The 72089-nt window shown below is 41.9% G+C and overlaps 1 protein-coding gene across 2 annotated transcripts; it reads right to left on the bottom strand.

Annotated features, from left to right (window-relative positions):
* Positions 1-18555: 18555 nt before the first annotated feature.
* On the bottom strand, positions 18556-44004 carry LOC147903740 (binding protein). 2 transcript variants are annotated; one of them, XM_087372576.1, is made up of 10 exons: positions 41949-44004; positions 41003-41758; positions 23827-24363; positions 21419-21510; positions 21217-21304; positions 20985-21099; positions 20776-20905; positions 20436-20610; positions 20139-20329; positions 18556-20043 (listed from the first exon to the last, which is right to left on the bottom strand). In XM_087372576.1, the coding sequence occupies exons 1-10, from the start codon at positions 43944-43946 to the stop codon at positions 19140-19142; spliced, it is 4986 nt and encodes a 1661-aa protein (XP_087228702.1). In that variant the 5' UTR covers positions 43947-44004; the 3' UTR covers positions 18556-19139. The 2 variants fall into 2 exon arrangements, with proteins under 2 accessions (XP_087228702.1, XP_087228701.1); XM_087372575.1 differs by lacking the exon at positions 23827-24363.
* Positions 44005-72089: the final 28085 nt, after the last annotated feature.

Below are 72089 nucleotides of genomic sequence, written 5' to 3' on the forward strand. Positions count from 1 at the left end.
CACCTATGGTACGGGCACTTCCTTGGCTAGTCATTGTGACTCAAATTGGGTTGGAGATGTTGATTCTAGGAAATCAGTTTCTGGATATTGTTTTTCTTTAGGTTCAGGTATCTTCTCTTGGATCAGTAAGAAACAACCAACAGTGGCATTGTCTTCTACCGAGGCTGAGTACAAGCAGCATGTTTTGCTACATGTGAAGCAGTGTGGCTGAGGAGGATCTTATGGCACATGGGAGTGCAAGAGGATGAGGCAACTGTGCTGAGGTGCGACAATCAAAGTTGCATGGCCATTGCTAAAAATCTAGTGTTTCATGCGCGCACAAAACATATAGAGATTTAATGTCACTATGTGCGTGATTTGATCGAGGATGGGATAGTGGAATTGGTCTACTGTCCAACAGAGCAAAATGGAGCAAATATCTTCACCAAGGCACTCGGGAAGGATCAACTTCAAGGTCACCTTCAAAGACTCGGCATTGGGCCGAGAAGGTAGTTCGCCTACGGGTGGACAATGAGGGGGGGTGTTAGATATGCTGAATGACCCACCCTCCTAGTAACCACCAGTGATCCAAGGTGCTCAAGTTGTAAGGCCCCCATATGAGGAGAAGCCATGTGTGAGCTCGGGACACTGGATGGATCTTGACTTGCATGTCAGATGAGGCCTATCAATGAGACCGTTAATGGGGCCTGGGGGGTCCCAGGGGGGCCAGCGGCCCCTCGATGGGGGTTTGGTGGTGAGAGCCCCCGAGGCGATGGTATAGGGAATATTCCTTGAATATTCCATGGACGACTAGTCGGTCCCACCGACTAGGTTGACTAGTTGGCTCCACTAACTAGGTTGACTAGTTGGTTCCATCGACTACGTTGATCTGACTACCGCCCTCATAGCTATAAAGAGGCGACCTCCCCAGTCCATTGTATCAGATCAATTCAGATCAGATCAGATCTTCCAACTAGTAGCTCTTCACCTAGTATCTATCTAGATCGCCATCTAAGCTCCACTGTGGGAGCGCGCAGGTGGATGGAGCCATTATCTATACTATATCAATATTGTGGGAAAATTTTGTTCCTCTCCAGTTTGTTGTGTACTCTCTATTCTTTGTTCAGTTTCTATTCCACTGCGCCATGTAATTTAACATGATGTTGTCTGTTTACATATGTTAATTTACTGAGAATTTATAGATTATATAGGATTCTGACGTAAGTTGAATTTGAAGGGGAATTGAGGCAAGCTCTTTTACAATGGTGCAGCATATGACAATATGGATATCGCATTTCCTATGCAAAGGAGGGAAGGTTCAGTCCCTTGGTACTATGTCATAATAGCAAGCATAGTTTACAATTAAAATATGTCTTAACGACACTGTCCTGATCGACGTCGAGTTACAATTACAAGTTGCAGGAAAAAACATGCTTGTCTAGGGCGAAAGGAATGACAAGTTGCATCTAGCTGAAAATGTTCGAAATGCATGGTGTTACTAAACAAAATTGAGCTCTTTGATTTTTCTTAGATCTAGATTCTGAGGTTTGATTGTCTAGATCTTGTGAGAAATTGAGTGGGGGAACAGGGAGAGGAGGGTACCTAAAACTCCAAATATGAATTGAAGGGAGCTACTGTGGCTAAACCTTGAACTGATCATGCAATCGACAAGCAACTATCATGAAAACCTTAAGCTCCTTAAGTCATAAGAAAGAAAATTCTTGAAGCCTAGCTAAAAAATTTGTTGAAACCAACCAAGTTACAAGGCCAACCTTTATGCTCAATCAAAGCAATAGAGCAGCTCCATAGGATCAAATTCCAACATCTTGTGCAAACTTATTCTCTTTCTTGCCTCTATCTCTATATAGGGTCTCTCCTCCATAGAATCACACTTTACGTTTATGCTTAATTACAGTTTCCATTTAGCAACAATTGAGATGTCAAATCACAGTTTCCATCACCCATAAAAAGACTCATCAATCAAAGTTTCCATCACTTGCAACCGAGATGGCGCTCATACACTCTCCCCATCACCACCTTTGGCCATTCTTAGCCTTCTCAGCTCGCAAAGGTGCTTTCTTTGCATTTCATAACTAGTCCCAGCCTGCTCATATATACTCAAACACCACCTTGTTTCCTTTAGCCCTCAAATGGTTAAATCCAAATTGCATTGCCTAGCAACCGGTTAACTAAGAAGCACAGCATTTCCTTGTTAGCATTAGGCCAGAAGGAGGCTCAGCAAGCCATGGACGTTGACAAGTGAAACGTTCCAATATCACCATTGAAAACTTTGCCATTCTATTGCCACATAAGCCATAATATGACAATTGTTTCAAGTTTGTAGATGCTAAATTTTGTAGCAATATCATCCTGTGAGCCTTGATACGATAGTTTTCCTCGATTTAAATCTCGGCCATAACATGACAATCCTAACAATGGAATACTCATAGACCAAGATATATGTATCATACTCCAATAATGATGGCCTACTAACAAGTATACTTCCATCCTAACTGCTGTTGTTTTTTACAGATCATATTGCCGTATGAGCCATAATTGTTTTGCAAATCAATAACAAAATGTACAATTGAAGTTGACTAATTATGGAATACATTGTCACACCTGTTTATATGTTATAATAGTGCAATAACTATGATGGGCTAGTGACAATATACTTCCATCCTAGCGATAGCTGTTTCTAGATTATAGCCACATAGGCCACTATAATGGCACATGTTCTTCTAGGTTGGTACTTGGTGTTGAATGCTCGGGAAGAACAAAAGTATCACTTTCATCGGTCCAAAATTTGGTTGAGTCTATTGCAAAGAAACTGCTACTGTCCTTTCTCACTATCGCATGGGGACCATTGTAAATAGTTCTAAACCATTTTACATCAAGAATGAAAATACTAAATCGTCTGAAATCAATTTCATAGATTTCACGTATGGTTCCATAATAATCTAATTGTGAGGAGAGAAGATTGGTATCCTAAGCACTTGCTCGGCTATCTTGTGTGAAGTTAGCCATGACTCCACAATCATACATGACTCTCTTTGAATCGATGCATTCCACGCAAAAATGTCGTCCATATAACCATAATGCACTGTACTTTTTGTACTGCAAAAGAGCATCATTAAAAAAATGAAGATGCATCTATTTTATAGCGTATATTGCCACAAATAATTACTTAATTATGTCAAGAGGTAAGAAACTTACATGCATCATACATCCAGATGATAACTCTCACTCGCGCTTGTCTATTGTCTATCCATCGTGTTCGGCTTTATGTAGAGCCAGTTGTAGCCAATCAAGTGACATGTGAGTGGGGAGAAGGGCGCGATCCCGTGGATATGGTTGCGATCGCCTATAAATTACTATGAATATCTTCCTTGCAACTATTCTTTCTGCTTTAGCCGCTTCATATCTCTCAATCCACTTCTGCATCTCCTTGCTATTGAGGATACAAAACTTATTGAATTTCTCCATTTGCTCTTCACTCATCTTTCTTTCAATCCCTTTTCCTTGGGGAACCTCGCCAACGATGCGATCATCATCCTTGTTATGCCAAGCTTGCGGCATGTGGGATCCATGGATGCAAGAAACTCTGTGATATATACTAATGACTCTTGCACAAGCCATCCCCCTGCCATGCTTGCTTCTGGTCTTGCTCTTTGTCTTACAAATCCCTTCAAAGTTTTCATAAACCGCTCGAGAAAAAACATCCACCGACTATGAATGGTACCTACAATGGCCACCTCATCAACTATGTGCACAAGCAAGTGCACTTAAGTTGTGATAATGCTTGAGGGAAAGTGCTTCTCAAGCAAACATACAGCTTCGATGGAATCCACCCTAGCCTTCTCGATGCTTGATATAAAGATCTCTTTTTAAGATATCCACCTATTTCACATGCCCATGTAAGATATATTCATAATCAGTCTACAGATTATTTAGCTTAAATTGAAGAAAATGCAAAAAATGCGATTTAATAGTAAGCATGCCTCACAATACCACTGATCTTGAATATAGCATTTCTAACATCTTCTTGTAAGCACCCTTTGACTGTAATTGGGAGTATGAACTATCAAAGCAACAAAGAAGTCATGTCAATAATATAACATAATCATAATTACATTAACGCATCACGATTATCGGTACACTAATCCTACAGCTTATAATAGCTGTAAGACCTTGTGCCAATCATGGGACTTGAGCCCACTAAGCTTATTGTCCTTTGAAAATGCTCCTTTCAAGCAACGCATGTACCTTGTGGGTGTTTGAAAAGAGGCAATGTTTGCCTTGATTGCCGCTGCCTCCTTTCTCGTGGAGAGGATCCATGTTGCTTTCGGGAGGACAACTTTTCCCGAAGCACGCACTTGGGGCCACAAACGAGACATGCTATTCATAGCACGCAAGTCTTCTTGCACTCTTGTCGAGTCTTTGGAATCAACCAAGTGTGCCCAAATAGTAGCCCCCACATTCTTGAAGATATGCATGGGATCCAAGAGATGATTGATTTGTAACTTACCCCAATAAGGAAGCTCATGAAAGATCGATGGCCTCTTCATACCACGAGGAGGTTCCTCTCCATTCACCCTCCAAGCTTGAATCCAGTCACTTGTCTTCAAATATGGTGGTGGTGGATCAAGCTAACCTCCACACACGAGATGGTCCAGCGGAAGGTATCGAGCATGACCTTCATAAACATTTTTCCTCATATGTTTAGAGTATCGTGCAAGCGATTACAAACCCGGTCCACAAATAGGACTAGCATGGTACCCACTAGTAACAAGTCCTACATGCGTGCATGAATGTGTTAGTATAAGACATGCATGTGAAAGAGAGTCATAAAAGCATAATCCTATATTATACATGTAAAAACACAACCACGTACCTGCGCACTCTCCATATCCTAGGTAGTCATGCATGGTCCACATCAAGATACCCCTGACCAAAATATCATTGGTATGTCTAGGAGCTATGGAAATATCAAAGACCCGCACTCCTCTCCATAAGATGTGTAACTCCTCTATCAAAGGTGCCATGTACACTTCCATATTTTTGGCCTTGTACTTCCCTGGCACAAGTAGTGCAAGCATGAGGTGTCCCTTCTTTATTGTTAGCCATGGTGGGATATTGTAATTCACCAAGACTATGGGCCATGTCGACCAAGATGTTAAGCGTAACCTGAAAGGATTCACGTCGTCCATGGCGAGCCCAAGATGTAAGTTGCGTGGCTCCCTCACAAAGTCTGGCCACTGATTGTCTATGTGCTTCCAAGCTACACAATCTGCGGGAATCCTCAATGTGTCATCAGTGGACTGATGAGATGCATGCCAAGTCATCAACTCTGCTATGGATTTGCATCAAAACATGTGTTGTATTCTTGCAATGATGGGAAAGTGTCTCAAGACCTATACCGGTATCTGCTCACCCTGCAAGTCATCTCTATATCATTGTTCCCCACACTTCGAACAACTAGCCAAATCTCCATGCTCATGACGAAAGAGAATACAGTCATTACGACAAGCATGGATGGTATCATAATCCATACCCACCATTGTTAGCATCTTCTTTGCTTCATCTCTTGATGCGGGCATGGTATTTGGTGCAAGCAACATCTTCTGGAGCAAGCTATCACAATTCAAACATACATAGGCTTCGAATAATGATGATTCTCAAACATACATGATGATTCTCAAAACAAACAATATCCAAATAATGAGTCAAATTAATGCGGGAGCTAACCTCATTAAGGCTGAGACACTTGTATCTGACCACCCATACTTTGCTTGCAGTTTCAAGATTGAGAGACAAGCCCATAGTTTAGACATCCTAGCACCCTCGTAAAACTGTGTTGATTGCAACTCTCGCATATTGACCTCAAACTCTAACATCATGTGTACATGTGATGTAGTGCCCCTAAAAATAGAATCCATCATGTCCACCATACCCTCGTCATCATCTAGCACATCCTGGAGACTATAGTCTTGCTCAAAGTGTAAAGGTATATGTGTACCCTTGCCAACCTCCTCATCCTGTCTCAAGATTTCGTGTAAATATAAGATCTTGTCTCAAGGTTTCATGTCATAATGGTATCCAATATTAATCATGACCTCAAATAGCATTAACTTACCGATGATCCATCACCACGTGCAACACCAACGGTGGGTACTGGTTCAGGCTCCTCCCCATACATCCGCAAGTGGCGCATGACAATACGATGTTGATGTGGTACTTCTCGCTTGCAATGCAATGATAATACAACCTCTTCGTAAGACACTTTGCACTCCTGGGCGTTGGTGCATCATCTGATGAGCTTTCACTCATCCCTTCCATCTGCACACTTCCAAAATCACAACATGAGCTACAAGGAAATCTATTAAGATTCAAAAAATAGCCACCCATGAGCTCCTTTCCTCTCTTCTAACAGAAAGTGCCCTAAACCATCGCTATATAGCAACGCTTTGCTCTGTTCTGTCGCTATATAGCGACACTTTTAGGATACAAACATCGCCATATAGTGATGCTAGGGGCTAAAACCCGAAACCTCGTGCGACGCCATCTTTCACATCTCTATTGTTAGAAAAGCAAAAATCTCTCCTCCTACCTTATATTCGACGACCTTGCTTTCCTCCTCTCTATTCCCCACTCCTCACCCCTACCCAACCCCTCTCCCAACACTTGTGCTCCCTCTCCACCCTTCTCCCTCTCTGCTTGTTTGAAAGGAAGTTTTTCAAGAAGGTGTGTCTCTTTAAGCAAGTCTACGTTTGTCCAATTCCCCCAAATTAGACGTGGGATCGCGTCGCACGTTCGACGAGTACAGAGACCCTTGTAGGAGGAGACATCATGATCTCTACTCTCCAGCGGACTTTGATTCCACTTAGGAGACACCTCAGGGGCCTACCCCTGCGACTACCGACTCCTCTCAGATGTAGCACTGTGACTACCCCTCGGGAAACTCCTTTGCTAGCAACCCATGGCTTTATCGAGAGTCCCGACGAGTTTGTCGCACAGATGACCGATGCGGATGTAGCGAGATTCTTCTCTCGCTATCCCAGAGGACCTCAGCAAATCTCTCTCCTACATTGATGGGTGGACCTACTGTCCAGCCGTCCCCTCTAGCCCCTTCGACTGAGGGGTCATCACCTGGGCATGCCCATCATAAGGAAAGGAAGAGTAGGAAGGGTCGCTTATGTTGTGCTAACTCGGGGGATGTAGACGAGTCAGCACACTCACATCCCTAGAAGTCTCCATTTGGTCCCGAGACCCGGTACCAGTCAGGTCCCTTGCCCTCTCCTACTCCCACTGCTACTCCTCGCTCCATAAGCGCTCGCAGTAACACCACTGGCTCTGACTCTGCCACTACCATGAGTCCTTACCCCAGTTACTGTCCTATGAAATCACGGTTGCTAGAGAGATAATATAAAATAAAAAGGGCTCAACAGTGATGGCCACCATGAGGCGGTTGATGAGCCACCACTTCAGGAGCGGCATAGCTACTGACTGGTGGTACCAAGATGAGGGAAAGAAGCAAGCAGTCATCGATGAATTGAAAAGACAATATCCTAACCCTCCAAATTGGGAGTTCAATTCAAATTACATGAAAGAGTGCATGGGGGTCCTCTTGAAGCATCGTAGGTCAACCTTGCATACTTCCATCGCAAAGGGAAAGGCTAAACCCAACTGGGCAGACAAAGCTGACTGGAAGTTTTTAAAGAAGTAGTACAAGGACCATCTCGAACTGTTTGAGGGTCAGAGGAGAGCTGCAAGGAGACGGCTAGACTCCATAGGTACTTTGCACTTTGGTGCAGGCAGACGGTTGGCATTCGAGGCAACCGTGGTAAGTCTACTTCTTTTCATTTAATGTATTGTTCTATTTGTTTTACTACATATTGCATGCACTTTATCTAACTCTCATAAATTGGGCCCATAGCAAGCTGCAATGGGTCGCCTTCCTACAGACACAGAGACACCATGGTTTATTGAGTAGGAGGTGCTAGGAGCGATGGTCAATTGGGCTGAGGTGGCTACTCACACCGTATAAGTCTACTCCTACTTGTAATCTCACTTTTTAAACTATTTTATTCTTTAAGTTCCAATATAATTTCCAATTAATATGGTTTCACTCTTAGAATCAAAGCTCAAACGTCCCATTAGTGGAGGTGAGCAGTGACAATGAGGGATTAGGCTTACACGGCTTCGACGAGGGCCAGGGATCAAGTGCAGCTCACGAGGGCTAGGGATTAGACCAGTGCACGACGAGGATGAGGATGAGAACGACGATTCAGATGAGCAGTAGTAGTAGTTTGAGCGATTTTGTATCACCCTTTTCAAAAGGGTAATTTTGTAACAAACAATGTTGTATATCTTTGACATGTATATGCTTCTATCGCTCGGCTCGTTTGAGCAATTTTGTATCACCCTTTTCACAAGGAAAATTTTGTAACAAAAAACATTCTTTTGTAATTACTATAAAAGAAACATTAGTAGGGCAAAACAAGGCTTGATGTGGCCCTATTTAGCCCCACTAATGCTTTTTTTTAGCTTCTGTTAATCGTCGCTATGTAGCAATGTTTATCAGTGTCACTAGATAGTGACGTTTACCAGTCGCTATAGTAGTGACACTAATATAGCGACCGTTCTTTTTTTATGCTAATAGTGACATAAATACCGACCTTTGCGCCCGTCAAAAAAAAACTTTTTAGTGTAAAAAAGGTCGGTATTTCCATCGAAAAAGGGCTTGTGCCTTGTAGTGAGTTCTCCACTTGCCATCGGTTGATCGATGGGAGGAATGCCATGACATGAGCTCTGCAATGGATTTGCACTTGAACATATGTTGGATGTGAGGGATTATGGGAAAATGTCACAGAACCTTATGAGGCACATGCAAAGTTTTGAGATCTGCTCTATATCTTGCCTCTCCACAAGTAGGACACTCTCTTGCGTCCTTATGTGGTCCACGAAACAAAACGCAATCGTTGATGCATGCATGGATGCGCTTGTAATATAATCCTCCAAGAGAGGTTACATGTTGCCTTGCCATATCTCTTGAGGTCGGTAATTTATTCTCCCTTGGAAGCATTTTACACAATAGCCTGCACGTGAAGACCATAAATGAGAAAAGCATTCGAGTAATTGACCCACTAGCATAATTCACCATGTTTGCAAAATAGACTTTAAAGCTTACTTGAGTAATGCATTCAAACTTGCATTGCTCCATCCATAGATGGTCTCCAAGTTTAGTAACTCAAGGGAGGCACGTAGAATAGAGAATGTGCACCCCTCAAACAGTGGAGTCGATGCTATGGTAAAAAGATCATCCTGCTCCATGCTATCATCCCTACCTGAGAATCCTGCACCATATCATCAAACACCTCCTCCTCCATGGCCTCATGAGGTAATGGTGGAGGGCTACTATCACCATCACTCCATGCATCCGTAACGATCCCTCCTGAAGATCCCACATATCGTCGATGCTTCGCCTCCTTACGACGAGCATAGAGCAACATATGTGGGTGTGGCACTGCTTCCTGTATCAAATTAAAACGGGATCATAATTCAAACACATGAACACCCATAGGTATCTCAATCAACCTTAACTCTTTAACACTTACCATGTTTACGATCGCATCCCATTCTCCATACTTTGAGACGTGATTGAGTGTAATTCTGCATGCACGATACATGTTTCCTCGACATCGATCACATGTACATTTGATTTTTTACTCCAACCACATTTCGTGATGGTGGTTGGTACGGAGGGATTCATCCTCAATGGAGCTACTTGTTGAAGATGAAGACATCCTACAGATAAACAACCCAAAAAATGTGTTCTTGCATGAGTTGTAAATGTCAAAACTCTGTGGCGCGTCTAAAAGCGCATCTAACACCGCATCTGTACTATGGAACGCATCTATAGGTGCGTCTAAAACATAATGTAGACACGCGTTTAGATGCGCTTTTAGACGTGCAGACTACGAGCTGATTGTTGAACCTACTTTTAGCACGCTTGTTCTTCTTTACATACTTTTAGAATCACTCGGCTTGCTTTCCTATTAACAGACACCGTCTATGGTTGCCAAGACATTCCATCAAATTTTGGTATACCTCGAGCTCTGACAATGGAGCATACCAGTGCTCATCCCAGTCCTCACCTTTATCTTTTTATTGCATGCTTGGAAAACATTCATGGGGGTGGTTCTTTGAGTTGTATCTGACTCAGTCGTCGCAAATAGATTTTCGGTCATCGGCAATGCCTTCCAACTCTATAGGTCGACCCTCACAATTTGCTCTCCTTGCGTAGATAAATTTTATTTGAGGCCCCAGTCATGTAATAGGCCTGTGGTGCACATGAAAGGTCTACCTAGGATAACATCATAGCCATCCGATTCCTTGTGGAAATCCATCACCACAAACCAAACTTGGTAGGTCAGACCCAAGTTTTTTATCTTCCCTTAGGACCCCCACTGGCTGGGCTGTTGCACCATCAGTTAATTTCACAAATAGATTGATGCTTTCCATCTCTGGTTTTCCCCATTTTTCCTAGCGCTACTTCGTGATGATATTGACACCTGCTCCACCATCCAAGATAGCCATGGCCTTCTTGTTTTGGCAGAACATTAGAATTACAGCGTTTGTGGCATCGCTCTCAAAGTACTGGCCCATCTTATTGACCAGTATCTTTAAGCACATCGGCTCTTCATGTGAGGCTTTGACAGCATCAGTGTCGACTTCTTATGGGTTGACCATCTTCCCATTCATCCAATTGGAGAGATCTCTGCAGAGGATAGGATTTCCTTTCAGTAGGCTACTATGGGCATCTTTATCTCTGTGGACAAGAACGCGATGAGCCCAGTGTTGTGGTTTACCAATTGGTTATCTGCCCTTGGATTGGGGTCCTTTAAACCCATAAAAAGATGTTGGGTCCTCTTCCTGTCCTCCTCCACAGCTTGAGGCCAAGTTGGGTCCTCAAACATCTTGTGTCGTAGTAGAGATTTCCCCATCGGAGTGCTATATGCAATGATCTCATCCACCTTATCCAAGGTGGGAAGGGGCCTTGCAGCTCCCTTTGGCACTTGATGATTGGGGTGAACGGTGTCCATATTCTTAATATTCTTAAGCCATTGCTCAAATATCTCCTAGAAATCCTGCAGGGACTAACCACTCTGCCTCAACTAGGCATTGCTTCTCAATGGTGGCTGGGTGAGGGTATTCATTTTGGCCCACTAGGCTTGAATACCGTCTTCATGATTGTGTCTCTCTGGCCTTGCCTCTAACCTCATACCACGGTACGGTGGGTTCCATGTTTGATCGGCCCACCAGTCTTGATGATGTTGAGATGGAGACCGTTGCAGTCTCTTCGTCCAAGCCACTTTGGATTATAACTCAATCTAAACCTTCCCCACTTTAACTGCATTTTCTAGACCCTTGCCCTTAGACGAGGATGCAGCCATGCTTTCCCTATTGGTCTTCTTATGGATCTCGTTACTCATGGCCTTGGCCTAGGCCCTCATGATCACATTCAGTGATACTGAGGATACTTGGCCTTAGCAAGTTAATACTGTCTTTTCGCCGGTAGGGGTCCTTCTCATAGGGCAATCTTTATAGAGATGATCCAACCCACAATCAAAACATAATGGGGTATCTGAATTGGTTGCGGTTTGCCCAGGTATGGGTTGATCATCCTTGTATTAGTAGTCCCCAAGCAAGTGAGGCCCTTTGCATTTATAATAGGCTATGGCCTAGTCAGCAGTAGTTTTTTACAGACACTTGCTAGCGCGGTGTGGATCTTGGCAAGAATAACACTAGATTGCCAGCTTGCGATTCACGGCATTCATGTCTCGGGCTTGCTGCATTGCAAGAACCGTTTGATACACCTTAATGTATTGTTCATCCCGCATCACATAATGACTCATCTGACTAGTTTGATACACAGGACTCTCATAGGGAGACAAGTTTGGTGGTAGTAAGACGTAGTAAGGGGCCTCCCACTGTCTTGGTGGCTCCTTGATGATCACCTGGTTTATGGGAGTGATTCGAGGCTTTGGGGGTTATGGACCTAGAACTAGTGGGGGCAATGCAAAATTTTGAGCCCAAATTGGTCCTTGGTTGTCCTGGGGGGTTCTTGTAAGGCTAACTGGACCTAATTATTTGGATTAGGTGGCACCGATAGGGATAGCGGTTGTCGTTGGTGGTGCAGGGGTGGGGGCATTGGGTTAGGGTGACAGGCTTGTGAAGTTTTGTGATTTCCCCACCTGGCACAATGAGTGCAGTCCACCAGGCTTGAGATGTTGGGCTACTTGATTCAAAAGGTCTGTGGCTACCTCGTCGATGTTTGTGCCTTTAGTCACTTGGGCGACATACTTGCCCTCGATAGAGCTAATGGTCTTACCAGAATGAGACACTACTAAACCATCAATCGATGACTTCTTGAGCTGGGCCTTATCCCTCATGTTATCATCTAGGAGCACGGCAATCTTGCTACTACACAACTTGAAAGATGTGGGATTTAGGGTGAATAGATGGTCGTGTAACTTTGCATCCCTTAATCCGAAAAGGAATCGAGGCAACAAACGCTCATCACTCATCCTCTCATGTGATTCACAATGGGAATTGAGATGCTTGATCCTTGCAATATATCCCCGAAGCGTTCCTTTGCTTAACTTCATACAACTGGTTGTTCGGGCTCCACTTTGGGCATGTGGGATCGAATCCACAATGAAGGCCTTCCTTAGGGTCTCGCAGTTAATCTTTTCTTTAGAACCTATGGCTCTATACCCCTGGCCTTCCTTACCATCAAGGCTAAGTCCGAACGTGTTCACTCTATCCAAGTCACCAATATCTCCAAAGGTCTTACTAATCTACTCGAGCCTTTCTACATGGGAGATCGAATCTCCTTCACCTAAGAACTTAGTGATAAGCTTGGAGATTGTGATCGAGCAACTCCATGAGGCATTAGTATCCCTCCCCATGATTACTAGCAGTGGCTCCCCCCTTCCTAGTGCGTGTACTAGGATCCTCATCACCTCATCAATGAGTACCATCTGTGGCACGGGCAGAGGTGCTTGAGGGACTGGTGTAGTGCCAAAGTTGATTGGTCCTTGGGGTCGATTAAAAAGGTTTGTCGGCATGATAGGATTCAAAATAGATTGTCTTAGTCTCGTGGGACCTAGAGCGAGAATACATAGTGGGCTCGGGTCCATTGGTCTTACCGATTGGTACAAGTATATTCAATTGTAGAACTGGCCTATAGGATGAAGCCGTGGGGAAGGAAGTGCTCTCTAGATATTTCCCCCAAGTTGCAAATAGATTGGGATGAGGGGCCATTGATATTGGGAAGGTATTATTGCCAAAGTCCATCTGATTGGTCCACCGTCCTTTTGGACTAGGAGGCCAATACCTGGGTACCCAAGGCTTGGAAGTCCATGTGAAGGAGGATTCCCCCTCGTAGAACTGTATGTGCGTCCCTGAGGGTCGCTCGGCTGATACGGGTACGGGGTTGCTTAGTGCATTACCAGATACTATAGTTGGTGGGGGGTCTTACTGCTCCTTAGCCACCCTATTTTTCCTCGTGAATGGATTGATTTGGCTAGGGTCAGCCAAGGCGAAACATCCCATGAGATTGGAGAATGACTCCCTTAATCGCAAGGCTATGATGGAAGGGGTGGGGGATTGGGGCATTACACAGCTAGAGTTGGGAGCTATAGAGGCCCTAGGATTTAGGTTCATGTTTTCCCCCACGTCAGCCTTGAATCTCATAGCGTCCTCTGAACTTGAGGATTTAGTGTGCATGGGACATTGCACCGACTATGAGCTTAAGGTTGAGATCCCGGACATTACTGATAGTGCCACGCTCCCAGATCTCAAGTGCATGTGTCGCCTACTCCGCCTGACCGCCCAGTCAAAATCAACTCATGTGTCTTCTTGTCCCTTAAAGCATCAATCATTGCATTAACCTTAAAGCAATGACTCAAGAAGCTGTTGCATTGTCAATCACTGCATTAATCAATAAGGCAGTAGTTGCTGCATTAGCAATATAGCAACGGGTGATATAGCAGTGACTCAATAAAGCAATGATTGAATAAAGCACCGGGTGACATAGCAGTGGCTCAATAATGCAGCGAGTGATATAGCAATGACTATTTATATAGCAGCAGCGGGTTACAAGTCACTGTGCTACCAATACAGCAACGAGTCCTCAATCACTCCGTTAGCCTTAAAGCGGGGGTCGACCTCTAAAGTGATAGCTGTCAGTTTATTAATTGCTACGTGGAGCTAGGTGAGGTGGGTGGAGGTGGGTGGCCAACTATCTGTCCATGTGTTAGTTGTTGCTTTATATAGCAGCAATTGCTTGATTCGCTACTTTAAATCTATAACAGTGGCTCCCAGTCTGGCACAGTCGTTGACTAGTTTTCTATGCTCTCTAGAGATTTTGAAGTTTTTGTTCAAGGTCTAAGAGCAAAAATGGAAGATACACTACCTGTTCTACCTATTCCAAACAAAAAAGCACAAAAAACAACCACTTGAAAGCTTCAAAATGAGGATTTTTGAAGGTGGTGGATGGAACACACTCCTGTGCCAACTTCTGATTCAAACTCATTTTTTGGTGTTCAGAAGTGAAATGTGACTCCATATACCATAAATCTGACCTTGGGAGAGAACCATAGAGGCTCAGCAGAACCCACAAAGGTTGGGTGAAGCTTTAGAAAGCCAAAAATGTTAGACAATACAGCTTTCAAAAGTGCAACTAAGGAGAGAAGCAGTCACGATTTCAGTCATTTGCTTCACCTTGACTTCACTCGATGTTGTCACAAAATCAGTTGGCTTGGAAGATTGTGTCACTGAAGCAATGATTTGTTATCATTTCTCTTTCTTCAACAATGATTTGTGATCTCAACTTGTAATAGTGAACACTGAAAAGTAGATCAAATACATAGGTGCCACATCATCAAAGGTTATAGTACTTTGGAAGAAGCCACCTCATCACTCCTTTATACCCCCTCTTTCTAAAGATCCTAAGATCCTTTTCACGTCCTCTAGCTCACCAAGGCCCATTATCCATATCGTTTTCAATTCTTAGACTCTCCAAACTTAAAGAAAAGGATTGGAAATTTGGAAGTCGATATCGAAGGAAGTGAAAGAGCAAGATCAAAAGGCGAGATCGAGAATTAGAGAGAAAGTGAGATAACTTTGAAGACATATCCAAGGCCTCGAACAAATACTAAGAGAGTGGGAATCACATTTTCTCTCTTTGATAAAGTTTTTTGCTTTATAATTTCTAGAAAAACTCGCATGTTAAATGACAAGTCCAAAAAGAGATGAGATGATTAGGGAAGAGAGGAAAGAGCTAGAAAAGGAAGAGCTATTATTGAAGAGGAAACACGTGAAGAAGTGCACAACAAAATTCAATAGGATAGTATGGAAACGGAGGATGTTGATTATGGTCATTATGGAATTCCGTATTTGGAATTCATCAAACAAGAAACTCGAATGCAAAACATAGAAACACAGTTAGGGACTATTAATGATACATTAAAAGCTCTGACTGAAACCAAATCTTGTTATCTAATTCTCAATCGGTACCTCCCATAGCGCAATCACCGACTTCTCCTAGTCAACTTGAGAGGTCCACCTCTTGACTTAAAGAACCTCTAACATTCTCACGGACTTGAAACCACCAATTTTCAATAAGGAAGACAAAGAACACAAGAAGGATGTGATAAATACGTTCTTGCAAAAATGGCAAGACTTCCATTGACTTGAGAACACCCCTCCCAAAAATCAAGCCGTGGAAGCGAGTCTTTCCCTTGGAAATAAGGCTTATAAATGGTGGATGAACCTCAGGGAAAATGATAGGATCCCTAGGCATTGGGCTGAACTTGAACAAGCTTAAAAGAGTTTTTACCTATAAATGAGCTAGAAAGAGCTTGGGAGGCTTGGGACAGAGTTGTAGCATGGGTAAGAACACTTTAGTCCAGTACATAGCGAACTATAGGGAGGCAGTCTTTAAGTTGAAGAGAATCGATGAATTCCAAAAGATAAGGGGTTTTGTGAGAGGCCTTAAAGACACCTACAAGGTTGAGGTGAGAAGAAATTCTCTCAAGACATTTGAAGAAGCAATTGAATATGCCCAAATATATGACGACACTACGGGGAAATCCAAAGTTGGAACTTTGGAATAAATTGATTTTGTTCCTAAGTTCAACAAACTTCAGAATATGAAAAGGAAGACGCACTTCTTGTCTCGGATAATAATGACATTAGGAGTCAAATTCTTTTTGAGTGTCATGATAGTCAATGCTAGACACCCAATAATTCAGAAGACCTATGTGCTTCTAAAGAGGAAATTCTTTTGGCCTGGAAAAGATAAGGACGTCCAAGATTATGTATTGAAATGCCAAAAATGCCAAGTCATTAAGGTTGAATGCCTTAAGGTAGGAGGTCTCATACAGCCCTTGGAGATCCCAATGATAAGTATCTCCATGGATTTTATTATTGGATTACCTAGGATACAAAGGGGGCACTACTCTATGTGGGTAATTGTGGATCGGTTGACCAAGGTGGCTCACTTTATTCCAACCAATGAAGAGGTAAAAACTTCAGAATTAGCCAGGCTATTTGTGGATCATATTTATAAGTAATATGGGCTACCAGCTGGTATTGTTAGTGAAGTATCGCAAATTTAACAGCCATTTTTGGAGGGTTGTGTTTATGAGTTTGGAACCTTCTTTGAATATCAACATCGCGGATCATCCACAAAGTGATGGTCAAATTGAAAGGGTCAATCATGCCATTGAGGATATATCTTAGTAAACCTAGGAACAGTATTGGCCCACATTAGAATTCGCATATAACAATGCCAAGCATTCAGAGACAAGTTTTAGTCCATTCATGACGATGTATGGATTTCAACCTAGAGCCCCAATTGTAGTGGGACTCGCAAAAGACAAGGTTTAAGGATATGAATCAAATGCTTAGGTTAGCTAAAGATAGCATCAAAAGAGCTCAAGATAGAGCAAGAAGTTATGCAAACCACCATCGTAGAAGATTTGAATTTAGAGAAAATGAGAAAGTCTATCTCTGAGTACCTAAATCTTCAGAATCCCTAAAGATAGGACCAGAGGGATGTAGAGTACATCCAAGTTTTCATGTTAGTAGGCTAAAAAGCAAGCTACGAGAGATGTTGATAATCTCATTGGAAATGAAGTCCTAGTTCAACTCATTGAACCTGCTACCACATGAAGCAAAAAAATAAAAGATTGACAAGAAAAGAGAACATGACTTACAATATGATAAGAATGTATGGTAAAATGGAAAGATAGATCTAAAGAGATTCAACATGGAAAAGGGTAAGCAATCTTCGGAGGAGGTTTCCCAATTTTATTTTAAAGGATGTAAACCATTCTTAAGGGAAAGGAAATGTTACGTCAACCATAATCGCAAAATGCCCATGGTTTGGTTATGGCAAGGCAGGAAACCAAAGGACTCGACAGCACTTGCATTAGCGAGGCCTAGAGGGCTTGAGTTTAGGGTCACACTTAGGCCTAGGCAATATTGAGAAGGTGCAAAAGGAGCCCAAGTGAGGGCTCTTGTGGTAAGGTCTCCTGTGTGACACATGGCACTAAAGGAGATAGGTCCATCTGAGAGGAAGATAGTGAAAGGAACTTGAGGATACTAGAGTTCATGCAACTCTCTAACATGTGACTCTCTAGTAGTCTTGTGGTTGGGTCCCTTTGCAAGAGCTCTCTTATATGGTGGAGGCGAGCTAAGAGGGCACACACAGACAGAGAGAGAGAGAGAGAGAGAGAGAGAGAGAGAGAGAGAGAGAGAGGATGATATATTACCATCCTCAAAGGTGAGTACATTTTCGAATGTCTTGTGCCCAATTGGAGAGGGAGGGAGAGAGAGAGAGAGAGAGAGAGAGAAGCATGCACATTATATTTAATGCATACAATTGTACTAAATGCATTCATATTTCTATATAAATGTCATGTTCTCATTGTACATGACTAGTCAACACAACCTAAATGTGATTCTTTGTTTATTAACATACAATTAAAGATGGCAATTGTGGAGTGTGGGAAATGTGACAATGCTCTTAAATAGGATAGTCTAATGAAGGAAAACTTTATATTGAGAAGACAAAGTGCATATGCTTGGAAACAAAAAGAATGTCATCGAGTCAATTCATCAAGAAGCAATCGAACATGATGTGCTTGAGATCAATTATTTCTTGGAATACATTTGTTCTTAATTCTTATGTATGATTATCAATGTGAAGTCTTTAAATGGTTACCAATAGACTTCTACCTTTGATATGATGAATTCCATGAACTTCGTCCACTACTTCAAGCATTCTCATTCCCTTATCGTAAACACTTACAATTCTATTACACAAAAGTCCTCTTTTACATAACTAATTAGTCCTTATTTTTATGAGCTTGATTACCTTAGTCGTTAGATAAGTAATCATGGTGAGGAAAACCGCTTATAAGTAATTACCTTAGTCAAAATGCGAGATTTCAGTTTGGCATTTATATAATTGGATACCCCAATATTTACAAGGCCGGACCTTAAGGCTAAAATCGACCATCATTGGATAACCCGAATATTTGCAAGGCCTGGACCTTAAGGCTGAAACCAACCATCTCATAGCGTACCGTGCAATGTGGAAGTTTGAACATCTCTCACAATCGTATTTTGCAATATGACAAAGAGCGCCTTAGCATTACAGAGTTCGATGAGCTCGCAAAAAGATCAGCCTTGCTGCTTCTGCTGCTAGCTTGTCTTCTAATTTCTGCTAACACATTGCAAGTACCTCTGTAATAGCTACGTGAAGTAGTGACTTACGTGTTGGAAACTTTAGCACAACTTTTGGGGGTTAGAGACTTAGTCTTCAAGAGGAAGGCCACGTGGTAACAATGAACCAGTCTAGCCAGCCACCTTCAACATTGGCTGCATACACACCCCACTTGGTTGTGAAGGCAGTTTTATGTTGATCCTACAGGGCGATGGATACCTGATTGTATCCCTAGAATCCATCTAGGAAGCTATAAGCTTCCTATCCTGCTACTCTTTCTAGAACATGTTCCGTGAAAGGCAAGGGATAGTGGTCATGTATGGTGGACTTCAAGTCATCACCCAAAGATCCTTAAAGACTATGATACACTCTGGCCACCAGCAGGCACATCGATTGAGCTGAAAGACTGCCGCCTTCTCACTGATTCTAAATTGGCCATTGCTTCTGCTTCAGACAAACCAACATTTCTGTCTTCCAACTGGAAGCTGGCTTTCCTCGCTGTATTGGGCACAGTGGCCTGCAACTTGGGCAGAGACATCGCCTGGAGAGGAGTGGAGGTTCCTCTTGCAACCTCGTCCAGCACAGCTGCAGCAGTAGCTGCAGCCACAACATCTGCCAGGGCAGATGCCACATTCTGCTCTTGTGAAGAGACCACAAGTCTTCCCTCAGCAACTCTAACAGCAGAGTCATCAGACGTGCCCGGTTGTTGGTTCCGACCATAAACCTGAGGCGTTGCAACAAATGGACCTGGTGTTCGGGAGGTGCTTGCAGCTTTGCCTTGAAGCCGCCTTGTCTGATCCAGCCACCTCACACGAGGAGACTCGACCATACCTGGAGATAAGATAGCTTTCCCCTTGCTAGGTGCTAGCGAAGATTTATTTGGAACATCAACACCCGATCCATTAGTGGGATCTCTCCCTTGCATGGCTATATTCTCTTTGCCATCAGCATACCTTCTTCTCCTTTCCTTCCCTTTCTCTGTAACAGGCGTCTTCTTTGGTGGCTCAGCTGAATTGGACGTTTCAACTTGGTTAGTTCTTTGCCGCAAGCCAGATCCCGGTGACACCACCACTGCTGCTGCAGCCACCACCTTTGCTTTAGCTTTGGCAGCTTCATGCTTCTGCATGTCGTACATAATCTCCTTCTGCAGCTGCTTATCGGCTACTAGTAATTCTTCGATCTCGTTTTTGTACTCCTTCAGCATCATCCGCATGCACTCCATGAACATGCCTGTCAATGGGCTATTCCTGCTTTCTAGCAACCTGCATAAGCCACATTACAGCAACAGTATTGTTCATCGTGCTCTTTATCTAGGCCCTGAAATATTCTTAAAGATTTTGGAAACTGCTAGACTTACCTTTTTAACTCTATAAATATAGGTATGGCGTTTTGAACAAGATTCCTTTTGGCCAATTGAGTAACCACTCGTCCTCTGACCGCAGCAAAAGTAGCAGCCCCTTCCTCCTCCATATCAAGATTATCAGCAACCGCACCCCCTCGATTTCCTCCCAGGCGCATTTCCTTGGACGCTAAAATTTTCAGAGTATCCTGTATCAAAGGCAGAGTTTAGACCTTAGCCAATTAAACATATGTAGCAACGTGTGGATGAACATGAGACATAAGCATACCTGTAAAACATGGAAAATTCACACACCTCTAAAACACATTGTGCAGTTGGATCCTTGAGATCAAGCAACCCATCAGCTGCTGCAGCCAGGATGTCAGCACAAAGCTTTGCTGAAGTGGCTAAAATATGTTCAGGAGCCATTTGCTTAAGTAGACATCCATAGATGCGCATTCGCTTCCCAGCAACCGTCTCAGCATTCCCTCTGCAGCATTAAATACATACATAATAGGATGCCTTCAAGACATCACTTAGGTGCATAAATAATACGGCAGGGAAGTGCATTAGATACAGTGTTTAGATGCTGCAGTGTTTCTATATGAAATCTGCTTCCCATATCTACGGGCATGTCTAGCAAAGTGTTACTTACCTCAAAGCAAAAAGATCACGTTCACTTTCAGGCGTCTGAAGCATCTCACTATGACCAGCATGTGCATGGCAATCATTGAGCACAAAAATGGCCTCAACAAAGCTGTTATAGGCCAGCAATGGTGCTTTGGCTGCAGAGGAGTAGGTAGTTAAGAAAAGAAAAAGATTCATGAGTCATAATTCAAAATCAAGGTGATAGATGATGATTACTCTTTAGTATGGTTCCGAACAAAAATTCTGCCATGTGGCATATCTTATCTGACTCATCTACCAATGCCAGCAGGAAGCGATGGAAAAGAGTGCCCCGCCATTTCAAATAGTCTCGCTGCAATTTTTTAATCCACCATTAGACCCCATTGAGAGCAGGCCAACCGGTCCGCACATCTTCCAAATACATGAGTAACAACACTTATGGAATGAAAGCCTAGGTTTAAGCTCTCACCTGCAGCAATTGTGCTAAAAGCACAAAGCCCTGCCTTCTTACAAGTTCACAGGGATCACGTAAGGACTTGGTCAGCTTGTGAATGTACCTGCACAGGACTGAAGCCTTAGTTATTGGCTAGTTGACTATTCTACACCTGGCCTGATGAATATAGAATGAGGATAAGGACAGCAGTGAAAAGTCATAAAATCTTGAAGCTTACCCATCAACGAGCGATGTGTATCGAACACAGAAATCGGTCATAGCAACCATAATATTATTTCGGACTGGTGCAGAATCAGTTCTCTCAAGCTCCTGGACCCATTACTCAAAACCATCACCAAATGCAGGCAATTCTTATCTCAAATCAAAAGAAGTTCCTTCATAAATGCAACCAATACAACTGTAACCAAGAGAATCCCCACCCACCACCTTAGAGCCTTGGAATATTAGTACTAGAAATTGAACCTGAATAACTCTGAGGTTTTCCGCTTGTGTGAAGGATTTGAACACATATGCATGATACATTTTTTTGTGAATAGTTAAATTAGAGAGGGAGAGACGATCTAAATAACGGCTGGCTAGCGGTACTTTGTCATGCAAAAAACAAACCATGTCTACACACACAAAAATATTCACAAGCAGCAGCAACTTGGATGCATAAACAATTTTTTATCAGCCTTCTCAAGGATTAGCCTTCATCAAGATTTATGTAGGATAAATATTCCTTTCACCTTGTATTGTCAAAGCGTTAGTATGAAGACTATTGTATCTATAAATACTTGTTTGTGGTGTGGATATTTGTGCATGTGTGAGTATATGTTCATGCGTTGGTCTGCACGCACAATTGGTGAAGGCATAGGGATGTCATAGTAGTACTTTTGTGCAATGGAATTGAAGGAAGCACACTCACAATGTCTATAAGGACCATACATATGTATGTATGTATGTATGTAAAGGAAGAGAGGGAGAGAAGAGTGAAGACGTCATATTCTATACGTAGTTCATCGTACTTATGAGTGACGGTTAAGATCAAATGATAAAGGACAATCCATTTTCTTGTATTCAGTTGTTAAAAGACAGGTTGATTTGGATATACGACTCCCATATTGATAATGTAGGCTTGCAAGAATTGCCCTTACAAAGTTTATATGCCATAGGGTACATAAACTCCATGATCAATTTGGTATGTTTGAGAACTTCAAGTGCACAAAATTCAAATTTGAAGATACTAAAAATGCTACACTGAGAAATGTGATTTTTGTTCATTTCCAGTCCAGGTGATGATGTAGAGAGCATACCCACCCATTCAATCATTTGGTAAACTTCGGGAACTATTACAAGGGCAATCTGAATCATCTTTTTCTACTCCTAGGATACATAAATACGCCTCACGAGTACACATTGTATCGACACACAATCCCACAGAAGAGTGCGTAAATGTAAATTTACTCTAGAGGGAAGTAAAATATCTCACTGCTTGTGAGTCAGCCTACTGTAAATTCTTGTTCTAATGCGAAAGACACACACACACACAGAAGCATGCACACAAGCATGCACGTGAAGACAAAGAGTAAAAAGTTTATATATGCTAGTACAGTTACTGCTTCAACGTGAATGGAATTCATGATGGTTATCTTTTTCTTCTCTTGTTTTGCACAATCAAGCCTTAACACTTGCAGTCTAGAGAAGGATAAAGTTTGTGCATAGATGGAGATAAACCTCCTCACACTTGAACATGTATAACTTTATACTGCAAGAAAAGCAGATGGAAAACCTGCCTTTTTCTCAAACATATTTAGTGCCTTTTTCCCAAATATATTCACCTTTGAGAAGCAGGTTGACAAACCTGCTTTGTGCTAAGAACTGCCTTCTTCAGACCTGCTCATTTAGATATAACTGATCATTTTTTAGATCAGGACAAGCATGCCTAGGTGAATCAGTTGATCACTTACTTTTTTTCCTGGTAAAGGAGTGATCTATGCACAGTTTTAACTATGACTGTTGAAAAGTGCAATAAATCTGCCTGGGTTCAATGTGGTTTGTCACTCATAATTAGAAGAACAATGCAATCAGGACGTTTGGTGTATATCAGTGTGTAAAGTGTACATACACACACACGCATTTGCATTGATGATGCAAGCAAGCTTTGTGTGTGTGTTTTGTGTGGTGGGTTTTTCCCTCTTCTTGAGGTTTCCCACGCAGTAATATAAGTATTACCAAAAAATGTGTGTGTGTGTGTGTGTGTGTGTGTGTGTGTGTGTGTGTGTGTGTGTGTCCCCTACATGGACATTTTCGCTTGATGTAATATTTCAGCTTGCCAGTTTTTTTCTGGATAGCTATCTTGTAATATAAAGCATTCAGAGTTTTCACTATTTAAAAAAAAAAAAATTTGTGTGTGTGTGTGTGTGTGTGTGTGTGTGTGTGTGTGTGTGTGTGTGTGTGTGTGTCTCTCTCTCTCTCTCTCTCTCGCTCTCTCTCTTTCACACACACACACAGAGAACTAGTAGTATTAACACAGGCAAAGGTTAAAGAGCATAGGATGTCTTTAAATGAAGTATAAATTAACTTTGCTTTCCATTTATTTACTTTATTGCCTGTTGATGATGGGGAAAGGAGCAAGTAGATTACCTGAAGGAAAAGAGGGATGCAACTCTTGGCAAGCTCATGATTCGCCAAGCACATCTTGCCTAAGGTGACCCATGCCTGTGCATGAACCCCACGTGCAATGTCTTCTTTTATTACAGAATCGGTCCCTTCGTCCTTTGGTTTGCTGTTAGCCGAATTGAGCAAAGCTTGCAACAATGTCACCAGTCTACCAACTTTTGCCACAGGGCAAATCAGCACAAGAGCACCAGCTGTAAAAACAGCAGTAATAATCTGGCACGATGGGTCAGTAACTCTTGACGTTGATGCAAAAGTTTTTTCTTTTTGCTGAGAACTCCCTACAGTCCCTTTCCTTCGACTTCTGCCAGGCTTAGGAGTCTCAAAAGAGTTTTCAGCTTGGGGTTGATCAGATCCACTGCACATGGAGACATAGCTGTCCAAAATCCTACCAACATGCTCAAGGAGCTCTTCAACCCAAGTTCTGACAAGGTTATCCCCTTCTTCTGCAGAGGCTGCTTTTCGAATGCAGAGAGTATGCAGAGCCCTTACATGAGCTCCAACCTACGAGAAACATTTCAACCATCGACAGAAAACAAATCATACAAAGCATCAACCTAAGGTAAGAAAGAAGCTAGAAAGAACACAGCAACTAACCAGTACACGGTTACACACAACATGATCAGGAGGGGTCAGAGAAACCTTTGGAAACAGCAGATCATTTTTTCGAATCCACTAGTTTGGGCAAGGCTTTAGGCCTGTCTATGTTCTGAGATAGTGTACAGTGCATGCAGAATGCCAATGGATGCAATGCATGCAAGATTTCGGCGATGGTTAGGCCATCCAATGGGAGGGTGTGCTTGTTTGTGTTTCACCTATATGCAAGGTGAAAGAAGGTGAGAGAGAACTGTGAATGCATGGGAGGTGGTAGAGAGAATGAAACGTGAGATTACAATGAATGGGGACAACCCTTTATTAATGTGCCTTGAGATCACTCAAGATCCATCTTCCCATTTAGACCTACGCTTAGCTTATGACCCCTGCACCTACCATTTAATGTAATCTAATGGACCCTTCCCTTTCCTATTATCCCTAGGACCTAGACACATGGGTGTGCATACCCACCACCATAACAATATCGGCCAATGTCCATCATCAATACAACGTGTTGCACCATCGGATTGGTGCGTAACGTAATAATGTTAATGTCAATTAATTACAAAATAGTCATTTATCATGTCATGGCACTCCCTCCTACTTGGATGAGCAAAGGTCCTCTTTAGAAATGTCACATCTAATCGGAAATATCTCTTGCCTCTTGTTAAATATCTCTTGCCTCTTTCTCTTGCGTACACTTTCTCTTAGTACGTTTGCATTTGCATCGTCTCTTTATGATCTGCAAGTATCTGTGGAAAATCTATAAAGAACTCTTCTAGCATCCATTGTGCATGTATCGCTTTTTTTTTCCACGAGTACTCTTCTCTTGATGGTACACAATCTCATCTTCGAATCGCGGTTCCTCTTGATGCTAAATATCCAAAAAAGCTAAGTATCATCATGAGATCTCTTTAATATCTCTTCATAAGTGGTCAATATCTCTACGTGCTCACACGGAAGGCATTGTTCATGTGCTACTTAATTGGTAATCTAAATACAATGCAATTAAAATCTCTTCTTAATAACCTGCTCAAAAACATGTAACATATTCTCAACAAACTGGTCAGTAACAAAACGATCTTCTCGTCTGAATGTGTTATTTTGAAGTGGGTAAGATTGGCCATGGATGATGTTCAAACGGAGAAGTTCTTAGACGAGTTAGTCTTTTCTTCTATAGATCACGAATCTATAATTCTAACTCTACCATTTCTTTCCTATTCATCCTATAAGCAATATACCTATTCTCTATACATTCGCAAACCCATACACCTTGAAAAGGTCATGAGGTCCAAAAGGGGTTGGCTGAATGGACAGCATTAACTATTGGTTTGATAGTCATAGTAGACTTCCGGGATGAGGGGGTAGATGCCTCACCCTCTTGCTTAGATGCCTTAGCTTTTCTTTTGACTGAATTTATTTTGGCAATTGTAGCCAAAAGAATAGAACATTTATGTCATACATACCATGGCTTACGTTCCTTACATCAAAAACATTTGCCTTCCTTAATCAACCTCTTTCTTTCTTCATCTGTCATGGAAGGAAATGGTGCCCATCCAAGGCATGATTCGCTATTTTACGTTTTTATAGACGAACATCCCCTTTTCCTTATTGAAGGATTTGTGAGGATTCAACTTTCTTTCAACTATTTTAGCTAGTTTAGTGATGTCTCTAAGACTAGTTGGGTTCAACATTTCAACCTCATATCTTACTTTCGGGTTTCAAGCTGCTAAATATTTCTTTCTTCTATCTTGCTCACTCTTTCCAAGTAACTCTAAAGAGAGTTCAAAAACCTAGCTGCAAATTCAGCATTGCTCCTCTCATTGTCAAATTTCCAAAAACTTTCGCACAACGGAATGTTAAGTTCCCTTCATGCCTTGGTGGCATGGAAGTGGCTTTCGGTTGCTCCATAAACTTAGCCCATTCAAGGATAGTCTCTCTTCTCGGTTGTAGTTAAGGCCACCATATTAAAGCATCCTTTTGTAGATGCAATGTATCAAGAGCAAGCTTCTCTTGATCAGTCATGTCTTGATATGCAAAATACAACTCAAAATGTCGAATCCAATCAAGGATTTTATTATTTAGGAAAATCAATTTGAAACTTGACTCTTTTCGAAGGAATACTCAAGTCTTCATCGCCAAAATTAAAACTCTCTTAGTCCATAGTTTTGTCATTATGCATTTCTCAATCATATTGCTCAGCTAAGAAACATGCTTATCAATGGAAGACTCTGCCTCTCTTCTCTCGCATTTGGTTAATCATCCATGTGTGCAAAATTTCGAGCGAGGTGCAAATGCTTACCTTGCTCTTGGGTGGATTCATTTTTCTCTCATTTTCAAAGGAGAACTCTCTATCAAGAGAATCTTGTAAGAAAGACACAAGTAAGTTTATTCATGGGTTATCATTATCAAGATTTATATAAGTCTCACCAAATGGATCCTCTTCAAGGACACGATGGTGTTCTTTCTCTCTCTGCTTCCGACAATGGATGAAATGGAGCAAATTCATTATTATATCGTTCTTCCCCTTCCCTTCTTTCCTTTTACTACTAATAAAAGAGAGAAAATGACTTATTGTAGTTCACAACAAAAGTCAAATGTTATAGAGTTGATGATACTTATCCGAGTCCCGCTTGGTTTGTATCAATGGAATGGGCCATTCTTCCTTGTTGTTTGCTGTAAACCCGTACACTCACTTTAGGCTGCTTAACTTAAGGAAATCGAACATCTCAACATCGTAATTGGGAACACCAAATGGGTATATCACCCCCTTAAAATCTTATTCCGATCCAACTTCCATTAGGGAGGATAGGGGTTCTTCTCTTTATGAGTTAAGGGATTTAAGGGTACATTCACACATAGGAGGGGTGGGGGTTGTAGTGGGTTCACACTGTTAGGACACATTTTCTCTATCAAAAAGGTCCCCCAAACACACACTTTTTTTTTTGTGAGAAGAAATGTTTTATTGCTGTGAAATAATTACATTCATAATTACTCCAAAAGCGGAGTAACTACTACTCAACCGAAAATCTCAATATAAGCCATATATACATCATGATCAATCAAATGAGTCTGAAAGCAATCACAAAACCATTCCCGCAGAGATCGTTTGAAAAAAACTAAAGATGAAAAAGTAGGATCACCAAAGACTCTATGATTTCTGTCCATCCATAGAGTCCAAAGTGCCCAATAGCGTACTCAAACAAAAAATAAATCAAAACCCTGTCTAGCGGGATGAAAACCAAATAACCAAAAGAACTACCAAAAGTAACAGTAGGAAATCTCACTCGAAACCCCTAACGAATGAGAGCAAGGAAATCACAAGTATGTGGACAGTGCCAGAAAATATGAGGCACAGATTCAACAGGATGTAGACATCTGTGGCAAACAGCTTGGGCAATGTATCTATGCACAAGTAATTGCCCAGATGGAAAAATGCCAAGTAGTACTCGCCAGAGAAAAAGTTGTTGCCGAAGAGGGACTTTATAATGCCAAAGGAGACGTAGTCGCTTTCGATGGACAATCCATATGCCAAACAGAATTGGCTCTGTCAAAAACCCAAGACGGAGGTAACAACACTTTATACAAAGAAGACATTGTGATATGTGACAGCTTTAAAGGACAGGTTGAAGAAGAGGAAGAATGAAGAGTCAAATCCTCAAGCCTATCCTGAGGTTCCAAACGAGGTACTGGTAAGAAAGGTTGAAGCATTTTTGAAATTTTGTGCCATAAAGGACGATAATGAGCTCCCAAATCATACTTGCTAACAATCGCAGAAAAAGATAAAAGAGTACTATCATCCTGAAGTACATCCACCACAGAAGCAATACCTTTGAAAGATGAAGTTGTAGACTTCCCGCAATGCATGGCTTCACTCTTGCCTAAAATTGCAGCGACTTTAGGCAAAGTGATTTACCCACTGCGCCCTAATGGCAACTCTAATTGATTTTGCATTCTCTGGGATACTGATAATCCCACACCAGAGTCTTATTCAGTCACGGTGAACAATGTTGACATGGGAAGTGCATTTTATAAATTGAAATGGGAACTATTTGCAGGGGCTTGCTTTGAATGTACAAAATTTGAGCACATGGCTTCGCAGTGTCTAATGAGTCAGCATAAAACGCCTCCCGCTACTTTGCCTGCTCAGATGCCAAATAAGGATGCTCTTGCCTCTATTGGGAATAAAAATAAAGATAATAGACAGTTTTCGGTGAATCATGATAAAGGCAAAGCCCCAGCGGTTTCAAATGGGACTGCTTTTTCCTGCTATTCAACCCTCAACAAAAGGACCAAAAACTCCAATTGATGGATGTCAAAGTCCAAGAAAAGTTATTTCTGTCCGACGACCTCCATCCCCTCGCACTTGGAATGGTGCATCTTCTAGTGGAAACTCTGCACAGATCAACTCAGGAATTGGAATCACATGGGTTGCAGTGACAGCTAGCAGAATTCTCTTTTCTGAAGAGGTTGCTGCATTGCTATCCACTCCTCAGGCGGATGTTTCTTCCCAGAGAAGAGGCCTTGACCCTGAGGTAGAAATGCAAGATTGATATCCTGAAGGTTGCTGCTGTACAAAATTGTTTTTTTCTTATAAATATCTGTAAATATGCTTGCTCATATCAAATGCCTTACCTTAAATGTTCAGGGGATGTGTGACAGTAGGAAATGAAAATCTGTGTGGTTGTATATCAATCAATTTCAGCCTGATATAGTGGCATTACAAGAACACAATCAACATGTCTATGCAGGAAAGGCAGTTTATTACTACGGCTATGATATCTTTTATGCTGAGGAGCACTCTTTCTCAAGTGTAGTCATTCTGATTAAGCATGGGCTTCAACCAGTTATTGCTTTAAATGACAATCAAGGCAAATGGATTATTCTTTAATGCATCATTCAAGGCGAGGTGTTTGAATTTGCTTCTGTATATGCACCTCAATCTTCTCGGGATAGAAGTACAATCTGAGATGCCATGCAACGATATCCATGGAGATATCATGCCTTTATATGTAGGGATTTCAATAATGCTCCACAACAGGGTGACAATACATCAAGAAATACTCATATGTTAACCTCTGAAAGGCATGCATGGTCTCAATTACTGATTCATCTTGATTTGGTGGATCTCTGGAAGGAATTGCAGCCTTTGTCACTTGGATACACTTTTCAACATAATGCTCTTTCTTCTTATCAGGCACGTCTGGATCGCTGGTATAGTGTAGCTCCGCAATAAAATGATGATTTTACGTGCAAAATGTGGATTGACTATGCCTTTGCGCATTCAGATTATGCACCGTTATGGTTGAGGCTATCTTTTCATGATATACCAGATGATAGACTGCCTCAAATGCGACATCTGATTGTGAACAATAGCTATTTGCAGCATCTTGCTTTCAAGGCAATGGTCATTGAAGCCTATCAATCTCTGTCTTCTCAAAGTCACTTTGATATTAATAATGCATGGGATTCTTTTGTTTCCAAAATGCAAGTTATAATTAGAGATTATGGCAAGTCTTACATAAAGACTCTGAGGGAAACTGTTGCTTAGGCTAAATTGACTTGCCAAGACGTCACTGAACTCAGTCACTTTCGTCCTTTGTCCTTGTATGAGCAAACAATACTATGCCAGGCTAAATATTGTCTCCAAATCAATGATCACAAGAAACTTGCTAAATGGGAGACCAGAGCAAGACAAAGAGCTTTCACAGATAAAGGCTGTTCTTCCAAACAATTTTTTAAAAGCTTGCATGAGAAGAGATTAAAAATAAACATTTGCAAGTTGCTTATGCCTGACGGTTCATGGACATCACGGTCACAGCTTGCTTCTGTCTGTGTACATCATTTCTCTCAGCAGTTTGGTTATGCAGATTCTCCCTCGCAGCAAGTTTTGTCTGCAAGAAATTTACTTTTACAGCATGTTTCTCTCATTATCTCCACTACTCAAGCTTTGGAATTGAAGGAACCTTTTACTAAAAGGGAATTATCAGATGTAATCAAATCCTGTGGTAGATGGAAATCTCCAGGATGGGATGATCTTACAGTTAAATTTTTTTTAGAATATTGGCCTCTTTTGAAGCATGCTTTGTTGCATATGGTGAATTCTGCTTATCAAAATCAGAGAATGCCAGACACATGGAAGAGAGGTCTTGTTAAACTCCTTCCAAAAAAGCAAATCTGTGAATCTTTGATTGATTGGAGACCTATCATGCTTATGCCAGTCATTTACAAATTTACTACCAAAATGATTGTTGATCGAATAAAAGGCTATTTGCATGATGGGTTGCATCTTGCGCAATATGGTTTTGTTTCTCGTAGGCATATCACAGATAACATTGCTAATAGCTATGTTGGAATAGAATATGCCAAATATATACAGTAAGATGTTTTGCTATTGCAAGTTGATATTTGATGCTGTTCAGTGGGACTTTATTTCATAAACGATGCAAGCCTTGGGATTTGGCACAAAAATGCAACAAGTTATCAATTGGCTATATCAAGATAGAAAAGCTCCTTGCATACTTTCAGAACGTGCACCATTTGCTACCAAAAAAAAAGTGACGAATGTTCCAAAAGCATTTGCTTGTGAATCTCATCTACCATAATGACCTCAAAAAAGCCTCTAGCTGCATAATGTACCTTACGAACAAATGAGCCAACCAGTGTGCGGGTCAACCAGTTGCCTACCTCTGCAATAGGTGGCATCCAACCTAGGAAAAATAAAATAACTGCATTTTTGGCATATTCTCTAATTGGATTCACAATTTCATCCACTTCAACCATGAGACCAAGCGATGGAACAGAGTCTTTCCACTCTTTCCTTGTGTCTATAAATCCTTCATGCATGACATCATAAACCAGTTGTGCTTCAACAAAATCATGCACGGGGTCATGCTGACCCTCAACCTGCTTTTGCTTTTTGCATTGAACCGATCGATCCTTTTGAAAAGTTTTTTCATAAGAATATTCAGCCATGTCTTTTGAAGAAGATGGAACCCAAAAAGGGGGTACCTGTAAAGTGATAAAGAGAAAAAACTGTCCCTAAAAACAGCCCACAAAGGAGAAGGAAATAGTGTATTTGCAAGGAGAAGAAGGAAGAGATATTTAGGGATTTAGAGAGAAGAAAATACAAGTTGTGGAGAAAGAAAAGATAAAAAACCAGGAAAAGTTCCAAGATGCACTATAAATCAGAGAAAAAAGAGAGGTTCTGGCGATGGAAAGAGTGCACAAGACCCAAGAAACAAAAAGGAGAGAAAGGGGGAAGAGATAGCTCTCAGAACCAGCATCTAAAAGCAGCCCGTGAGCTAAACCCGGTACAACAGCGACCCAGGAGCAGGGAATCAGCAACAGCAGCAGCCTGAACAGGGCGGGAAAGGCCGTACAAGTCCGTACACCTATACGGAATTGTACGGACTTATGGCGGGACTGTACGGCAGGGATTTACGACTCCAGAGAGCTGAATTTTGGACGCTGATTATGAGCAGCAGGTAGCTGAAGCAGATTTGGCATGATATTATTTACACCTTACGGACCATCTAGGTCCAACGAGGTGTGGATTCCAAGAAGAAAGCTGAAAGGCGTAAGTGGTTCTATAAGGCTTGGCTTGCAAGCACCTTATACACTTTCAGAGCAATGGCATTGTGCAAGATCTAAAGCCCGTGGATCAAGGTATCCATTGGTTGAATAGCCTCCCTTGACTCAACGTATCTCCTACTGTCTCCTCATCTTGCTCACTTAACTTTACTCTTGCCCTTCCTCTCTCATCCTGCAACTCTCACTTCTTTAAAAGTGAATGCTAAGAGAACAATTCCAATGTTAATAGAATAATTCCGAGACCAATTAAAGGAAAACAGAAAACTGTGACATAACTAGGATAAGTAGCTTGCTGGCCAAATTATCTAGGATAGTTTTGAAGCAATATTAAATAAAAGGTGCCAACCACATTACAAGTAGGTACCTTGCCTAAGCAATGACCATCGACCATTTAGTTACCATGATTCTTGTAATGGGGGTGCTCAAGGATAGGCAACCTCTTTCTTGTTGGTACGTAGATTTAGACACAAGCATTTGACATAGTGCTTGTATAGATCATGTTGGGCAGAATGACAGATTAGGGGTATGGTCACAAGGGGCCATCTTGAACGATTGGGACACATTCCTCGCGTTCCAATCATGAGGGAATGAAGGAAAGCAGGAAGTATTTCCCCAAGCAATCAACACCGTGGACAAGTGTGTTTGGTTTGTTGGGGAGTCGGAGCTTTCATGTGTGCTTGTTTGTGTGGCTATATGTGTTTGTGTGCGACCACCAAGTGTGTGAGCGATTGGAGTCATCTAAGCCGTGATGTCAAATGGACAGCCACGTGCAACTTCATTTCATTTAGCATGGCATCAGAGCCATCTTATCACGTTTTCCTGATCTACAGCTTCTTATAGTCGCCTAGCACCCTCGGCCCGTAGGCAGCACATATTCTCGCCTAGCTCCCTCAACCTGTAGTCGCCTTTCTGCTGCTGCATTCTCCTTTGCTGAAAATGAAGTCGTCTACATCCTGCTGCTCTTCCCTTTGCTGTCCTGAACTCATATCTGCTGTAAATCTTGTCACCCACCTTCCACAAGCTGGCATTTGCTGTTTGGAAGACTTTTCTGCACCAAACGTTGAGTCTACAAGCTGCACTTTACTTCAGTTTTACATCTATAAGCCAAATCAGCTCCTACTTGAAGTACTTTCGTCTTGTTTTTACTATGTGAGCTGTGAATGCCACAGTGTACTCATGCTATAAACTGAGTAGAAGCTTATACAAGCTCACAAGGTTCATATTTTGGCCTGTCTTTTCTCCCTATGAGCTGTATCTATCCCTGTTTTCAGTTTTAGAGCAATGCCAAGCTCTTGTGAGTCAAATAGGCCAAAGCCCTCTCTTCAAATTTAAAAAAAAGTACAAGAAAACCAAGCCAAGGCCCTTCTATTATGATAATGCATGGGTAGTCCAAGTTCTTAAGCTCCAACATGCATCTTTATGGTGACGGAAATTTGGATTCTCTCACTGACTAGTAAGTGCTTGTAAGGGGCTAGACACTGCCACTGGATTTCAGTTGGTAAGACCTTCTCCTATATAGGTACTTATGGAGGCTTACAAACTCTGCCCTTTTTCAATGGGAAAATTTTTCCTTCATGGGAAACCAAGCTTTGTCTTCTCTTGATGCGAGCGAGAAGGAATCTGGAATGTTGTCAACAGGAAAGAAGAAAAGCCAAAAGCTGATGCCCAAAACATACTTTTTTAGGAGAATCAAAATGACAAAGCCATGGCAATCATTGGCCTCAGATTTAGTGATAATCTAATCCATCATGTGGATGTTGATAAGATAGCAAATGTGTTAGAATCTCACTGTGCCCACCTGACAGCCCCCGATTTGAGGGGACAAGGGGCAGTGAGATGTAGGAGGGCTGGGGAGAGACCCAAGCCGGCATCAGAGGGAGGAGCGCATGCAAAGATAGGGATCCAGCACACGGGCTGGTCACAGCCTGCAACAGCAGGTATGAGGGGGCTCTAGGCCTCACATGGAGGCGCCTGCAGCAGCACAGACTGGCCGCCCAGGGCACCCTTATATAGGGGCCTGTGGCTGGCCAAGTCGGCCCAACCAGGGCCACCGACCAAGGCCAACCCTGGTCGGTTTATGGGGCCCTATGGTCGGCCACCAGACATGGTAACCGACCCTGCTGGTCGGTCATTTGAAGGGGCCTGGGCAAAGCCTATAAAAGGCCCACTTCTGCATTCAGCCCAGCATCCAGTGCATTACAGAAAGCCCTTCTCCAAGGCAGTGTTCAGCACTCAGATCTGGGACAGTTTTGTGAGAGAGAGTTCATCAGTTTTCTCCAGCACCCTGCTGTGATTTGTATTGCTCCCTTGGAGCCATTTTCTGCCCACCATCCGGTGGATGAATATACTCTCTCTATCCGTCTATACTTGCTGTTATTTCTGAGTGTGTTTGTTGCATCTGTGATCATCTATCTGAGTTGAGTGTGTAAGAGTTGGAGAGATCTTGGGTGGAGGATTGAGTCATTCATTTCCTCCTCATTTCTAACATGGTATCAGAGCACTAGGCTCTCAACTCTTCTTCATCAAAGCACTCTTTCAAGGAAGGAGTCCCTTGGCAGAAAGGCGATTCCGTTTTCAGCTCAAGCTAGCACGGGAAGTCAGTACATCTTTTTGCTTCAGTTTTTTTTTTTCAGTTTGCTATTCACCGAGATGGATCAGCATTCAGAAGCCTCTACACCCACTGCTCGTCCTTCCTCCTCCTCCAGTCATCTTCCTTCTTCATTCATTCCCAACTTTGGTGAAGCTGGAAAGCTCGATGGGACGAACTATCCAATCTGGAAAGTCAAGATCTGAAGCCATCTGGTGGCACGAAAGCTGTGGAAGATAGTGATTGGGACCGAGGTGAAGCCGGAGGACATTGTGGACAAAAGAGGTGATGTTCTATTTGAAGCAGATGCGGATGAACTCAGTGAATGGGAGGAGAGGGATGCTCAAGCCTTAGCAATGCTAATCGGCACGACAACAGATGGTGTGATCCCTCATATCCAGTTGGCAGAGACATCTCTAGAGGCGTGGGCCATACTGAAGGAGCTGTATGAAACCGACAATATAGCCCGTATCATTACTCTTTAGCATCAACTTTATAATCTTGATATGAACGAGGGTGATACTATGCATGACCATCTAACAAAGGTGAAAGTCATGCGGGACCAGCTCGCAGCGGTTGGTCAGAAGGTGGACTCGAGTCAATTGGCGATGCTCACACTCCACAAATTGCCACGGAGTTTCAAAAGTTTTGTGACTACAGTCACTACGGGTCAACGAACTAAGCCACTCACCTTTGAGGAGCTTGGCCCACTACTGCTTCAAGAAGAGGCTCGAGAGAAACTCTTTACGCAAACCGATGAAAAGGCATTAGTGGCCAAAGACAAGCTTGGAAAAGGCAAGTCAAAGGAATTCAAGAAAAAGAGGACACAGAACGAAAGAAGAAAATGAAGTGCTTTTACTGTGAAAAGCTTGGCCACTCCGCCAAAGAATGCCAAAAGAAGAAGGCGGATTAGAAGCGGAAGAGAGAAGCCAAGATCAAAGAAGAACCTAAGAATGATTCTGCCAATGTGACAACAGGACAGTTGTTTTTAATTAGTGAACATTGTTCAACGTATGCAATCAGTGAAGGCAAAGAGGGTTGGTATGTTGACAACGGAGCCTCAAAGCACATGTTCAACAGAAAGACTGGGTTCAAAACCATGGAAAGTACACACCCGGATTCCAAAGATCTCTGGAGTACTTTATGTACCTAACCTTCACAAGAACTTACTGTCTGTAAGTCAGATGGACAAGAACAACATGTCAGTTCTCTTTGAGGACGGCAAGGTCACCGTGACATCCAAAGCAAATAGACAAGAACAACATGTCAGTTCTCTTTGAGGACGGCAAGGTCATCGTGACATCCAAAGCAAATGGACAGATGGTGGCCCAAGGAGTCAAAGAAAACGGACTATACCGCCTCAGTGCAATGTTGGTTCATGGAGACAACGTAAAGTCCAAACTTTGGCATGAGCGCTTCGGTCACATCAGCTATGGAACCTTGGCTGAAATGTCAAAGTCGAAGATGGTGGATGGACTTCCACCCATTAGAGGCAATGATGGTGTCTGTAGGGCTTGTCTAGAAGGCAAGCAACACAAGGACAAGTTCCCACAAGAGGCCTCGTTTCGGGCCAGCAAACCACTTGAGTTGGTTCATGCCGACATTTGTGGCCCAATGTCTACAACATCGCAGCAGCAACGTGCTCCAAGGGCTTCTGCAAAACTGAGGATGCTCTAGGAGAGAGGCAGAGAGATGGTAGGTTGCCAAGTACTCACTTCTCTTTGTGGATGATTTCAGTAGAATGACCTAGGTGTATTGCTTGTTAAAAAGTCACAGGCTTTCGAGAAATTCAAGGACTGGAAGGCCAAAGTTAAAAAGGAGACAGACAGGGGGGGAGAATTCACCTCCAATGAGTTCAACACATTTTGTCGCAAGCATGGGATCAAGCGACAACTCACCACTGCACGTACATCTCAACAGAACAGGGTAGCCGAGAGGAAGCACAGAACCACTACGGAGACAGGGCTTGCTATGTTACGAGTAAGAAACCTTTCTAAAGCCTATTGGAGTGAAGCTATCAATACAACAGTACACATCCTCAACCGGACCAAGACGAAGGCCGTCAAGGACAAGACTCCATATGAGGCATTTTATGGTAAGAAGCCCTCTATCACTCATCTTCGCATTTTTGGTTCTAACGCATGGGTGCATGTGCACAAGGAAGAGAGGACCAAGCTTGATTCCCGCGCATGGGTGCATGTGCACAAGGAAGAGAGGACCAAGCTTGATTCCCGGAGCAAAAAATGTATCTTTGTTGGGTATAGCGAAGAATCCAAGGCCTATCGACTCTTCGACCTAGTAAAGAAGCAGATCCTTATCAATCGGGATGTCATCTTCAAGGAAAAGGAATCTGAACCCCAAGAGGAGCCTCAAGTTGAGGAGGAGGAGATTGTTCAATCCCCGAATCCACCCTGTCCGAGGTTGACCATCCAAGAGGTGGAGAAATCGGAAGCTGATGTTTCACAAGGTACTGAGGAAGAGCACGATGCTCGAGAAGCAGTTCTAGTTCCTCCTCCCATTGCGAAGCAGAAGAAGTTGCCCCAATGGTACCTAAAAACATTGGAAGACTCTCGGGTCACCGATATACCTGAGAGTAGCAGTTTCGGATTGCGTCGGTCCCAACGTCTTAAGCAGACCCCATCCGTGAATTTTGCGTTGGTGGCTCATCTTGAAGAGCCAAGGTCCTTCGAGGAGGCGAAGGACAATCCAGAATGGCAGGCTGCCATGCAGGCAGAGATGGATGCTATCCTGAAGAACAATACCTGGGACTTAGTAGCCAAGCCCCTGTGACAAAAAGTCATCGGCACTAAGTGGGTATACAAACTTAAATTCAAATCGGACGGCAACTTGGATAAGTACAAAGCAAGATTAGTGGTCAAAGGTTTTGCTCAGACTGAAGGCATGGATTTTGATGAAACTTTTGCTCCCACAGCTCGCATGGTTACTATCCAGACAGTGATTGCCCTTGCTGCCCAATTCCATTGGCCTATTTTTCAAATGGATGTGAAGTCTGCATTTCTTAATGGAACCCTGGAGGAGGAGGTGTACGTGGAGCAGCCACAAGGCTTTCAAGATCGAGGGTCCCCATTAAAAGTCTGCAGGTTGAAGAAGGCCTTATACGGGCTAAAACAGGCTCCCATAGCTTGGTACCAAAGGATAGATGTATTCTTTCAGAAGATAGGGCTAAGTCGGAGCCCTTCTGAGGCAAAACTCTACTTGTTCATTGAGAAGGGGTTGATATTGGTACTCATCCTCTATGTTGATGATCTTATCTTGACAGGTGACCATGTCAAGAAGATTTCCCAAGTCAAGGAGCTACTCATGACTGAGTTTGAGATGATTGACCTTAGGTTATTACACTACTTCCTTGGGATAGAAGTAAAGCAAGCCAAAGACAGGATCTTCATTTCATAGGAGAAATACTACAAAGAACTTCTGAAGAGATTCCAGATGGAGGATTGCTTAACAGCAATAACTCCCATGGAGGTCAGGGACTCAAGCTAAGTGTTCACGACACATCTCAGCCGGTCGATGCTCCTTTGTACCGACGATTGGTAGAAAGCTTGCATTACCTTACCAATACTCGACCTGATATTTGTTATGCAGTTGGGCTATTCTGCCAGTTCTCTGCTTCTCCCATGAAGAGTCATTGGGATGCAGGTTTACGGGTTCTGAGGTATCTAAAGGGTACTTGCACCTACGGGATCACCTACACCAAAGGCATCGAACTAGGTAGGTTCTGTGACAGTGATTGGGCGGGTGATGTTGACACCAAAAGATCAACAACAGGGTATGGCTGAGTAAGAAGCAACCCACAAAGTGGCCCTTTCATCTATCGAGGCAGAGTACAGAGCCGCATGTATAGCAGCTTGTGAGACACTATGGTTGAGGTGGATTCTAGAGGACATGGACGTAAGTCAGGAAGACACAACAGTGCTGATGTGCGACAATCAGAGTTGCATAGCCATTGCCAAGAATCCAGTGTTCCATGCTCGGACCAAGCACATCGAAGTTCACTACCACTTTGTTCGAGAGCTGATCATCGACGACGTGATCGAGCTCATGTACTGCCTGACCGCCGACAACTTGTTCGACCTCTTCACGAAGGCACTCCCTCGAGAACAAATGGAGCACCTCATCAGATGTATGGGGATTGGCCCACAGTTGTGACATTGAGGGGGAGTGTTAGAATCTCACTGTGCCCACCTGTGAGCCCCCGATTTGAGAGGACAAGGGGCACTGAGAGGTAGGAGGGCTGGGGAGAGACCCAGGCCGGCATCAGAGGGAGGAGCGCATGGCAAAGATAGGCGACCAGCACACGGGCTGGTCGCAGCCTGCAACAGCAGGTATGAGGGGGCTCTAGGCCTCACATGGAGGCGCCTGCAGCAGCACAGACTGGCCGCCCAAGGCACCCTCATATAGGGGCCTGTGGCTGGCCAAGTCGGCCCAACCAGGGCCACCAACCAAGGCCAACCCGGGTCGGTTTATGGGGCCCTATGGTCGGCCACCAGACATGGTAACCGACCCTGCTGGTCAGTCATTTGAAGGGGCCTGGGCAGAGCCTATAAAAGGCCCACTTCTGCATCCAGTGCATTACAGAAAGCCCTTCTCCAAGGCAGTGTTCAGCACTCAGATCTGGGACAGTTTTGTGAGACAGAGTTCATCAGTTTTCTCCAGCACCCTGCTGTGATTTGTATTGCTCCCTTGGAGCCATTTTCTGCCCACCATCCGGTGGATGAATATACTCTCTCTCTCCGTCCATACTTGCTGTTATTTCTGAGTGTGTGTTTGTTGCATCTGTGATCATCTATCTGAGTTGAGTGTGTAAGAGTTGGAGAGATCTTGGGTGGAGGATTGAGTGATTCATTTCCTCCTCATTTCTAACAAAATGAAGTTTGGGCGAAGCTTGAGAATCTGTTTGGTGATAAAATCAATAACTCAAAAGTTTTTCTCAAGCAAAAGTCTTTTAAATGAAGGAGATTGATACTCTCAGTGAACACTTAAGCACATTCCTCATCAATGAGAATTGCTACCATGTCATGGTTAGCCCATTTCTCATAACTGCAATTTGATCATCTGATCATCCTCATCAATCTTAGCCTTGAGAGCAACCTAAAGGTATACTTGAGACTAAGAAGATATTCTTCTCCAAAAATAAACAAAAAAAAGTGGGAAATCGTTCAAATGTGACTTCTGCAACAAACTTGGTTATGTTCAAAATAGATGTTTTAAAAAGATGGCCAAAGAACAAGCAAAGGAGCACGTGAATCTTGTGGTAGAAGAAGATGAAGATGAGCCTTAGACCACCAATAAAGAAAATTCTTGGTCTGCCATCCACTGTCCAGCAAGGTGCTGGGAACTACTTCAGCCAAGAGAGGCTGATAAACTGAGAGAGAACCGAATGCCTAGTGGCTGGACAACTCTTCTTCTGCATGCATTTGGATGAGGCTTGAGGGAAATGGCCACAAGACCCCATGTATAGGCCTTGGTGGCAAGGGACCTCACCCAATCCAGCTGGCACTGAAGGGCTAGTGGCTGGACAACTCTTCCCATGCATGACTTTGTATGAGGCTTTAGTGGGATGAGAGAAATGGCCACAAGACCCCCATATATGGGCCTGGGGTGACAAGTGACCTTCCCAAACCATCCAGCCGGAAGCAGTAGGGCTGACCAAATAAGGCCGCCGACCTCGGGTCTGCTTACACTGAGTGACTAGATCTGCCTAGATCCAAGCTCAGCCGAACCAAGATCTAGCCCTCATCAGCCTTCACACTTGCCTATAAATAGGCTTCCTGCAGGCCTCAAATGCAACAGTCAAATGGCAACCAAAGTTGCCTTATAGTAGCCCACGTCCATGGCATGAGTAACTAGTATATGACAAGAATCAGGAAATTGTTTCTGCCAAGGGAGTGTCCCTAACTTCATACATTTTAATGAGGGTTCGAGTTCTGTATAGCCTACACCTGTACACTGGAGTTAAGAAGTTTGAACCATTGATCTCTTGTTCTCAATGTCATAGGGATTCTATTTGATGGCAACCTTGACTAGCAATCATCCAAGAGGAACATTTGTATAAATCATTCATGTCAGCATAGCTGGTTGTCCGTTTATGAAACTCACAAAATGTAATTAATCTCAGAACTAGGATGCATGTAATAAGGTTTGAATACATGACTGTTTTTTCTAAAACTTGTCACGGTTAAATATTTCCTTAAGATGTTTAGAAACACTTTAGAGGCTTCTTGCAGTTTCCTTTTGATTCATATTTTCTTCATGTCTCCTACCATCAAGGCAAACAACAGTGGCCACTCTCAAAGATCATATAGCAGTTGCGGTCATAATACATACTTAAGCCTAACATGGTTCTACCTCAATGGGATCCATATCAAAGCCCTCCAAGCGTTCCAGCAGCTCGGCTGCAAGGTTGGCAGCTGCATCTGCAGGTAACTCAACAGCGACGTTCGAAATGGTTTGCAGAAGGTGGACTCTATCTGAAGCCCATGCAGCAGATCGTGCGATCTTAATGTTATCTGTCCTTGGTGGACTACCTCTGGGAGGAACATTTTCTTGCTTTTCAAGGAGCTGCCAATGATTCCGTAAGAATTCCCAGCCTACAGCCTTGGGTACAAATGCTGAAACTTCTGCAAGAAGCAACCAAGAACCCAAGGGTGCCGTCCAGTCCTGTGGGGATAAGCTCGGTCCCTTGCGAGAACACCACAGAGCTCTTGAGGCAGTGATAATGTTCTGCAGAGCCAACGCTATGCCAGCCCTAAGTCGTTTTTTCTTTCCCAAAGACGTACAGACACGCTTAACACAAGAAGATATAGCACCGCCATCATCCATCCCTCTCAAGAGAACCAATATTCCCGGGGGCATCAGTCTTTCCAACTCTTGTTCTGCATGCTGCTTTACAAGTATATCTTCTATGAACTTTGTGCCAGAAGAACTTGGCATACAACGTGGGAGTCTTGAAGCAGCAACAGAAGCTATCTTATCCAATATTAATTCTTCAAACAGATTCAGACATTCTTCCTGAATGCTGGACTCATTATCCATAACTAGAGGCAATGCCGATTGCAACCATTCAGTCACGACTTTTGGATCAGCAGGAAACTTCCGCATCATCTGTACTGCCACAAGAAAATTAGAATTCCAAGTTAATATAAAAGGATCCAATCATCCAAACTTAGAATTTAACTGTCGTTTTCTCTCTCTTGATAATTATTACTATTCAAAACTTTCTTTGGAGTTGACAGGAGGAGAGAATTTTGTTTATTGCAAGTGTCCATACGCAGGGAGGGAGTGAGAATCTCACCTCAGACAATGCGCCAAGTGCTGTTTTACGTATGCTGACCATAGGATCAGCGCATGCACTACCCATGGCTTCCAGCATGGCCTCATCAGGTGGCCTTCCTAACAAGGAAGCCGATTTCATCATTAGAAACAGCGTAGATTTACGCACCGCAACTTTGTCGTCAAGACATCGTCTTCTCAGCAAGGATCCCAGATCTCCGTGACCAGCACCTGGGCTGAGAGGCGAGGCACCAGGCCCGACTGCACTAGGCTCGGGGGAAGGAGTTAATCCCCCAAGATCCGGACTCCCACGACCAGGAGTTTGCCAGGCATTGAGCATGGCTACCTTGCGAATGGAAAATTCCTGTTCTTTGCTGCCTGCCGCCGATGGCATAGTCCCAAATCCAAGCAAGCTTTGAAGAACAGCACGGTTTCTGATATCGGAAGATAGGAACTCGAGAGCTTGAGCGAGATTTGTAAGAGCGCGAGCTCTGATTGTAGGCACTTTGTCCGAGCATCGATGCAAGAGAGCTTCCAAGCATGCTGTTCCCCAAAAGACTTTGGTCCCTGAAATGCTTGGCGATGGCCCGGAGTTGTCATTCTGTCCTGGCGGACGGCGTCTCTGTGGATCTTCAGCTGCCTTTCCTTCATCTTCATCCTGCATTGCTTCATTTGCAGATCGTTCTGCACCATCTGTTGCATCATGCCCGAACAAATTCATGGGATCGTCTTGAAGTTGTATATTCTGTTCTTCCTCACCTTGCTCCGCATCCTTGTCCAGTCCCAACGGATTCGGAATAGCTCCCAGCAAAGCAACCGCAAGATCGACCGCAAACAAGCGATGTCGAGGCTTCCCCCGAGAGAGCTTCGCCACAAAGTGCGCGTACTTCCTCTGATCCTCAAGTGCCAGAGCCTTTACCATGGCCATGACTGCTTCCACTGCCTGCCCTCTTGGTTCCGTCTTCTCTGGAGCCTTCATAGCAATATAGCGCGGAAGCGCCACTATCGTTGATCGCAAACTGGAATTTCTGAGGCTCTTCATCTGCACAGTGACAAAATGCAAAGCCTGCTCTCGAATCTGACCCCTTTGATAAGAGCTGCCTCCTGCGCGGGTGAGAAGGATGCTGGGAGCAAGCAATTTGAAGAGATTGATTGCTGTATTCGTCGGGTTACCATGGCTAGGCTCGAGAACCGTCTTCATCAGATCGAAAGATAGATTGTAAACAGAAAGAAAAGAGGGAGAGGTTTTGAGACCCGTTCTGCGCACCCTTGAGGGCCTTGAGTCTGCTGCTGCGTCCTCTTCGCTCTGCATTTCGCTCACAAGATGCGGTAATTCGACCAAAAGTTCCAGCAGAGTCCTCAGGCTTTCCTCGTGCTCCTTGAGATGGAGCACGCGCAGAGTAATCTGCAATCTTGCCAAGAGCTGGAAGATGTCATGAAGGCTGGGTGCGTCTGCCGTTGCTCCTGTTTGCGTTTCTGCGGAGCCTGGAAATAAGCTTTCAGCACCAAAATCGTCATCTTCTTGGACCTCAGATTGCTTCCCTGCTGCTCGTTTGCGCCGTGTCTTGCTTCCCTTGCCTTTCCGAGGCCTTTCAGCTGCTGCTGCTGAACCCGATTGATCAGGAGCCAGCAACGGTCTACAGGAGGTGCGAATGCAGCGCACCAAGGCATTGAACGCGACCTCGCTGAAGAGGCTGTAGAGAGGGCAACCCGGTGCGAGCATCATCCCCAGGTACACATCGGCGGCCACCAGGCCAACCTTTCCACCGCGCTCCATCGCGGCTGTGATGCCCTGCACCACGGATCCCAGGGGAACTCCGCGGGTAGCGAGATCCTCCCAGAGAGCGGCATCCGATTCCAAGCTTGCGCCGTTGCTGCTACTGGAGCTGCGGTTCCCGGAACAGTCCAAGCTACCGAAAGAGTGGTGAAGCTCGAGGATGGTATCGTGAGGGAGGGAGAAGGTGGAGGATAAGGCGAGGAGGGAGAAGGCACGAGAGAGGGGGGCGTGGGGGTCTGTCATGGAGATGGCGATGGCGATGGGGAGGGGGGAGCTTGGGAGGTATGGCTATGGCGATGGAGCTCTGCTCCTTGCAAACAAGAAGAAGAAGAAGAAAGGTGGGAATTTTTTCAAACTAGAACGGCTTCTTTTGTTCAAAAAAAACCCCAAATTTTTTTAATTTTCAGCTTCAAGTGTTCCTTATGTGAAACCTTCGGAGGGAGCCATCCCCACACCCTCGAGAGCCAGCTCCACCTTTGAAGTTTGAAGGTAGGTTGCCAGAGCGAGCCTCACTAGAGAGCCTTGCTCGTCAGCTCTCACCTCTCGCAGCCCTGCTCGTCAACTCTACTCTGCTCGCCAAACTAAGCCACATGAGCTAGCATCTTCGAATGGAGATGTGCGGGGTATCCCTCCCTTGGTAGATGGCTTGCATCTTCAGAGGCTGTCAGCTGAGAGCTATGGGAACCATCCCCACCTGTCCAACCTATGGGGCCGGCCTCTAATTGACAGCCGCCCGATTCGAGGAAGTAGTGAAGAGAGAGGAAAGGCACCTCGGTTCAAATGACTGGAGGAGTAATTAGAATTGGAGGCTGCTAATTTACGGTGTAGGGTTGGAGGAGATCGAATGGGCCAAGCATGTAGCGATTGAAGGAGTTGGCCATGGAGTAGGCGGCCCACATGGGCCGGACACAAATCTTTGTGCCAACGTCCAGGCCCGTCCCTTCTATTAGGCCAATGAGGACGGCAACCCTTCACACCACCGTTTGGAGGATGGCTGGCAGGTAGTGTGAACCCAACCTAAGGTGCCAAATCTCACATGACACCAAGGAAAGTAGCTCGGTGGGTTGAATGATTGGTCTTGAATCTTCGTGACCTAAATTGATGTTCCCACCTTGAGTGACAAGGGGGAAAGGAGCTTAGTAGGTTGAACGATTGGTCTTAAATCCTCTCGACCTGGCAGCTTTGGCCTTTTCCTAAAATGGGGACGGTCATGTCAGCTCCCACCTTCCTGGCGCCGAAAGGGAGTTCTATGAAACTCTTTTGTGACATGCATCGCTAGTACAGTCCCTTTTTCCCACCTCACTTTGTTTGCGATGGCTGCCATCTGGTCTGATGAACCTCGCCTTAATGGAGAGCTCATGTTACTTTTGCACTTGTTTTGATTTTCTTGAAACTAGGTGAAGAGTCATGTCAAGTTAAATTAAACCATCTAGAATGAGGAGTCTGTTTTGAATCTTGCAATCTCCATCTATGGCCTCTCTCCTCGTTTGATCGATTTAAGAGGACCTCGCAATCTCTCTCATGTCAGTCTCGCAAGCTTTCGTCTCTCTTGAGCCACAACCTTTATCAATTGAGTGGACAACCAATGGTGGTTTCTGATTCAAGTTGTAGCTAGAAACTAAAACTGACATGTATTTGAAGATGTGGAAGTAACGATACCGCAAAAGTTTTGATCTCTCTCATAAATTATGCTCTCATGACAACTGTTCTGCAACCCCATTTCCAACCCTTCCAATCATCTTGCCACCTCTTGCTCATGGCTTACTTGGGCGGCACCACGACTAGGACTGCTAGATCGCTAACGTGGCATTGTCTGTAGACGAGGTTTGTGCTGAGATGTAGAATGCTTGCGTTATATAATCCATTGTTCTGGTGTTAGGCTCGGTTTTTGGATCATTTTGTGTTCATTGATCTTATTTTTCTAGCTTGTAACTCAACTAAGTATCGAAGGTGGTTCGTTTGGGTTTTTTGACCTAATTAATCTAGTTCACCACCAAGTTCTATGTTGGATGTGGCATGGATCCCACAAGGTGCAATTTCATGCAATTCCTGTAATATTGTACAGACAGAGTGTCTCGTAGCATCCCATACAAGTTCTTGTAACCTATCATCCAAGTATAATGAGGCTTTGTAAACTTTTCAAAAGTTTAATGCTCTCATCATGACAATTTTTTGGTCTGGTATGCATGCTAATGATTGTTTGGGTTTTCTGCTCTTATTGTTCTAGTTGGCAACCAAGTTTTATATTGAATGTGGCACGTAGCCCTATTTAACCTCTACAACTAGCAAGGAGGGCTCTCCTTAATTCTCGCCCAGCCACATATTCTTGATGAGCTCTCTATCTGTGTGTCCCCATTCGTTTTTCACGTGAGGTCACCTCTTTCTATGTGTGACCTCCTTCCTCCAGCTCACTCTAGAATCCTCCCCCTAGGCCTAGTGCTTGCCACATGGAGTCTACTGGAGTGCCATGTGGCCATATGAACCTTAGAATCTTTATGCCTCTTTAGGCCTTATCACTGCAATCCATTTTATTGCTTAGGCCTAGGATTGTGCCCTAGACCCCAACCCTCTAAGATCCAATTGATGCAGGCATTGTCAAGCCCTCCTGGTTTCCCGCCTAAGCCATGACTCAAGTAATTATGGCTGACATAACAAGCGCACTAAGGTGCAATGCCATGTGATTCCTATAGTATTGGACAGGCAGAGTGTGGCTATAGCATCTAGTACACGTTGTGCAAGTTTTGCAACCTTGTTAAGACAATTTGTGGCTCATTATGCATGCTAGTTATGCATGCCAATGTCTTTGAGACGGGAGGAAATGCAACATGCAAGAAGGTCATGAATGCCAGTGTCTGAGACAGGAGGAAATGCAAGAAGGTAAAGCAATAAGAGCCAGAAGTCCTCGAGATGTATTTCTATGTCTAACCAAGGAGCTTGCAAAAAGGGTGATTACTCTCATGTGAACATAACATTGGCAATGAGTTACATTTATGGATGGGATTGGTATGGTGTTAGAGAATGCCTTGTATCTTGTCTCCCCTCTAGCAGGGGGAATAGCATGGTATATTTTGCTTCTCTCTTTGTAGTTTTTTTTAATAGCAAAGTCTATCTGCCACAATGCACGATTTCATGTAGTCGTGATTGGTGGAGGAGTGTGTCCGAAACCTCAAGAAGATGCCTTGAACTCTCCTGTCAATATGCTGGTTAGCACATTAGGTATAGTGTTGAGGCACCATAGAAGAGTGCAATATGCCATGTGGAGATATCAAGTATGTGGTGAGGTTTTTATGCAATTTTCCATGATAGACCCCAAACTCAAAGAATCATGCGTAGTTGATTTTAATAGGCTTCCTCAATGCCATGAGTAAACAACCTTGTAGCATGGAGGAGGACATATACGATGGCTAGTAGGAACAGGGGAATCGAAGATGAGAACAATTCATAGTGTTTTGATTACCAGGAGTAAGTCTTGTCTTTTGAAATTCATCGTACAGGTAAGAAGAGAGCAACATCTTTGATATTATATCCCAAGCACACACATGGGTCTCCACTCACACTCTTAGAATAGGCAATGTCCCATCTATGAGCCTCCATATGTAGAGGACATCGACCTATAAATCTAGGTTAGAGTGTGGGACATATACAGACATGCGAGCCCGAGATATATGTGTATGCCCATCTAAGGGTTGTTTCCACAAACCCAAATTCCCATAAAGGAGGCCTTTTGAGGGATGAGTCTAGGATTGACATGGTTCAAATTTGGTTGGCAACGTAAGTTACTTTAGGGTTGGCCTTAAAAGACTGCCTACCTTGAGATTAACCATTTTTCTAGTTAACTAGCTTCAGTGGGGGGCAGTTTCACTTGGGGACTCAAACCTCCATGTGTGCTTGTTTGTGTGTGACCACCATGTGTGTGCATGGTTGGAGTGATCGAATCTGTGATGTCAAGTGGAGAGCCACTTGGGTTGATTGAGGGATGAATCTAATCCTCTATGATGTGACCATTCAACCTATTTAAGAGGGATTGTATTTTGAATAAAGAGAATGTCATTTTTGTTTACATAGTATCACAACCATATCACCATGCAGTTCTACTACTCCCTATGGTGGCCTAGCTCCCTCAACCTGAGTATAATATTGGCCTAGCTCCCTCAACCTAAGTATAATAGTGGACTAGCTCCCTGAACCTAAGTAGAATCTTGTATGTGATGGTTGTCATATGTTCATCACACTTATTGTCTTCTCAGGTGCCCAACTCCATCTGCTAACTAGCTCGTCCTTGATCACATTGCACGGTGCAACTCATGCTTTCAACTCCAACAAACCAACATACTTTCTGGCCAACCCATGGAGTGCATGGATGGAGGAGTCTACATTAGAAATCATCTCAGTTACAGTCCTAAATCTTACAACAGTTCACGATGAAGATGGTTGGTTGTAGCCTTTCTCCTCTCCTATCCTCACCATTAGATAGATTGAGGTGTCGGCTATAGCCTTTTCTCCTCTCTTGTCCGTGCAATCAAACAGATCGAGGTGTTTGTTTTTTGTACTCTCCAGACTTTGTATGTAGAGTGCCTCAATTTGTAGGCATCTCTAGCTCAAAATGAAATCGTGTTTTACTGCATACAAGAGGCATCCTTAGTTTGTCATCATTATGACCGATCTGCTTTGTTTTCGCCATCTATTTTTCTTCAGATACTTCTGTTTTTAAGCTATTGCGAGTGATCACCTACTACCTAAGAACTACAACCAACAATAGAGGCCTTCTCCAACTCAAGGTGAGCTACTCTTATCTATTATGAGCACTACATGTTATTGTTTAGCCCCTCAATATAACATGGTTGCTCTAGGACTTATTCAAATGGTCTCTATCAACCTATGGATTCTTTTAGCTTCGCTCTTGCATAGTTTGAAGCTTGCAACCTACATTTCTTAGATTACTTCACTCATGTTGTTCATATTTTATCTTTCTTTACTCTCTATGGCTTGTATTTTTCTTTGCTCTCTATGGCCTGTATTTTTCCCCATTTCCAATTTTAGAGCAAATGCCAAGCTCTTATAAGTAATCAGATAGGCCACAACAATCTCTCAAGGTGAAAAAGAAAGACGCATAAACTAAGGCAAAACTTTTACTCCAATATGCATCTCTACGCTTAGTAAATGCTTGTAAGGGATTAGACACCACCACTGGTGCAAAGACCATCCCATTAAGACAAAAGATTGTTTTCTGAAGTTTTTACTATGTCATGTGGAAAGCACCCATTTACATTAGGTTGAGTGCATAGCAGTAACATTGTGGTAAGAGCTTTTCCTATAAGTATTTACGGAGGCTTACAAAACTATTTAAAAATTTTCCCTATATGGCAAACCAAGATTTTTCTTCTCTTCATGCAAGAACGAAAAGAAGAAAAGCCAAAAGCTAATGAGCAAAAAATACTTTTTGGGGAGAATTAGAAAGACAAAGCCATGGCAATCATTGACCTTAGAGTTGCTTATATTTTAATCCATCATGTGGATTGCAATAAGACAGAAAATGAAGTTTGGGAGAAGCTTGAGAATCTATTTGGTAATAAAATTAATAACTTGAAGGTTTTTCTCAAGCCAAGTTTTTTAATCTAAAGATGAAGGAGAGCACATGATACTCTTAGTGAGCACTTAAGCACATTAAGCATATTAAGCTCTCTTCCTAATGAGTTGGTTGTCCTCAAAGCCAAGATTGATGAAGGTGATCAAATTGCAATTCTACTTTCTAATATTGAAAATGTCTCAAAATATGATGAAACACTTATTATACGCAGAGTAGCCAGAGAACCAGGCTTGTTCTCATTTAATGAGAATCGACACCTCCTGGAGCAAGATGGGGCTATACCCAAGATTCAAAAGATGTTCTTCTATGAAAATACAGTAAAAAGTAGGTGGGAAATGTTCAAACGTAACTTTTGCAACAAACTTAGTCATGTTGAAAATATATGTTTTAAAAAGATGGCCAAAGAACGAGAAAAGGAGCACATCAAACCTTTGCAACAAACTTAGTCATGTTTAAAATATATGTTTTAAAAAGATGGCCAAAGAACGAGAAAAGGAGCACATCAAATCTTGTAGCACAAGAAAATAACAAGGACAAAGTCTAAATTCCCTTGAATTTGCACGAAGGATATGCCTAGATACTTCTTCACTGCACCTGGCCATTGTGTCTACCCCCAAGCTCACTAGACATGTCCCAATATATTGACAGTTCCCCCCTAGTTTGCCATAGTATGCATATTAGTCATGGAAATCACACACCATTTCTCATTAAGAGCACATTCTATAGATGAATGTCCAAGATTGCAACACTGAGTTCCCAGAGTTCCTTCAATGACTTGCTAGCCGAGGGCTCTCTGGATACTACTGAGCTAACTTTCCCCTTTGGGGATTTTTTGGCCTTCCACTCCTCTTTAGCATTTGACTCCTCTGCTATCTTTGTCAAAAATCCCATTCGAACTGTTGTCCTTCGACTCCACATTGCTATCAATATGCTTCTTATTCTTAGATGACCACTTCTTTCCTTTGGCTTTACAGTTCTTTCCTATTCGGCCCTGTAGCCACTCACCCGCACAGGTCGGTTGCTCAATCACATCCGCAAGTGCTGTGTTCAACCAATCGACAGTGGCCAAGGTTGTTCGCAAGATGTGTGAAAGACCCAAAATGAAATACTCATTCAGTTCTTCCAATACAGGCTGCTAGCTGGTAGGAATCTTGCGCAAGAGTTGGTGAAATTGGGCCACATAATCTTAGACATCTTGATCACCCTATTTCAATAGTTGCAATCCTCCAAAGTTTGCAGGATCTTCTTCTCCTTGCAAAATCACCTCAAGAATACATCTTTGATGAGATTATATATCTGAAAATGATCACATACTCCACTATCCACCTTGCAGGCTGCAACCTTGCCACCTAGAGTTGACTCGAAAACAATTGCTTTTTGGGTTGGGTCCACCCCACTAGGAACATTCAATGTGTAGACCTTGTCAAACTATCAAACATGCGCATCCGGGTCTTCCTTGGACTTCCCCACAAACTTTGTGTATTTGACATGAGCCAATGCCACCACCATCAGATTGGTACCACTAGTTGGTAGAGTCAGATTCACCAGGAGCACAAGGTAGACCTTGTATTCAAGCAGGAGGGGCACTCAGTGATGGCATGCATTAACACCCGATGACTAGCCACCGTTAGAACCGGCACTAGAGGGTAAGACCGTGAGGCTGATGCCCCAAGGTTGGTCATGTGACCTCACCCCACATTGCAGAGTCAGAGCCCACATCATGGGAATTAGAATCCTTTGGCACATCTGCATGATCAAACAATGCTTTAGGCGTCAGTGGATCTTGAGGTCCTTGGGAATGTGTGTGCATGTATTACACGTGTTTACATCACGTGAATGCCCCACATCAGGCCTTGAGCAACAGAGACATGAAATGATAGACAAAGAACCATGCAAACACATGCACTTTGATGAACGACATCAGACGATAGTAAGAAAACATTGTGGTTGCCAATGTGTAGCACCTCCACAAGACAACAACAATAAACAATACGTTGTACATAATAGACACCTAATATCATTGCCACAAATAAAGAAGGTAGAGAACATAATCATGGCAATGCCAAGGAAATAACAAGAGAATGCATAGATAGACGTCTGAGAACATAGGTGAATAGATGTCTAAAGTATAAAAGCATGTTTTATTGATTGATTTTCTCGTGAAGAGACCCAAGAAGGTGAATACATAGGAACAACCTTACCATCGACACAACCGTCATGCAAAGTTGCACCTCATGAGATCTCCATAGGAATATGAAATATATGCATTGCTTATGCCATAACATTGATATAGAATTAGACATATATAATCTTTCATGAGCATTTATTCAGCCTTAGTGCCTTTCTAAAAAATAAAAAAATATTGAGCATTTATTTGGCACACCCAAGGATTATTACTAGCAACATTATACTACCTAGTTCTCATTGTGTCACCAACTATCATAAAACAAAAAGTCACCATCAAATGTATTCTCTACTTTAGAGCTTTATTACACTCTAAGTCAACCCATTGGTATGTAAGAACTTGGTGATTTAACCTTTATTTAAATCTTTGTACCCTGATTACATTTTCATGGGGCTACATTGACTAGCTTCATATCCACATGCTTCTTCTACTAAGAAATTGCATAGTCCATGAAGACTTATGATATGTTCAGCACGTAACCATACATGTCATTCACGTAGTCATCTTTTGGTCAACCAATCTTTGATCCAGGAGGTATCTTATTTATTGGATTTCCTTCCTTGTCCCTTCGATCTATCTTCTAGGTTTTATTCCCAAAGGTGAAGGACGATCCGCAACTTAAGAGGGGGAAATGCACATTATGTATAAGATCACATAAGTTGTACTCATTGTACAGGCTTCTACTACGTAGTCACTATGCTCACACATTGTACAGGCTTCTGCTACATAGTCATTGTGCTCACATTGTACTCTGATTCTTTTTCTTTTCAATTTTGGATGCTATCATATGCGACAAATGAAAAAAGCTCTTGTACATTTACCCTCTACTTACCAGTACAATTTGATAAAATTGTTGGGTGAAAATTCCTATCAAATAATGAGTTTTATGAATCAAAATGTGTTACAGCTTTGAAATCATTACCTGATGACTTGCTCATCAATGGCTCTAATGTAGAAAGTGTTACTAATAAACTGACAAGAAAATGTTGAAATGTCCCAAGCCACAATCTGTAGAAGTCTTACTAGCCAATCCACTCTATGGTTTGCCTTCTTGAAAAGGTTGGCAATGATTCATACAATGATTAACATCTTGCTCTAGTTTCACTTAGGATTTACAGTTTTACATGTATAGCACATAAATTACAATGCATCATGGGAGAAAGGGGGGCCCAAATAATGAATCAGGGTTTTGAAACTAGGAGAGAGCAAAATCTAAACTCTCTCAAATTGTCAACCCCAAAACAAAATAGCATATCTTGGAAAATAGAAGCTTTGTGTTCAAGGTGAAATATCATCTTGTCATAGACAATTGAGAGAAGCACGGTTAAAATACATGAAAGATTCAAGGCATGGCAAAGGCATGGCTACACTTAAAGATTGAGGGGTAAAGGAGTAATTAATTTGTTGACAAAGCTTTGGGGGAAAGAAAAGGCCTATCACTTCCTCTTGACAAGGATCAATGTGAGAGTGGAGTGAAAAGAGTAATCCACTTAAGAGGAGATATGATATGGGCACCCATATTCTCACTCATAACTTCTATAATATGCAGATGAGGAGACAAGGAACAATCAGAGAAGGGAACCACTGTCTACTTCCTTGAAGAGCTACCAACTTCCTATACTCTAAAGTGGTTATTTGATTATATGACTAGGATGGCCACAGACTCTTAGCCCATGGGCATCACAATATAAAGCAATTTCCCTTTTTTATTTGAGTCCTCGTTTAAGCAGATGTCATCGACAAAGATTGACTAATATGGGTTAAACTATGCTACTATACTTTATGGATATCTTAATTTGTTTTTACAAAATAGAGAGGACAACTATGAGCTCAAACAAGATCATAATCTATAATCTAAGATGTAGCATTACAAACTTTTCCATTCATGTATTATATAGTCAAACTTCTAAAGCATATAATAGAATTGACACACTAAAGACTCAGGTCATAGAGAATCTAATGGTAACCTTGTTAAGGAAGACTAGATGACATCTTCCTTAAACACAAAATAATTGAATAGATTCTTTTAAAAGTTGCTTGTTCAAAAAGGCTATGCATTGTCTCCTATGTCTACTAAAAGCTAGTGAGCTTCTCAAATGCAAATCTCATTTAATTTACTCCACTTTCACAAATCATCAAGGCTGCAAGCATCAGAGTCATTGTCATCTTGCTCATCTTTCTCATCATCATTGTGGTTTGGAAGGCCAATAAGGACTTGTTCATCCTCCTCTTCCCCATCTTCCTTATCAGTAGTATCACCTTCTACCTCTTGCTCTTCTTCATTTTTTTGGGTTGCAGTGTCCAGAGCCATATGATCCATTTTGGACTTTATCCTCATACCTAAGGTAGCTGACATTTTAAGATTGCACTTATAGTGGCTCCAATTCTTTAGGAGTCTCTAGTGTAGGCATATTCAAAACCATATTGTGTTTCAACAAATGTTGCAAACTACCATAGTTCATGTGGCCAAATTTGCCATAAATTTGCATTTCATTGAAGATGTTATTGGGGGGGGAGGGCTCACCTAGAAATATATATTTACACCACATTGGCTCAAATGGAAGGATTTTTACATTCAAAAATATAAGATATACTTTTGTGTGCAATTTTTTAATTGGAATTTAAATTTTTTATAAGTTTGTATCAAATAGGGGTCTTTTTATCCATGAAAAGTTTATATAGATAAGGGGTGTTTTTCATACTCCTTCAATGCACATTATATCTAGGGTTTCTTAATAGTGCACCCTTCAAGGAATGTGGGTTTTAGAATGTGTGCTACTCAGTTTAGACTGACCATGCCATTCCTGAACAATTGACCATGTGCTACTCCACATCTCGAGAGATGATTTTGGACATGTGCTGCTTAGTTCAAATTGAACAGGTCATTCAATTAAACATGTGCTACTCCATGGATCCTAGCAACCAAGTAGGTTCAAGTCGTGCCACCCAAGTTCTGAGTTCCAAAGAATGACTTATGAGCTTTGGAATTGGAGTCCATGACCTTGAGTGTTTGCACATTCGAACTCTAGGCCATGACTTCCAACTTTTGAATTTCGAGTATGGATACACTAGATCATACACACACAAAAAGAAAATATGCACACATATAACTCACTTTCTTATACTTTCTCTTATGTAGATATGTTTAGTAAGAAAGGATGCTAGGGTTGGTTGCTTTATAATGTCTCCAGCATAGACTTATGTGTGGATTTGCTTACAAACTAAAATTGTCTTCCAAGATTGACCTGGTTTGGATATTCAAATATTGGGACATGTTATACCACTGGATCTTGAAGACTAGTTCTGGAAATACTTGACCAACAAGCTTCAGGTCTATCGATCCTAGATTTACTTTGAACACACACTTTGTTTGTTATTTTTTAAGGTGCTAAACCAAGGACATCTTTTCCACTTTGGGTTCTAGATGGATTGAATTTCATACAAGGGCTACATTGTTCTAGATACTGAAATCCACAAGATTTTAGAGTAAATGGTTCCAAATCCATGATTTTGCTTCCAAATACAAGCTATTTTGGGTTATAGAGTTTTGGATATTTTTTGGATTGGGGTTATAGATCTTAAATTTCCTCCAAATTTTAAAGACTATTAGGAACTTTTTCAACACAATCGGAGAGCACCTATGCAATGAGATGATTTGAATTTTGGTGCAACTTGCACGCACCACACTATATATTCATATGATATGCCACTTGTATATGTAGAGATTGGATTGATATATGTCTATGCTTTTGGTTTTTTATGTGGAAAAACTATATGTATAGAGACAAGAAATAGTATGCATAGGTACTAGAAGTAACATGAGAGAGTGAGCTTCAAGTAGGAGGCAACCTATTATAAATGTATAGCATTCACAAAGAAGCATGAAGTTGTGTTTGACATATTCACTAATGGTGATGCTTTAGCTATTGTAGTTGGCAAATCAAATGAAAACTTAGGGTCTTAGTTGTTCATAATATGCACAATGTGGTTGATGAGCCTATGACTAGAGTTGTTAATGCTAATGCAAGTCAAAATGAAGCTCCACAACCAAAAGTGGATGCAATGTCTTCCCCACATAATGTTCATGAAAGTTCTAGTCAAGGTACAATTAGAGCCTTTGTTGAGGCTTCTTGAGTAGCATGAAGGAGAGTAAAAAGTAAGCTTGTTTCCACAGAATGGGTGCTTCAAATTAATTTGCATGATGTGTTGAATGGGAATGTGAATTTGTTATGAGGGGAAATGTGGAGATGCCCCTCATATAAGGGGTCAACTACTTGGCTTTGCAAATAGATCTATTGTACTTTTCCATGCTCCAATGGCAGTTATAGCTACTCAACAATTAAAAGATAAACTAGAGGAAATTAAAAGATAATCTACATCTATCATACTCTTTCATGATCCAAGTCTAGCTGTAGCTACTTGACAATCAAAAGAAAAACTAGAGGCCAGTGGGAAAAGGCACAAAAGGGAATTTTGGGAAATTATGAGAGATAGTTCCAATGTCACCATTTCAACAAAATATGAGACTCCAATCAACAACCTACCACAAGTAGTGAGGCTACTCAAGCCCATTTCAATAGTGTTGGTGCAAGCACACCTCAATCAAGGAATCAAGAAGCACTCAACTTTAAACTATCCAGAATTAGAGTTACTACTACGAGTGGAAATCACAGCATGAAGCAACCATAAATTATAGAGAGTATTCAAATCTAAGATGTAGAGATGGTTCAATACGTTCTTGGTTGATTGTAACTATGTTGATAACATAGACATTCAGGATGCATGGGATTGAATCTATAAGTATGGTGCAGGCTTCAAACCTCCTACTTATAATGCCATATGGACAACTGTACTAGACAAATAATATGTTGAGTAGAGAGATCACATCAACCATATTATTTTTCAGCTCTTAAATCATAACATAGGATGCACAATTGCTTTTAATGGATGGACAAATATAAAAAGATGCCCATTATTGAATGTGATGATTGTATCATCGAGAGAAAAGATATTTCATAAGTCCATTGTTTCAAAAAATGAAAGATGCATAGGAAGGCATTTCAAGGTATGGATCACTTCAAGTTGTTAGAAAATTGCAACTTATACATAATGAAGTGTGTGGTCCCATGAGGATACCATCCATGGGAAAGTATGTGTACTTTGTGAGGGGTGACTTTTCCAAATTTACAAGGGTCAATTATTTGAAGAGAAGTATGATGTATTTTTGTGTATTTAATAGGTTACTGCCACGGACAAGATGCAAGCTATAAACTTAAGAATAGATAGAGGGTGGTTACATGTCAAATGATTTTATAACATATTTGCATTAATAAGAAGGGCACTACCCACTACTATATAGTGTCATACACAACTTAGCAAAATGGTGTTGGTGAGACAAAGAATAGAGTTGATGGAGATGGCTAGGTGTATGATCAAGGTGGAAAGCTACCTCAAAATATTTTGATGGAAGCTGTTAGTGTGCTAAACACATTTTTAATTAATGCCCTTACAAAGCCTTGAAACCCATCACCCCCTTTGAGAGTTGACATGGTAATGAACCCAAGGTGGATTAACTTAGGGTGCTTTGCTACATAGCATATGCAAAAGTGTTGAATAGATGAAAGGAGAACTAGATGATAACAAACTAAAATGCATATTTGTTGTGTATAGTAGTAAAAGCAAGGGTTAATGTCTCTATAATCCTCACACTTGGAGGATTTTTGTCAGTAGAGATGTGGTCTTTGATGAAATTTTAGATCAGCCCATGACTGTATTTGAAACACAACCTTCACAAGTCCACACAAAGTATTTAAAGGGTTGCTCTCATTACCAAATAGTATTTACAATGGTTGCTCCGACTACCACTTGAATGTAGTTCTATAATTTTAGCAATTACAACTGCCTTGGACCATGGTCTCATGAACAACCCATAACATGTGAGGATGTGGAAGAAACTATCAAAGAATAGAGAGTAGATGTACAAGAGGCTAGATTAGTCCCCAAGCTTTTGAACCAAACTTTATAGGATAGTAAGCTATCAACTCCTCTTTCCAGTAGAACACAGGTGGTTCAAGTAGTTTAGAAGGATCACAGTATGCTAATTCAGCCTATCTAAGCACACTTTGTAATGTAGAAGAAACTAAAAGCTTTGAGGATGCCCAAGACAATGGGCACTGGATGAGAGCCATGTGGGCTAAATTAGATTCAAGCCATAAAAACAACACATGGGATTTAATACAGTTGCTCATAGGCCAAAAGGCTGGTTGGACAAGTTGGGTTTACAAAATGAAAGAAAACCTAATGGTATCATTGAAAAGTACAAGAAAAGGTTAGTTGCTAAAGGCTATTCTCATAAGAAGGGGACAGAGTATGATGAAACCTTTGCCCCCACTTCCAAGATGACCACTATCAGGTGTATTACTTCATTGGTTAGGCATCATAGCTCAAAAGTACATCACCTAAACATTAATATTTTTTTTTTGAATGGAATTGGTTTCAAGATGCTTAGATAGGAAAATAAATTATGCTAGCTATGTAAGGTAGTATATGGGTAGGAAGAAGCTCCACAAGATTAATATGGCAAATACATACTTCTTTGACTAGCTAGGCTTAGTATGGAAATATATTTATTTATTTGACCAGCTAGGCTTAGTATGGAAAGATACATGTTTATTTGTCCAGCCAGGGTCTAAACAATAGTCACCTGTCAATAAAGATAGAGGGCACTTCTTGATAGTCAGCCTTTATGTTGATGATATGCAGCTAAATAGCATGAATGAGGGAAAATTTGCAAAATGCAAGATTGGTCATGAAGGTTCACTCGAGCTTTCAAATTTATGGTTGTTGCATTATTATTTTGGATTTGCTTTATGTAGTTAGAAGAGGGCATTGTCATGAATATAATCGATGTGTTTCATACATAAGCCAATTTCAACTATGATTGGTGAACCATGGCTTACGATATTAATGTATGACAATAGTGAAACTTTTGATGCCACTCTATATAGCCATGTTGTTGGCTACCTCATTTACCTATGCAACACAATATGACCTTCAATATGGAGTGTCAAAAGTGAGTATGTAGTCAAATATATTCTCAACTCCATGCATTTAGTTATTTGAACCAAGATATGGATTGTTATGGTAGACAATCCACCAATAAAATTGTCTCTCTCTTGTACCTACTGGATATCTTGTTGAGCATAAAACAACTCAATATGGCCACCTTTTTATGTGAGGATGCATGATACCCTTCAGAACTACAATTGAGTGTGTATGGCTCAAATGATTTGATGGTACACCCTCATGGGGTTTTGTAGCCACCAACTCGAATTCTCATTGAAAGTTAGAGTGCTATTGTTGTTGCATAGAATCTTGTGTTTCTTACCCGCACAAATCACATTGAGGTACATTATCATTATGTAGAGAGAGAGAGAGATTGCATGTACGAGAGATCAACTTGATCTATTGTCCTACACTCCAAAATGTGGTAAATATTTTCACCAAGGCACAAACCCAAAGAAAATTTTGAAGCTTCTGCAAAGCTTTAGGCTTACTTCTTTTTTTCTATTGATCCATCTCTTTATATATGTTCACAATACCAATACAAGGGAGATTTGTTAGATTTGAGTAGTATGGTGTGAGCCTAACCTTGAGACATTATTCCCCTCCAACTAGGAGGTTCCCCCCCCCAAGATTAGTATTGGGGTTAGGCTACCATTGTAGAGGATACATATCTTCATTATGGTGTGTCTACCATCATTAATGTAAACACACTCCTACAATATTATTTCTCTAAGTGTTCAACATTGTTCCAACAACACAAATGCTCAAAACAACCTGCAATAACTTCATCATCACCAAACAATCATCTCATCCCCAAGCTCCAATCAAGGGATCTACCCTTCCCAAAAATGTATGCTTGAAGACACCTTGAGCTAGTGAACCTATAGACAAATGTTTGTAGACAAGCAAAGTCACCCTACATATTGCCTTACTCTTATGAGAACTAGAGAATGAGGGAAAACTTACTTAAAGGCCACTTAGTCAAGATCTAGAACCATATTGTTCCATGAAACATAACATCAAACTAATTCAATGATGACAAATCCTCACTTAAAGTCTGTATGAAAATCCAAAGAAAGAAATACTATGAAACTAGATTTAACAAATGCTACCAAACCATATGCAACAAAAATTAAACAAAAAGAAACAAAAAAAGAAGATGATAAATGCAAAATCCAAGACAAGTTCATCAAACAAATGAAATCAACAAGCTTGTTGATTTAATGACTTTCGTAGAGATGATATCTTTTAGGAAGGCCCTTAGAATGTCCATTGGAATTCTCATCATTGAGCTACTCTTTCTAGCACATTCACATTTGGTATTGGTGTCAAAATTGGTGTCGTATCTGAGATAAGATTCCAGAACGTCTTGTCAAATAAAGTTATTCACTCTACACTTCCACATGTGATAGTTGTTACCATAAATGATCATGTTCTTTGGAACTATTAGATCAATTATTGATTATGCCAAAGAATAAAATTTTAATTAAATCACCATGCATCCATTTTGAAGAATGAAGACCCTAAAGATCTCGTTAGAAACTTGAAAAAGTGACCCTCGACAACTTGGCATGTTTTGACACTTGAGTGGCCTAATGACCATACGTTCATTATGGGGATGCATGATTCAAACACATTTCTCTCAAGAAAGTCACAATTGAAAATTTCATTTGAAAGCCTTCTTTGATGTCACTTCACAATTAGGCAATAGTGTTCTTGACTTCATCTTGTTTTTCCTTCATGAAGCTTTGAACAATGAGTCTCAATCCTCAAACATTATTTGAAAAGTTGGTAGCACTTCTTAACTTCCTCTTGTTTTTTCCCTGGGGCACCAACTCCCTTTAGTAATAAATAGCTATCAAAATCTTAAGTATGAGATGAATTAAAAAATATGCCATGAGTAGAAATTAGTCAAATTAACATGGTTGTGTTCTACACTAAAAGAGCTTCAAATATGTCTTTACACCTTGAAATTTAGGTAACACATGAAAAAGTTACATTAATTTGAAAGGAGATAGGTATTCATATTTTAGTGTATTTTTTGTTCCCCCCCCTTGATCCAAAAGACCCCCCCCCTTCCCCTTAGGCCTCACATATTATGAAAAATATGTACGAATCTTAAGATCTTGCATATATTTCAAGGTATATGCCTTATATTTTGTGGGAGGGGGGACATGAGATTTTCATATTTTCCCCTTGCATATTTGAAAATTTTAAAGGAAATATATGCATATTCTATATGGACCACCTTGTCCCCCCATACCCTGGATTTTGGACGAGGGTAGTAACATAATGCTTATTGAGTTGGCGTCCCAGGGTTTTTGCTCCACAAAAGTTTCAAATACTCCTTAAACAACCATGTGATTATGATGTTTTTTAGATTCCTGATTTTTAGAGATCCATTAAAGTAGAAGGTAGTACATGATTTTAAAGCTCTTCTGAGCCAAATAACCAAGTGGTTGTGAATTTTCATTGGTTGCCTCCCTTTTGAAGCTTCTTTGGATTAGAGGATTATGAAATTTGACAAAATCTCTCTAGAGTGCTTATGGGGAGGTTTATAATGAGCTTCCCTAATCCTCACAATCCTTTGGGTATGAAGTTGAGATGGCTCCATGTAACTCTCTTTGCAAAACCTATTAAGCACCAAAACCACCAAGACCAATGGTCATGATGGATGACTATCCATCAAGCAATCACAGCCAAGTGTCATGATGTATAACTATTCACCAAGAAGTCACAACTAGGTTGTTGCGTGATAATGTAAAGCACTAAGAAGAATTTTCCCTTGGATAGAAAGAATACTCTTTCCATGTTATTTCTCGCTCTATATTCCCTTATCTAGATTCAATTTCACATGCTTATGTTGAACTAAGCTCATAAACTAATCTCACAAAATAATAGAGAGTTAGTCAAGAATACCCAAAGTAGAAGCACATAAATATTCTATAGGAAACTACACTATATTGCGTGAAGAAATGCAACAAAATCTCAGTTACCTCTCCTCATCGCTTCTAAGCTAAGGACTTTAGTCACAGCCCTTACACAAGTTTCTCTTTCCTCAACCCACCCCCCCAAAATGAATGAAGGGCAAGCTCATGAACCGTTTAAAATAGAGAAAATACTACACAACAAATAGTGGAGTTACACCTCTCAAACTCAGGATAGCCTAGAAGCATGAGCCTCCAAAAAAGTTGCCTTCACAAAAACAAGAGAAGGAATCTAGACAAAGAAGACTTAGCTTAACAAATAACAGTCCACATGCCATAAGGTGAGAGTTAACCAGGAGCATTATTTTGCTAACAAAAATCAAAGCTAAACTACTACACACAAACCTTCTCATAGAATGTGTTATCATCATGTGAGCTTGGTCTAGCCATGCACAATCTTGCTTAATCCTTGTTAAAAGTGTTTGCATTTTCCTTCTTCTTCTTGTTTGCGTATTCACATTTCTTGTAGCAATATTCTTCTTTGATGCCTAGTTTGCCATAAGTTTGAGATGTCGACTTGATCACCCGGGTGTTTGGTGATTTCCACACCACATAGCCATGTAAACTTGACACATTGTGGGTGACTGACCTATCTCTTATTGGACTCAAATAAGGACCCACAACACAACCCTTACATAAATTTCTCTTTCTTCAATCGTTTTCTCCATTTTGCAATCTTGAAGCAAAGATTCCAAATAGAATGAAGATTCCCAACACCAATGGACAAGGTCAAGCTCAATTTGCAACATGCTTAAAATGTTCTTTATGAGAAACCCTTAAAGAGTCTACTTTTGTATTTCCATTATTGAATTGGTTGTGATTGTGTATTTAATCACAACTTTCTCTAATGGGATTAGCTTGCATGCTCGCCTGATCATTCTAAAACATGATATGACAGGGAAATAATTGCTTCTCCACAAACTTTAGCAACTTTGCATCGTAGCATTAGCAAACGATCACATGCATTAGAAATGAAAGCACAACTGAAACAAGAATTGTAAATCATAAAAAATTCGATACGAAATGACCTCTCTGAAACGTCAAACTTCTAGTATCCATTGAATGGTAGGAGCTTCCAATTGAGGGGCTGGGATTCCTGCCATATTTGATGGCGCTAAGAAAGATGCAAGAGAGACACTGTAGAGGTGGCACCTCCCACACTCCACAAACATTATATAGAACATCCCATAACCATCCCTCTCCAGACTCGATGAACAAAGAAAGAAACTCAAGAAATCAGTAGCCATCACTGCATCACCGACCGAACAATAATTGGGAACCACACAAGAGCAACAGATCCCTTCGATACAGAAGCCAGAAGACAAACCCCGAGAAACCCTCGCATGCAAAAGAAAGACCGCACCGCCCAACAACTGAGCGTCATGCAGTAAACAACACCGTGTGTGCGACAACACCACGTGCGTGCATACTTGTCAAGAAAGTTTCCAACGCCACTAGTGACACATAGAAAACAAGAACAACACGTGTCGAAAGTTCGACCAATTGTGCGCCACCAAACAATCCAAAATATGCGAAGAAATTACAGAAATTTCATATAACGCAATTTCGCTTCTTAAGGACAAGCCAAGAAAAATAAGCATATATATATAGAGAGCACATTCTCTCTCTCTTAAGCCCTAAAGTTTTTGAATCGTGAAGTAACTACGGCACATATATATACTCTTAAACCCTAAAGTAGAAGACAGCACCTCTCTTCTCGCAGCAGAAGCCATGGCCAACTCGTTGCTCCAGAATCTGAAGCAAAAATGGGCGGCAGAGTTCGGCAACGACGAGAAATTCACTTACAACATGGTACTCGCCCTACCCTATCTTTCAGTTTTTTTGCTTTGCACTCCTGTATGCATGTTTTGCATTCAAAACAAATGCATTTTGGAAGTTTAAGCGGATGTTTCCCGATAGCGGCCCTTAAAATCTTCCTTGTTCGGTGGCTCTAGAGGGAGACAGCCACGGTTTTACTTGTTTTAATTTTTGTATTTTAAAAGGGATCGTGGGGATGTGCTTGCCTTTGGAGATTTGTTTGTGAATCAAGGCCAGGAACGTGACCACGTAAATTTCTAATACAGGCACAGAAAACACTCACAAATACTCACACAGATGCGTCACGCTGCTGCAATTTGTTTTCTGTATTAAAGAAATTATGTCGTATGTCTGGCATTTCACTCAGAGAAGCATTTGAAATTGTGACGGCAGTATTTGCAATTGTCTCATTCTTCTTTGTCTTGCAGAGGATGCTCAGGGCAGTAGCAGTGTTTGCAGGGGGGGTACTCCTTATACGTAACTTTGGGGATCTAATGGCTGCATGAATGGAGCTACCATTTAAAGAAGGGAAAGTTCATGTATGGACTTCTGTCATGAGGAGTTTCGATGTTACCTTTGGAAATCATTTATGCTGTTATGCCGGACCGTTGACATGCACTTGCACATATGTGCTCCTTGGTGGATGTCAATTAAGGTCTTGGTTAATAGCCCACAATGCAGGTTTTCAATTTTGATTTTTGTGGTTTCACTCGTAACAGTTGCCTAACATGCAGCCGTTTTTATTGTTGATACTATGCATTTAGAAGACCTTGTATATTGAGAATATACAATTGATGGTGTTGTCATCCTTAAGGAAACGAAGTCTGCTTCGCAGTATTTTTCTGGTCACACCTATTGACTTCCATCTTTGCTAAGAGTGCGTGAAAGGCCTGTGCGAGAATTGAATTTGCAGAGGATTGGTTTAATCTCTTGATCTTTTGCCTTTTTGCATGAGCCCAGCTCTGTAATTGGTGAAACAAAGATAGATTCTCAAAAAGGTGGCACTAGTTTGTAGCTTTGAAAACCTATGCCAAGAGCAAGTACAAAAAATTCTAATTACCCAAGTAAGTGGGCATGTAAAATTTATCACTACTCTACTTCCAACCTAAATAGTGTCCGTGATTTGTATGGTTAGTTTATTGAGAACAATGTAGAAGATGAGCATCCCTGTAGCTTATGTCCTTAATAAGGGCAGTGTAAAACTTATATTCGTAGATGCTCATATGTTTTGGCTTTAGATGGGTGAGAGATTGTTAGTAAAATGACTATTAGGCCTCATAGTGTACCATGGCAGTTGCTGAAGACAGTCAGTACCTATTGATGGGATGGAAGGGGCGAATGTTGCATGCTATGTCTACATGGAAGGCTTCTGCTAGCTGATCAGCATTGGCTTTCATTATGTACCATATCACGTTCGAAAGTAATGCTCACTCTTTGTACATTGTCCCAACTTTGGACTTGCAAATCCACATTATTTTCTGTTTCACGTGAGTAATTTGAATGCTCTGTTTTCTTGTTTAGATCCCTTTTGCTTATTCCAGAATCCACATATGTTATGATTATTGTCGTGTGTGGGATGGAGAAGTAAGGTCTTGCAAGAAAGCATCTTTAGAAGGTTGAATGCTGGAGTAAGACAAGTTCCAAGATCAGCGACCTTCTCAAAAAACCCTGCTGCTTGCTTTTTGTGAGTTTCAATTTTATATGTGTTCTCAAGAGTAATCTGGATGTATGTATTTGATCAAAAGACATTTCCCTTAGTCATAATAAGCTTCCTTGAATTTTAGTGACAATTTTGAAGTGGCATACAATTTTGAGGAACAAAGTCCGTCATAAGAGACTAGATGCTCTCCAAAAGAGTCTTGATGCTCTTGAAGCTCATGCGCGTAGCGGGGACACTCAAGCTCATATTGACCTTCGCCTTGCCAAGAGTGAACTGGCCAGACTTAAATTCATAAGAAGATGGTGGGTAGGCAAACTTGATAGACCCGCCAAGGAAACGTTCAAGCTCATTCCCAGGAAGAGAGTTGCCGAGGAAATTCCTCTCCTCAAAGTTAGTGCAAACAAGTGGGCACGTCCTGACATTGAAAATAGAGACTTCATACTATGCAATCAGATGAAGTAGTGGTTGGAGCAAGAAACAGATGCCAGTTTGCAAGACAAGGAGTTGTCATAGGTCTGGATCATCAAAGTTTGGAGGCCCCTCTTATGTTGAGAGAACGCAAGGAAGCTGTGCTAGTCATGGACGGCAAAACCTCGAGAGACCAATTGAGTTTTACAAGGTCTTTTGGGATTGGGTAGGCTCTAGGCTCCTAGAGGTGTGGCAAAAAAGTTTTTCTACTTGCTTTCCTGAACACCTAAATAGTGGTATAATCAAGTTGATTCCAAAAGAAGGAAGAAAGGATTTGATTAAAAATTGAAGACGGCTAACTATGCTTAGCTGCAGCTACAAAATCTTGCAAAAGCTTTAGTCCTAAGAATTCAACACAAGATAGACAGCTGGATCTTGCAGGAATAGAAGGGATTTATAAAAGGGAGGCACCTCCATGAGGCTATTGTAAATAATTGGGAAGGTTGTGAACATGCTAGGGAGTCGAGTCAAGATATCTACTTCATCAAAGTAGATTTTGATAAAGCTTACGCGATAGGCTTGAGTGGGAATTCCTAACGCAATCCATGAAAGACATGGGCCTTGGTTCGAATTTCATCTCTGCGATCAAACTTTTGCTATCAAATACCTCGACCAAGGTGTGCATTAACGGTGAGATGCCCTCATCTTTCTCGTTGAGAAGATCCATTAGACAAGGTTGCCACATTGTCCCTCTCCTCTGTGCCATAGCAACTGATGCTTTGGGTTGGTTGCTCATCAAACCTTCTGAGGGAATAGTCAAAGGAATTGAATGGCCTTTTGGAAAGGAGCTGGTTATGCAACAATTTATAGATGACACTAATCTCACGCCTAGAAACACCACTCGTACTGTTTTGAGATTGCTTGGCATACCCATGGGCTTCGAAGTGTCCATGAATGGACGGTGGGATTGGGTGCTAAACAGATTCAGTGCTAAGCTAGAAAGGTGGAGAGGGTTTCAAGCCAATTTGGTGGGAAGACAAATGGTTCTTAATCATTGCCTATACCCCATTACCATTTTCTATGTGTCTTGTTGGCACCCAAGTCGGGCAGGTTTGGATAAGCTTATCTCAAAATGCAGATCTTTCCTTTGGGGAGGAACAAAAAAGATCGCCAAAATTAGATGGAGTTTTTGCACCAGACCCAAAAGAGTGAAGGAGGACTGGGGGTAGTGGACATCAAGCAGGGGGCGGTGAAATTGGCTGCTACGTGGATTCTCAAACTCCTCCCAAGTCCTAAGCTTTATTGGGCGGGCGATGCTTCTTGCACGGAATTTCAAGCATATTATTCGACTTGTCAAAGCCAAGAGGTGGAAATTACCCAATCTTGTTTGCTGTTTTTTGCCCCGAACCCTGCTCGACAAAGGGAAGTGACTTATGGAAATCTATTTGGAAGGCACTCGAATCAATCAAAACCCAACTGCAGTTCTCTAAGAAAGGCTCCTTTATGCGGATGGACTCCATATGGGCTTCTGCAATACACAGAAATGCTTTACTAAGCAAGAGTAACTTTCTCATAGCTTTCTTCCTTTTGAACAAGGGCCTCCAATATTGGGGTCAGCTGTGGCATAGGGACCAAATCAAATGGGAAAGCATGCTTGAAATCAGGAGGGAATTCAAACTCACCAATCAAGATGGGCTCTTTGTCACCACTAGATTAGCATTGTGGGAAGGAAACATACAATGGAACCTTTTAGCTCTTGCATTCTGCTAAGGATTATCCACACAAGTGAATTGTCTTCAAATGCCAATACTTTTGCAGAAGTTCATTAATGATGGAGACATGTATTCACCTCCTCTATCTGATCTCATGACTTTGATCTTTCTTCCTATCTGGTTTTTTACCATGGATTTGAATTCTTGAAATGTGGAAAAGACTTCAAATTTCTCTTTTAAAAAGTAGACCCAACCATATCTGTTGTAGTTGTCAATGAAAGTCAAGTAGTAAAGTGAACCATTGATGCTCTGGGTCTGGGCATAACCCCATACATCTATGTGTATCAAATCAAGAATACCTCGTGCTTGAGAGGTGCTTCTGCCAAAATTGGTTCGCTTTTGTTTAACTAAGCAGCATGCTTCGCAAACTTTTTCAAGAAACTATAGCTTGCGAATTCCAACTGCCATATTCTAATTTTTGAGCTCTATCAATCTTTTGAAATTGACATGTCTATATCTCTTGTGCCATATTGCAGAAAGTGGCATTTGTTGCAGTTGAGCTGACATGGCATGCAAATCTGGTACTAAAGCTAGCATTTCAAACAAGCGTCCTTCCTTGACTGCTTTTTCTACTAGCTGACATCCTCTGGATTTGTCTCTGATAGTACATTCATCTCCATCAAAGATGACTTGATAGTTGTGTTTCATCATTTGCCCCAACTGACAAGAGGTTTTTGCTGAGCTTCAAAACATAGAGGACATCTTTCACCATTCCTTTCGTACCATTAAAATTGTTCATAGGGACAATGCCTTTCCCTTAAACTAGATTTGGTGTATTATCTATCATGTAGATGACATTCTTCCATCCTTCTAATGGTTTCATCTCTGTGAATCATTCCTGGTGCTTTGTCATATGAGATGATGCGCCGTTGACGATGTACCAAGGATCCGAATCTGATTGATCGACTTGATAACTACATTTTTCTTTTTTTTTAAGAAAAAAAGGATTACATTATAAGTAGTTCAGAAGATATACAATCATGATAAAAAAGTACAGTTATGACAGAAGTTTTGCACAACCCGATATGGCCAGATGATTATCAATCTCACAAGATTAATCTGAGTCAGTCTCATAGTAGATGGATCCCTTGAAATGGCATTCTTGGTTAAAGTACTTGAGGTGCTCTTGTTCATGGTCCTTGATCTCTGCGAGAAACGTTCGAGGTCATTGTCATTGATTTGAGATGCTTGCTAACCATTCAAAAAATAGATATTCTGCGTTAGTAGTATTTGAGTTGAACTGAAAATCATTTCTGGAGACCCAACCAAACCACAAGGCGTTGTGTGGATAAAATTGTAAATAAGTTTTCCACTTGTTGCATGCTGGTGGGTAAGCACTTAGCTAGTGGGTGGTAGTTTTGAGTTTATGGACACTCTCATCAAAAGACTCTACACTGATGTAAATATTTTTTTTGAGATTTGTAAATGCTTTTGTAGGCTCTTGGTGGGATATGAAAATGCAGTGTGGGTGTACCACACATTCCAGAGCATGGTATCCATTGTGTGATTGTGTGATTTTGTGGGATGACAAATGTTTTTAACGGTTGTCTCGAGCCATATGTGCGTGAAAGCATAAGCATTTTTTGTTGTGGATGCCTTGTAAATCCATTGTGTCAAGCTTATATTCATCATATGTGGATATTCAGTGGGCAATTTCAGTGGGCAATTAGATGCTAAGTGCTTGTGGCATGCATTAGTGTGCACTGAGGTTATTGTGTGGTGCATTAAAAGTCTTGGTCTAAGTTCTAGAAAACTTGGAGAGTGGTAAAAAGGTAAACATGAGGTGGATAATTAAGAATGATGGGGCTCTTGTCAAAAAGGCATGCATGCAAGTTGGCTACATAAAGAAGAAGAGAGATTCTCGATGGTGAGTTGGAGGTACGTGAAGATGGCAGCTGTGGTGACGTGATTGGACTCTACATGGTTCTGGAGGGAAGCCGAGAATGTACGTGGGATGGAACTATGAAGGCGGCTCTGGGGATCCTAAGAAGGAGGGCCTTGACTGCTCAGGCGAGGATATAGATGAATAGAGGATGAGCACACGAAGGAGGGGCCGAGAAGGAGGAGTGGATTGAGCTCTCTGGAGGGCATCTCTACTATAGAAGGAGGCTGGAGGCCATTTGATTGAAGGGGTCATCGTGTCTGAAGAGGAGAGCTCTGTGAGCAAAGGCATGCTATGGAGTTAGGAGCTTTGGGATGGCGATAGATTCTCTATAGGAAGCTTGAAGTCCATGGTGACACGGGTGATATGTGAGCTCAAAGGCTAGAGGGAGGAGTCCAAGTAATCAACCGTGAAACATCTCTCAGGGGGACCGGAAGAACCTTGGCGACTTGGAGAGGCACTGTGAGCAGGGATCATTGTAAAGAGAGGTCGTAGTTCTTGCTAGGAGCTCAGAGACTTGGCTTGGGCGACGCTACTATGCAGGCTTGGAGAACATCGGCTCTGGGTTCACTATCAGTAGTAGGAGATGAGGCTGTATAGCAATTGGTTGTGGCTGGAGGATCATGGCGATGCGGGTGTTCTACAAGCAGCTATCATCGTGAAGGTGAGGCCGTGGCTAAAGCTGGAAGAGCCAGGAAAGAGCTGTGTGTGTTCAGAGAAAGCAACTGAGTTGTGTCACCACGTAAGAGATGATCTTAGATGATGGGCTTGACGACTGGGAGGCTGGAAGCTTGGTTGGAGGGCATGAATGTTGTTTTGGAGAGCTGCTCGGATCCGGACTGAAGGAGTTGGGCTGTTGCTGGTCGTGAGTCACTAAACAGAAGCATGGTGTCTCTATCGTGGGGGCTGGGATACCTTGGATGGAAGAGAGCGTGTGCACCAGGTCCATGAGAGAAGCCGTGATGCTGGGGTTCTTGATACAAGAAACCCGGTGTTCATTGTTGTTCATGGAGGAGGCTTTGCTTGTGGCAAGAGAGACTATAGACAGGACATGGCTCTCCATGTAGTCCAAAAAAGCAAATCATTAAGTGCTTATAAAGCTATTAAAGTGGGCTCCCTTTTGCAGGGTGATAGCTTTGGATACATAAAGCAGTTTGGTAACTTGAGGACCAAACCGGGACTGTTCAAGTGTGGTCTTGACATTGGGGTACATGAAGCAAGGACAATGGCAATCATGTGTACATAAAAGTATTCATGTGTTGCACATTTGAGATGTGATATTGTGTATGTCAAGAGTCTTGTCTTAGTTTGATTGCATGAGTTTGTTTAGAGTCCTGGAGTTGTGATACATGCTCTGGTTGCTGGGATATAGCCCCATCTATAAGCTACCCACACTACATCGATCCCATTGGTTCCTGGCCTTAAATGTTTTTTACTGTTACAGTCAAAAATATCACTTGAGCTTGGGCCGGGGATATATGGCCTCTCATTTGAGGGATTCAATGTTGAGATTTTGCTCTCAATGATCCATGGTAATCATTGGACTTTAGTGATATATGTGAGTGATGAGGAGTGGGCAGAGGTTGTTTGGCTCCCTAACGATATGGCCATAGGATGTGTTGAGTGTATATGTGTGTAGGAATGAAGATTTTGAGTGAATGTCATTTTGCTTTGTGATTGTGTTGTCTAGTTGCTTTTATAGTGGATGAGGGTGGTTGTAAAGGTAGGGTAGGCTCTATCTTTTTTGTTCGTCCACGTACAAGGCATGTGCACGCACTAGTGCCCAATGGGTGTGCTTGACTTTTGATGCATCCCTAAGAAGTATTGCTTTCCAGTTGACTGGCTCTCCTAATTGTATCTGTACTCTTTTTCAAACTTTCCTAGCTGAAGGGCATGCCACAAATAAGTGAAAAACATCCTCTTGAGAACTTGAGTAATGTCGGCACTTGCCATCACCTTTTCCTATCCTCATCTCCCTTACATTTGTCCAAACCACCTTATGCATGACGAAAGCCAAAGCAGGGTGGATATGTTCTCCGAGATGGCTTTTGTCTAAATATACAAGAATCTCCACTTCCAACAATGAGCGGAGTCGGAGGTGTTCCAATGGGAATTTAGAACGGGGATCATGTCTTCAATATCATCGTAGGGGGTAGGCACAGGAAGCAGTGGGGGGAGAGAATCCAACTAAATTCTAAGGCATAATTAAGCACCGCACCCCCCACCATCCTTTAGCAGACAGTGCTAGAGCAATTATCAATGAGAAGCATCTTTTGAATTAGTATTGGGCAGAAACAATTGCCAGCAAACTACTTACTTAATCAACTTCTAACCGAACTGATTCAGGGTATGACACCTTATAAAGAATTCACTAGACACAAGCCACACATTAGGCATCTCCGCATATTTGGTTGCATAGCATATGCCCACATACATGACGATCATCATAGGAAATTGGATGCGTAGTCACATAAATGCATAATGATTGGCTACAATGAAGAAAGTAAAGCATACAAGCTATATGATTCCATCAACCATGCAAGGTCATTATCTCCAAAGATGTAATGTTTGATGAAGAATCAGAATGGAAAACCTCAAATACACAGGAGATAGACACACCGATTACTCCAGTCACCTATAGAAAAGGTTGATGAAGAAGAGAAAGAATTACCAGAAGCACCCCGAGAAGAGCAACAACAACTCAAATGGTCTACTAGGGAAAGCAAACCACCAACTAGATTGACATACGCTTAGAAAGGTGGCAAAGCAATTCAGGGTTAAACCACCAATTATGCTCTTATGACTACCATTATGGCTACAGAAGAGCCAATGTACTTCAAAGACGCAGTTGACAAGCTACAATGGCAATCTGCTTATGAATGAAGAAATGGAAGCTTTGTACAAGAATAATACTTGGGAATTATGTGACCTACCACTAGGAAAGAAGGCCATAGCAACAAATGGGTTTACAAAGTGAAGTACAATCCATATGTAAGCATTGAAAGATACAAAACCAGACTAG

The sequence above is a fragment of the Dipteris shenzhenensis genome, chromosome 3 (genome assembly GCF_047967505.1).
Source record: "Dipteris shenzhenensis isolate YYH24624 ecotype China chromosome 3, Dip_SZ_1.0, whole genome shotgun sequence".
Classification (NCBI taxonomy): domain Eukaryota; kingdom Viridiplantae; phylum Streptophyta; class Polypodiopsida; order Gleicheniales; family Dipteridaceae; genus Dipteris; species Dipteris shenzhenensis.

Coding starts and splice junctions, on each gene's coding strand:
- LOC147903740 (XM_087372576.1), bottom strand. CDS start 43,946: ATGACAGACCCCCACGCCCCCCTCTCTCGTGCCTTCTCCCTCCTCGCC. Junction 20,611..20,775: donor CGTGATCTTTTTGCTTTGAG/GTAAGTAACACT, acceptor TTAATGCTGCAG/AGGGAATGCTGAGACGGTTG. Junction 20,044..20,138: donor ATATTTATAGAGTTAAAAAG/GTAAGTCTAGCA, acceptor TGGCTTATGCAG/GTTGCTAGAAAGCAGGAATA.